The following is a 72,089-nucleotide window of genomic DNA, read 5'->3' as shown; positions in this document are numbered from 1 at the left end:
CTAGGCCAGCTGGCCCCAGGCTGTGAGCAAGCCAGCCCGAAGGCTTAGCTCTCTGCCTCTGCACAGCAGCCGGTCTTTAGCCCTGGTCTCCTGTACCCGCCGCCTCTTTGACAACCAAGTGGCTATGGCTACTGACTCCTGCCTGGACTTCACGATCTGAACTCTTCTAACGCTCAAATTTTTCGAAGCACTATTATTTGAAGTTAGCTGCCATGTCCCACATTTCAACAAATGCCTCGGAAAACACCATTTAGCACAAGACCAACGCACTGCAAAGCTGCAACGCCTGCAGCACAACCCTTGCCCGGAGGTACAGAGCAGGTCACGACACAAGTCAGGACTAGACAGTAGTTACCCAAGCTCACCAGCATGCTCTCTATCTGCCAAACGGACACTTGAAAATATGCCACTGCAAATCTAAGCTTTTATATATTGGTACAACTGGAAGGTTAAAAGCGGTACTGAGGTCGTTCAGTGGACATTTTGGAGATCGGCCAAAATCTCCCTTTGGCACTTAAATTCTGGTAATTTGGGAGGAAATGCAACAGCACGCAAAGAAACCTATTGCTAGTGGCTTGGACTGCCTAGCAGCAAGTGTTTCTTGCAGTACGAATGGCTTGAAAGATGACAGCACAATCAGGAACGGTGCTTCAGTTTAGCAACATTTTGCCAATACTGGTCCAACACTGAGTGAAAACTGCCTTAGTTTTCCACATGAGAAGGACACTCCTTGACTCATTTCTTTCAGTTTTGAGAACACCACAACTGCCTGAAATCATCTCTTTCATGACATCAAATACCAAAGATCAGTCATATTCAGACTGAAAAAAATGTTATCTAGTCTCTGTGGGGGAGTATCTGTGATCCTTCCAGCATGATACATTCACCACACACAGAGAAATCACAGATTTCCCAACAATCACACTGGATGTTCACCGACTATTTCTGAGAGTCAGCTGACACTGCAGTCATATGTACTACTATCAACAAATGAGTGTGGTAAAAGCAAATCAAGTAATGTACAGGAAGTGATTATTTTTTTCATCTTAATGACTATCAGAAAAATCAGCATTTAAGACAACTGAAGTCAGTAGCTTAAAAAGTATCCTATCCACTACTAAGCCTGCAGTTCAAAGCTTACCTCCAATATTTTCCTTATCATTTCCTAAGACATATTTCAAGGGTTGGTTTTCTTCTATCTAATGGAATAAAACCTTATTTCTGGGGTGTGCAGTGCACGAACATTTGTGAGACCTTTCAGATCTGCAGGAGGTATAACAAGTATTTTGCAAAGTATTTTGCTAACTTGCATGGTGATAGGAAAAGGTTTCCCAGTTCTGCTTATACATGATATTACAAAGTCTTTTTTCTTGTATTCCTTCTTTCCTTTCTGCCTTCTTTGCTTCTTGATCACACTCTATTTCTGTCTCACCAATTTGTCTTCAGGGTCTTCCAGGAAAACAGAAACATATTTAAGAATAAAACATTTAGAGCTTACAGAAAATGAGAAGAAAAAACATAACTAGTCTGGTGTGTTGAAGAGGCACAACTACTTGTGAGATACAGTATTAACATTAAAAGAGTTCTCAGAAAAGCCTGGAGCTGTCCCAAATTTATAATAGGTCCAATCAAATTCCAAGGCATAGATAACATAGATCAGAAGGCAAAATCAATGAATATTCTGGAGGGAAATGTATAAACACTGTGTGATGAAGTGCTAAGTCAAAAGTGTATTTATATGAGAATTATTCTCCTGATACTATCAGGCAAAATGAAGACCATGCAAATTCCTTTTATGGAGCCCATGCATCTATCTCCAGAGAAACTGATGTTATAAGTGATAAAATCTGTATTTTTTCCCTAACTTTTTTTTTTGTTGCTCCATTTCTTAAGCAGTAGAAATGAGAATATTGTAAAAGGGAAAAAGTTATGTAGCCAGGAGTATTAAACAGCTATGAATGTCCAAACCTCAGTCTCATTAAAACCTGACCATTAGCCTGAAGAAAACAACTTCTTGTTGTTTTCATTTACAATTTACATACTGTAAAATGTCTAACTTGTGAAAAGAAAGACAAAATACTGTAGTCTGAGAAACTATAAATAATCTGAAAGGGAAAGCTGACTGTTCAGCTGGCAGAAAATAATTTCCTTTCTTTTCAGTCAGTCTGGAAAACAAATGTTTTAATGTATTGCCTTTTGATTATGATTTTATTTTTTATGGACATTACTTGATTTCTCCCTATTTGTATTTCTCTTCAGTGCTTTTTTTTTCCTTAGTAATAAATTTTCATGAATATGTGTGATTTGCTTTAAAATGAGTACATTCTGCAACTTTTTTCCCTGTAAATTTCTGAAGCTTTACACCAGTGAGTCATAGCGTCCATCTTCCTGAATTTTGCAAACACAGGAAGTGCATAACCAGCATTCTTCACCATATTATTAGCTTTTACCTTACGTCTTCTTCCTCAGAGCGATCAAGTGTACTTCATTTTTGCTGTCAAACAGACTCCTTAGCAGCTTTCTCCTTTACCAGCTTAAGAGTGAACACCTCATCGTATGTGAATATATTAGGAAAAGATAATCATTGTTAAGCTAAAATTGCACAGTTACAACAGCTATCTTTGAACTCAATGAGAATTGAGGACAATAGCTAAGGTAAACAGAAAATTTTTTTAATCACATGAAGATCACTTAAATCTTGTCACGTTACTCCACTGACTATTGTAGCACAGCATTAGTTGCCAGAGCCCTGAAGTTTCAGCTATCTGTTTATTATTCTTTAAAGAAAGTGATTCAGAGTTATTAAGAGTGTCTAGCAAGGGAAGATCCCTGTCACATGAACGGGAAGGTGAATGAATGACTGCAAATGAAAATGATGGTGAGTGGCAGCAAAGAGAACTGAGGGAGCATCTGAAGGTAGTAGTGTCTGCGGTGCCTTTGGGACCAGTGTCATTTAGCAGACCCATTAGTGATCAGAAAGATAAGATACGTGTAAGAATGACACTGAAATCTGAAGAAAACTGTAAATAAAGGAGCACTAAGAACACAAAACAGTTGCATGAGAAGAATGAACCATACATTTCTTGTAGGCTGATAATCTTGCAGGCGGATGTGCCTGTCACTATTTGCTAACATCTGATTTTTTGGCAAATACTAAATGGACTACACTGCAATACTGAGGAACTCTAATTTCCATATCAGCTGTGTATGTTTATCGTTGCAACTCCCTTCCCCCACTCCCCCCAAAAAACCAGGCAGGCACCAACTACTGTGATTGTAAAACTTCTAAAAAGAATTTCAGTATGGCAGGACTTTTACATGCTCTAAAAGTGGGTAACTCAATAGCCGATCAACTCAAAATCAAGCAAGCTTCAGAAGTGATAAACCAGTTGAAAACAAACCAAACCAAACCAAACCTAAACCCTGAAACTCTTCCTCTCTTGCTTTTGGTTTATCAGGAAGTCTATGTTTTAGCTGCTGTTTTCCCAGTATGCTTCTCCTCAAATCCCCAAAAGTAGTCAATTTTAAGTGGTGCCAGTGGCAATACCCAGATTTTTTTCAAAAGTTGTCTAACGCAGCACGAATCACAATATTCGTTTTTGCAGATAATATCTGCATCCATATCAAAAAGGAAAATTCAGAATCTTTGGTACAATGGTACTGAACATTTTTTTTGAGTTGTTGCCATGGTCTGAGGTGGTAGGAATAATAATCAGCAGGTCTGTGAAGTTGCCAGTCAGGACAATGCTCCTAGGTAAAAGCAAACATAATATCCGTTCATCTTATCTGGGCTGGGTTTAAGCAAACAGCTTTCATTCTGCACGCTTTCATGGCCACATACTAGGGGAAAAAAAAAACCCTGAACTATGCTTGGAAGAAAGGCGATGCAACATCCTTCATCACTATTACAGATACAACCCTGCAGTCGCTTATGCTTCCCCAAGACGATAAATACGCACGGAGCAGTGATCTCCATGTGGAACTGCTCTTCAGCTGGAGTTAACTGAACATCTAAAACCCTCTATGGTATTTATACAGAAACATCACTATCAAGATATGCAGATTAGGCCTCCAGATGCGACAGAACAATACTAAATAACTTTTTTTTTACCTTTATTGAGTGCTAATCAGGTAAGTACCTTTAAGACACCACACTGTAGCTCACACTGTGCTGTGCAAAGCTTTTTTTTTTAACCTGAGACTCTTGCAATACTGTGACTGTCTTCTTAAGTGAAGCTTATAATTAACATTATGCTTATTTTGAATGTACCCCTTTGCTCAACAAGATGACAACATCTTGCCAGAATACATGGAAACATTCATACCGCCTCAGAACAATGTTCATCCAGCCCAGCATCTTGCTCAACAATGTCTAGCAGTGGGGGCCTGAAGGATGACTGAAAAAAACAGCAAGGAAAAAATGAGCCTTCCACTGACATCCTCTGGGTATCCTGCAATCAGCATTTTAGGGGCTTCCTCAACCACAGATGCTTCTGAGTAAATCCTCTGCACTTGACTTTCAACTATATGTCTAGCTGTGATTATAAAGCCCCTGAATCCAGTATAGCATTGCATATGGATTTCCAAGTTTAAAAAATGGCATAAAGTAAAATAACACAATGGAATTTTATGAGCTAATTGTATTTCCATTTGTATCAAATGTATGTACTAAGCGGATACTTTTTCATCAAAGATTCAGGAGAAAAAAATACTACCTTAATTTTGTACCCACTCAGGGAGTGCTATGGACTCCCTCAACGATGGAGCTGGGAAGAATTTCCACATGCCACCGCTTTCTTTCCACTTTGCCATCCATTAGCAAAAGGAGCAAGTATTTCGCTCATGCTGCTTGTGGGCTTTATACAATATCCCAAGCATTCTTTTCATCTGCTTTTAGACGCACACAGACGAAGCATTTTAGCCCCACTCTGCCCACGGCTGGCAAAAGAACAGCTTACCGCCTCGGCAATTTATAAAAACAAGTTGTCTTGAAAATATTTAACACCATTCTATTCGCAAGCCTTCAAACGCCATAATGTGCCAGATTTTAAGATATACTATGAGGCTTTATGTTAAGGCTCTGCGGCGTTTCATTTTCTAGTTACCTGCACCCGATTTATAATTGGAAAATACAGTGAAAACCCATACAGATTCACTTTCTGGGCCATTTCTGTTGTTTCTTTCGGTCTACTACTATCTCATAAAGCAAAAATAGGGCCCCTAAAAGACTGACATAAACCCCACCGCAGAGGCGTTAGATGGGGATGCCGCTGGTGTTAATTAGCTGGAGTCTATCACCTCCCGGCAGCCAGCTCCGACTAATTGCAGTAGCTTTCCCCAGACATTGCAGCTTCTCAGGCTCTCTTCCAGTCCTATAGCTGGCGTGACCCTTTTCGGCTTTCAAAGTCTTTTGATCATTCCGAAGGAAAAAAAAAAAAAAAAGGCTGTCGTTGTGCATTAGGGGAAAAAAACACAAGCAACCCCAAAAAACCCTAAAAATAATCAAAAAAACCGAAGGGCTAGGGAAGGAAACGTCTTGACAAATAACGGCAGTGGAAAAACGCGGCCAGTGCCCGTTTCGGGTCACTTTCGCAGCGCGGGCCGCAGCGAGGGAGCTGCGGGGCCCACGCCTCGCCTCGCGGCCCGCCAAAGGGCAGCTGCGGCAGGCAGACAGGACCCACGGTCCCCCGGGACCGCGCCTCTCCCCGCCGGCCTGCCCGGGAAGCCACGCCACAGCGGGACGGGGCAGGACGGAACGGAGCGGGAAACAGAGGGGCGGAAGCCGCCCCGCGGCAGGCGGCATCCGGCGCCGCCGTACGCCCCGCCTCATCCCGGCCACCACGCCGCGTATCCCTCCGCGCTACGGCCCCGGGGCGCGGCGCGGTCGGGAAGGCGGCGGCCCGCCCCGGGGCCCCCGCGCCCTGCCGGTCTCCTCCCACCCTTCGCCCCGCCGCCGGCGGAGGCGTGTTTTCGCGCCGTGCCGCCATCAAAGCCCCCTCTGTTATTGAAATATGAGGCCGCTGGCGGGAGGCGGGGATCGGTGGGGCGGGGCGCGGCGGTCCGGTCACCCGCCGCTCTGAAGAAACGTCTCTTTGTTCGGGCGGGAGGGGCCGGGCCGAGACCGCCTCAGGCCCCGGGGTACCCCGTCCACCCCGCCGGCGGTCTCAGATACCCCCTTTCCCCCCCCCGGCGGTGACCTCGGCCCCGAGGGGCAGCCCCAGCCCGACGCCTGGGGTGCCCCAGCGCGGCGGGAGCGCGGCTTGGGCCTGGGCCTGTGTTAGGCGGCGGAGGGGACCCGGGCTTCGGCCTTCTGCTTGCGTCCGTGGCACCGGAATTGCCTTGTTTGTCGCCTGTTCGAGTCACTGTACACCGCAAAAATGCATTGCGCCTTTTTTTTGCCGGTTTTGTTAAGCACGACAAACCAATACCCTGCTATTTCTATGCAGAGACCTGTTCTTTGGTTTGGTTTGGTTTAGTTTTGTTGTTTTTGGTTTTTTCTTTTTTTTTTTTGTGGGGAGGGGTCTTCCAGTGGGGTCTGCTGTGAAGTGGCTGATAATGCACAGCAATGGCTGACCCTTGCTTGGCGGCTCTGGCAAAACCGATGTCTTCAGATGTGCTTTTGCCACCAGGATGTGTGACCAGCCTCTGGCATTTCCTGGTCAAGTAGGATTGATGAGCTGCAGCCCCTTTTGATGGTGCACACTGAGAGTTCGACACCCACAATGATAAAAGCTTAGCAGGGTCCAGGCTGAAAAACGATGTTGGAGAGTTGCAGTGGATGTGACACAGTTACATTCTTCTGTTTAGCATTGGAGAAAGCAGGGACAAAAACGATAAAATGAATCCACAAGACCAAGTTGCCTGGGTTACTTGCATTTTCTAATCTTAGCAGAATTTAGAAGCTGAGGATTCAGGCACATATTTCCTACCAGCACTGGTAGATCAGGCATCTTGAACCTTATTTTTTTCAAGTGGAAGAAGAGCAACTACACCTGCTTTCAATTCAAATAATATTATTTGGGCTGCAATTTTCCAACTTATAGTACATCATCTTGGCCTTTTTTTTTTTTCCTTTTTCCTTTGTTGTGTGGTGGTTTGATTTGGGAGTTTTGTTTTTGGTTGCTTGTTTTTTTTCAATAGCAGACACATTTAGAGGTATAGCAATGGCAGCACCTTTTGTCTGCAGTTTTAAGAGGCAAGGTTTAATGTGTGTGCTTTTCAAGCCATAGGATTTAGGAAGTTAAAGCCACATATTGCACAGATTTTAACAGACTCCTTTGGGGTTGTGTGTCTTCTGATATGAAATGCACCATAATCTGGAGATTCTTGATGCTGGGAGCACTTTGGCTCAAGGTGGTGTTTAGAAAAAACTTGGGGACAATAGTTGCCTGTCTCGTGATGCCAGTGCCGTGAGCAAGGCGTGTTCTGTATTTGGGGTGTAATAAGAGAAGCCAGGCTTGTTTCCTGGATTAATAATTCAATTGAAAGTTAGGGATAAAACAAAAACACAACGGGATCTTGTTAGGTCCAGCTGTTTCCACCCCACTACACACCCCCAGCCTTTCATGCATCACTTTCTCCCCATCTGAAACCACGTTCCCACCCTCAGAATTAATGGTAGGGTGGGGGGTAAATAAGGAGCAGGGGCTGGGAGCGAGCAGAGGCAAGTGGTCAGAAGTATCATGTTTCTCAGGGTGTCACACGCCCTAAGTCCCTAAATTCAATGATCCCTTCATGAGGATCACTACTAACTTTTTTTTTTTTTTTTTTTTTTTAAGCCCTGTGTAGTTTTTAGCTCGGGACTTGTGTGCATTGTGAGAGGCTTTTTTAGGTGTGGATCTGGGAGGGCTGGATCTAAGGGGCGAGGACAGGGACCTGGAGGGACAAGGCAGCGTGCTAGGACGGGGTGGGTGGGTGTGAGAGAGAAACCGCGTGTGTGGGTTTATTTTTTCCTCTCATTCCTGGGGTCTGAATGGAAAGCACGTTGAGCTGTAATTAAGACATCTTGGAGGCGTACTTAACTCATGACGTGTTGCTTTTCTTTTCCTCTCGGTGAGAAAGTGGCTCTCTCTTCCCTGAATCAGGTCCTCTGCCACCCAGAGCCACAAAGAGACATTCGGGACATAGGCACACAGACACGCACACACTGACTTAAGGTGAGCGCCAAAAACTTCCTCCGCACTTCGCTGTCCTCTGTTTCAAACTGCTGGAGAGTTCTGAGAGCATCTCAACTCGGGAGCTCTGCGCAAGGTAAAAAAAAAGAAAATAATCAAACTTTTGGGAAAGGTTTTTACTCCTTTATTTCTCTAACTCGGATGGGGATCCAGTCAACAATGTCTGTAGCATCAGCTCCAGGGCTGCGCTGAAGGGATTTTCAAGCGATCTAATTTGGCAGCTGAGGCGGGGGGTGAGGACGAAAGACGGGTTGAAACTGGCTAACTTCAATGTGTTTGACTTTAAGTGGTCTGTGTTACCAACGGAGAGATCATATTGCAACTGCAGATTCCCGTCTGAAAGACAAAAGTTGTATACTTCTGCTCTGTGGCTTCCTCCTATGGGATTATACATTTCACAGAGATTTGTCTTTCTTGATTTCTCCATCCAGTCAGATGCTTTTAGAAATTTTTAGGACTTAGGAAAAGGAGGACGGTAGACTGAAAGAATTTCAAGGGCTGGAAGTAGATTTGCATAAAGTACTGACCATCCAGTTAGAAGGAAAAAGATTTTAATATGTGGTAAACTAAACACTGATGGCATATTTGGCTATTTATTGTCAGAGAAAGCTTGAATAATATTTGGCATATGTTTCTGTATTGTCTCCACTTACCAAGAAAGTTAGGATGCCACAACCTTTTGAGTGTGTAGCTGCATGTTAGCTGGTCCATGACTATGATAACTATATAATTTTGCTGGCTGTTTATTTGTTTTTTGGGGTCCAATACATATAAAGGTGTCATTCAAAATATTTTTCTGGCAAAACTACTTGTGTGGTAGGTTTAGATATAAAGGGTTGGAAAGCATTTGCACGTTTGAATTAAGGAGGTTTATTGCTCTTTGTGTATCATTAGAAAGGGGATTTGTTACTGCTAGGATCTTTCAGAGCAGAAAATGTTGTGATTATATGTTGCTGTGTGATGTCATGTAACTGATAGAATACCTTCAGGAGACTGGGAACCTGGCAATGTGTGCAAGAGAATGGTGTAGATTGTTAACAGCAGTGACTTTGTATTATTAATGAGCAAGGCTGTTTTAGTGCCTAAATGTTAAAAGAAGCAATCTTGGAAAGATTCCTATTGTTCTGTTAGGAAAACATTGTTAGGAATATGTATCATGTGGTAGTTGAAATTGTGGATGCAGTGAGGCTGTGTAACTATGGATACACACCCTCTCAATAAACACTGCTTCTAGAGACAGAGTATTTTCAGCACGTGGAGAAATGTATCATAAACAGGAGAATTATTATCGGCTCCTATGGAGAGGGAACCAGGAGTCAGCAGTCTCATGCCAAGGCGTGTCACGCAGAATGCTAAATCCTGGTGCTACAAAGAGACAGCTCATGCTTCCTTGGTTTTTCATATCTAATGGAGGCAGATCTTCAACTCCTGTAAAGCGTAGCTAAGTGAAGTTGCTCTAAATGCATTATCTGAGACTCTAACCCATGTGTACTTACCTGTATTACATATAGTGACAAGGGTAAAGGGAAGAAAGAAGAATGCAGGAAGGAACAGAAAGAAGGAGAAAAAGATTAAATTGTGACACTTTTCAACATAACAGTTAAAGCAAAATGGGAACAATAATTTTGTAGAGAGCAGCTTTTTCAAGTTCAGTAAAAAAAGGTCAATGTAATAATAAAGACAGTGCTGGTCTGCACTGAAATTGTATCAAAAGGCCTGTCTTCCTAATAAGATTCCTGGATGTTTAAGCAGATTCCAATAAGAAAGAGAAAAAAAAACCTGTGTCGTTATGAAGAAAAGTATTATCCACAGCAATGTCCTCTTCAGAGACATGACTGACAGTGTCATTCACAGCAAAGCATCCTTTCATTATAAACCTAGCGGGTTCAGTTTCCTCTCATTTTCAGTTAGCATGGTTGAAACAACTAGTAGCTACTAAAAAAACCCTGAAGTAGTACACAGGCGTGGAGCTGGTGGGAGAGGTTTCAGAAAAGCGTGGAGGGTTTCTGTGGCATGCTGCAGTACACATTTGTTTTTACAGATTGTAAAAGGATGAAAAGAGCATTTTCTACTACAGGTCCCCAACCTCTCTGATTTTATGCTGGTGTGTGACTAAAAGAAATATTTTTGTCCACTCTTGGTCACAGTCTGGAGCCAAAAAAGCTGTTATCAATACTTACTTAATCAAGTAACTTAACCTCCTTGCCCCTAGGTGAAAAGCTGGAAATAATATTGACCAACATTTAAAAAGTGTTTTGAGATCTTCAAGTAAAGGGTGACTTAGCAATTGCTTATACTTAAATATAGTCAAAGTTTTCCAACTCACTGCAGGGATTAAAGTGTGAGAACTGAAATGAGTATTTTCTGCTTTTCGTTTGCCTTTTCATTGAAGCAGTAGTTAAACTATCCTTGGAAGTTGAAATAATTTGTATTTCTGTTTTGTTGTAAACCTGACAGTGTATTTAATTACTTAAAACTCTCTGGAAATGAAAAGTTTTGGGAAAAAAATTGTGTTCAGATGACAAGCTGCTTCTGTTGCTTGTGAGGAAGTATTAGACATTCTGTCTCCACTGTTAGTAACTGCAGCATATAGTACTGCACTTGAAAAGGTAGCTTGTAACTTGTAGGTAACAAAATGTTCTTTGGGGTAAAAAAAAAGTCTGAATATACTTAGGATTTCAATCAATGGTGTTTAAGGAGGATTAGAGGAAACAGCTGGCTAAACAAATATTAGGTGTAGAGTGGATGCAGTGGTATAAATTAATAATGCAGTTCTTTATCTGCGGTATGAATGGGAGGTTTTGTGGAGATAAGAGGACCTAAACATGGTCGCTGTATGCCACCTAGTGGATATCGCAAAGAGTCTTTCAAAAGATTTTTATTTTATTCAGAACATCTGTAACTAATCCAGGTGCAGCTTAACTGTAAGTGGTTAGTTTTATTCATTTTTACCATTAAAAACTATCAGCTAGCTTTTTTTGTTAAGTCATTCAGTAACAAATGACCACAAATTAACACTTATTTTGACATACTGGGTTGTTACTGGAAAAGTTAAGAGATTTCTGTACAAATATTGTGTCAGGAGAAGCTATGTTTAGCAGTAAGGATTTCAAAGCTCCTTCAAAAACTCCTTTATCATGTAGGATGTGCTTTTGTTGAACCCCTTTTTGTTTTGTCCCTGAATATTTTGTGAATGATAGGCACAGATAAAGAAAATGTCCAATTATTTCTGTTGGCTAATAAAAGGTCATAAACCCTCTCCATCTTTTTTTTTCTGTGCATGTCATTTATCTCCGCCTTCCTCAGACCTCACACATACTTATCTCTTGGACTTTCTTTTCTCTTTATTAGGGAAAGGAAAATTGCTTTTTGGTCCACTGGATTGTTTATTCAGTAGTAGATGCTCAAGTCCTGTCAATTTTCATAGCTCTAAAGAATCTCATGAAATGACAAGGTTTAAAGCAGTCATACATCCATCTGGATATACTTTTTGTGACTGTTTTTATGCTATGTGACCTTCTTAAATGCTTCCACTTCCTGAGCTTTTTTAAAATTTCACCATCATTACAGCTGCCACTGCAGTCATCTCCTAAGCACCTAAACCAAGTGGTGAATCTATGGTTCTGATCCTACATTTTTCAAGTAAGGGCCACAATGGCTACTGGGGCAAAGAAGTATTAAAATACTTGGCAAAGTCAAGCTCGCCATGCTTGCCTTTGTCCTGATTTTCATCACTGCCCGAACAGTAAATCAAATGGCAACATCACACTTAGCAGAACAAACAATTTTCCAGGTCCTTCTCATTCACTTAGCTTTGAAAACACATTTTTTGTTTCCTTCTAATTAGTACAATGGAATGGAAATCTTGAACATAATCAATGGCTCTGAAAACAAACATTTAAAACATGCTTTAAGAAGTCAAAGAGCAAAAATCTGCACCGACTACTTTGAAAACTTTTCTCAAGAGTTATATGAAATATTACCGTAGGAGGTTGTTAACATGATGCATGAGTTAATGGCTACAGTGAGAAGGAAATCTGCCTTTCCATTAATCAGGCAAAGTTTACAAATTGAAGTCTAGGAAGGTAGAATGCCACACCAGCAAATGGGCTAATTGATTTCATGCTATGCTTCATAGGTGGCTACCTTTCTTTTTAGCTCTGCTTGGCCTGGTACTGTGAATCACAAGAGCCTCTAATAGAATCAGACCCAATCCGTGTTAATAAGAGTCTTTGCAAGGCCGCAGAGTCTCTCCTGGGACAAAGCTTTCCACTACAGTCACTGGCACACAGAGTCACCACCATTTCCTAGAGCAGGGTACATCAGGTATTATGGCAGAATCTACATTGTTAGTTGTCTGGCATAACAGAAATAAAATCAGGAGACAAGAAGAATGTCCCTGGATATATGCCTCTTGCTTCAAAAATTGTCATCTTGGCATTTGTCTAATAGCAGAAGACCATTACCTTGAGACAACTTTCCATTAATAATATCTCCTAATTACTTTAAATGCTTGCAGCCTACAAGGAACATATGGGCAATGGAGACAGGTTAGATTAGAAATGTGTTTGGCAGAAATCTGAGTAGTAGAAAACAAATGTTTCAAAGTACTCTGTGGAAGGAAAAAGAAGGAAGAAAAGTTACTTAGAGGTAGTTCAAATTTGGGTTTGATCACTTTTGGTCTGTGCTCTTGCAAGTGGATGTATTAAGCTTGGGTTTGTTTGGGCTTTTTTTGCATGTGATGTATCAATTTACACTGCTTATGTCATGGTACCTGTGAACTCATCATCTAAAGTATATCAATAAGTATTAGTGCATTATGCCATGAGGTATACCGACATCTATTGTGGATAACATTTCTTTACATTGACAATTCCTTTCCTACAGCAATGCCTATTCACATAGAGAAGAGGCAGTCTGTGTACACCTATGTATATGTTTATATATGTGTGTGTGTAAATATATATATATATATATGCTCACATGCCCTATTAGAATGTGTAATTTATTTTTTGGAGCCTGGTGATTGAAAATCAATTGTGTAGAATGGCGTGCTTCTGCTGATTTGTAGTTTTTAGCATACAGACTATTACCTTCCGTTGTTTTAAAACTGGTGATTCATTGTTCTGCTAGTTAGTGTAGTTAGTGGCTATCACTGCCTGGCACTTGCATTTCAGAAGATCATATACACAAAAGGCATGGTACAACACTACTGCGCTGTGAGATTCTGATCCAGTAAAACAATATATAAGCAACTTTACTTACATTAGTAACTCATTGAAATCAATAGAAACTCAGACAGGGCTCAGTGAATAAAACTATTCATCTATTTGCAGAATGGTATCCATAATATCACACACAGCTGATCAAAAAGCAGTACATGAAGCTAACCTGCAAATTTCTTTAGCTTTATAGACATAAGTACCTCAGTGGTGTCAATAAAGTATTAAGTAAAACTGTGCACATTTACAAACAGTAGGGGAATCAAGACCTGCACCTATGAAATCTCTGTGTAGAAGTAGTATGTAGGAAAAAACCTTTCATTGCTAAAATAAATTACCAGATTCTCCAGCTTGAACTAAGTAACTACTCATCTATTTATTAATACTTGAGAAAATACATGCTACACCCCAAAACATCTATGCAGTGTGGGTTTTTTTCCATAAGCATATTTTCAAGCAAAAATAAAACCTAGCCCTGAGTCACTTACAAAAATACTGCCTAGAAATGGGAAAGGCACATTGCAAATTTTCCTGGTTTGTACTGTGAAAACATTATAGTGTTGGGCCCAATCAAGAGATTTATAAGAACCATGTCAGAGAAAGATAATGTTACAGTAGGTGTGGTAGTTCTTTTACTGAACTTGCCGTGAGCTGTGTGTGTTGCAACTACAGCAGACCATAACGGTGCTGCCACCTCCTGATATGCGCTGCTTATTGCCAAAGGTAATGTGCTCCCATTTTCTAAGGTGCAACATGCTGTACATGCAGCCATGAAGCTCTACGTTTTTCATTTCATGCATAACCTGAAAGCTTAATGAGCACATTGTTATTTTCAGGTAAACTCTGTTTCCAGATTTCCAAATGGCTGAAGCATAATGTCAAGTTTTGCCGAGTCTGTGTAACTTGTTTCTTTAATAGCTTTTATTATATAGATTTAAAATAGGTGTGCAAAGTGTGATTCAGCTTTTATTAACAGTCAAGCAGGCAAGCAGAATTTTTGTTTGTTTTGGGTTTTGTTCAGATGTTGCTGTATTTATTCTTTGATTGACTTGATTAGAACACATTTTCGCTGGTGTATTGAAATAAACTATGGTTGGACTTGATGATCTTAAAGGTCTTTTCCAATGTAAAGGATTCTAAAAACTGGATTAATGTGATGATTGTGTATTTGTCTGGTTTTGCATGTGGTGATGTGTCTGGTCACACATATCATGTCATGCTATTTTGATGTACATGGGGACTTAATGGTCATCTCTGTGAGCCAAGAACCAGTGAGAGGCAGGAAAGATGTTCATCTCTCAAACATATTCCAGATTTTGCCCAGCTGAAACAGTGAATAGAAAGGATGGTAATTCAGCTGTTACTATTGATAAAGATAACTACAGACTACTGTCTTTTTACTCTTAAATCTTGATTAAAATGCTTGGTAAACCAGATTATGTTGTATTGTTGTACTGCAGATCAGTTCTCTCAAATGTCATTGCAAATGAGAAAAACACTGATATCAATAGGTTAGCTTTTAGATTTTGCTAAAGAAGCAAGTTAACAACACATTTTGGTGCCAGGTTAAGTGGCACACTGATGTGACTATGGGTTTCAAGAGACCTGGTCCTTTATGCCCTGTGCCTAAGGGAAAATGTAGTAGGAGACAGATAGAAGCACTTGGCTGCTGCAGGGGTTATATGTCTTTCAACACAGCTCATCTGAGTCTGTAAACCATGTGCCAGAGAAAAACCAGTTGCAGTCCAGATGTGTGACATGTTGGTCTAATTCTGACAACATAAAATATAAAAAGCAGGAAAAAGCAGGTAGAAGTAGAATGTCTGTACAGGAGCCAAAGGTGATGTGCAATTAAATAAACAATGATATGTCCTGGGAAATCCAGCAAGAAAAAATGCAATTCTTAACCAAGAATCTCTCAGAGTAGATCAAAAGAATAATAAAACATTTGTTGATGTGTCTGAATGGTTCTCTTTAATACCAACATCTGGTCTCTTAGCCAATGAATGGGTTGTTGCATCCAGTTTCCAGGCATTTCTTTCTGTTTTCCCCCATGAGCATGGAACTATTATATTTTTCCAAAGCAACCTCCATATCTGATTACATCTGCATTTTAATGTACGATCAAATCAGACAATAAGGAAAACTTTCAAATCCAGTAGGGCATTCCCCAGTAGGACGGGAGAATGATAATGGCATGTATAACATCTTCATAAGCAAGCTAGGAAAATATTGTCTTGGTAAAACTAGTGTGACATGTTTTCAAAACTGGTTAGGAAATCAATAGCTCACTGTGAAAATAGAAGCACACATCAAATGGGGTTTTGCCAGGGCAAGTCAGCTTTGGTACTCTTCAATATATTCATTACTAACTTGGATAATGGAATAGAAAATACGCTTAAGTTTTCAGAAAATGCAAAATAGGGGGAAATTTAATTATTTTGAAAGCTATGCTTTGAAGTTAAAATGTTCTTGCCTAACTGGAGGAAAAATGGAAAAGAATCTTTTCAACAAATAGAATGTGGTAGACTGAGGCAGAAAGAAAACAACCCACAAAGATGAGTTAAGTTTAGGGGCTCATTTGAGCTTGTTCTGGGGTTGGATACTGCAGTTTGAGAGCTGTATAGACCAGCTAAAGAACGTCATAAGGAAAATAATAAAAATGATAGTTTAGTCCCAACTGAAAAACCTAACCAAGCCTAGCCTAGCCTAAAGATGAATACACAGGGATAGACAGGCATAATAATAGTCTTTAAACCATAAAAAGATGATACAAAGATAGAGTAAATCACCTGCTCCCTGTGTCTGTATCAGAGAGAAGGAGAAGTGTTGGGTGCATGTTGCAGGAAGAAAGACTAGAGAAAGAGATTTCCAAAAGATGAGAAAGCTTAGGCATAGATTGCCTGGAAAACCTGTGAAGTCCCATTGTTCATTTTTCAATACCACATTAGACAAAATGGATAGAAGTATGAAAGTGGTGACTCCAGTTGGTGCTCTATTAACTTTTCTACAATTGTGCTGAATTAGATAGTTTTGTTTGGGAGAAATACTTTTGAAAAGTATGGCTTGCTTCAGCATCTAAACAAGCAGAAGAGTATTTAACAAATTCTAAAGAGGTTAATGAGTTTTCACTGTTTGTGGCTCATGAGGATAACTGTTTGTTCTTGGATGTAACAATTCAAATACATGATCTTTGCAGATACAGTTGAGTCCAGTCTGGCTTCAAATATCACCTGGGTAAATGGAGTTTGAGAATTACTTATTTTTAATCATGTACTGTAAATCTGAGATGAAAGAAGCATCCTCACCTATGCATATCACTGCACTGAGTGATTCATTTTAGGTATCAAGTTGATGGACATTTTAGATTTATTGCTTTTCAAGAAGTATCAAGCAGCAAAAAATACACAGAGAATTATGAGATAATGTCACTTGAATAGAACATTGCTAAGGAATTATGGTCATCTATCAGAAAATTAGAGCTACCACATTTATGGAAAACACTGTAAATGTCAATGGAAAGCATGAACATTTATTTCCAGACCAGGAGACATAGATCCTGTCAAGTCAGGTTGTGAGGGTGGCTTATTTTTGGTGCATCTGATGATTGATGCAGATTCTATTATTTTATCTGAGGAATGTTGGTTCAGGACTGCACCACTACTGAATTACTGCAATTTTTTTCTTTGGACTTCAGCTTCTCCTGACATTATATGGGGGAAATGCGACTTTTTATGTTTAGTTGATTATGAGATTGAGTGAATCTATATTTATTTCTGTGACTGCATTTTGCAAAACAGTCATCTCAAAAAACAATCCTCCTTCTGCAGACAATGATATTAATTGATTAATTTTTTTAAAGTTTTTTTTATTATTCCAGAAACTGCCATGGAACTATGATTTACAGGTTTTATGCTTTTTTTAAAATATATATTAGTGCCAACTGTCCAGTTTATATTGTGTTTCTCACATAAAAGTTAAATGAAATCGTACAGATGTAGTGTAATAATGGAGACCACATGTCAGAGAGCAAGAGTTCTCCCTACCAAATACATCTGAAGAGAGGGAGATGGAGGTCTCCAATATGGAAGCACACTGTCTTTGAGTTCCTTTGACACCAAGTAGCCAATTTAGCATATTGCTTATATCAGGCTTGAATATGCCCTAAATTATGTCCCAAAGACATTAGAAATCCAGGATCTTGGATCAATAAATTTTGCCTTTTTTCTAGGCCCACATAGGTCCACAGAAATGCCACCTATGAGCAATGGCTCTTTTGGCAACGGAGTCACAGTCCCATTGTATCCACTTCAGGGAAGTTTGTGGATCGTCTCTGTAGTCTAGAGGAAAACCAGGAGCAAGAACATGTCTCTTCTTTTGCATTTAAAGGTTTGCAAATTCAGTTACTGTGCAATGTGCAAATAAATATGAACAAAAGGACAAATTAAACACTCTGCTGGTCAACAGCTGTAACTTTTTATTCACATATTTTCAAGATGCATATTGTCATTTTAGGATATCTTGCAGACCTGATAAAATGTAAAACGAAATTCTGGTTCTCTATAAGCTCTTCCCAGACCTCAGTAAGGACAATGTTGCACAAAGGAAATATATGTGGGATTACCTCAAGGAGAATTTGGTTCATATTTCGCTGTCATGGAAGCTTAAACATGGCAGGTGGCCTAAAAAGCATAACAGTCAACTCTTGTAATTCTCATAACATTTTGTGGGTTTGTTTTATTATGTCATCAGTTTTAAAGTCATAATATTAGAGAAGAGTCTTGACTCCCACTAAGAAAAGTCTTCTTTGGTCTTTGTGCTTACAATGGAAAGCTTGAATATATGAACTGCAGAAGTAAAGTAGAGAGTCCTAACCACATGATTTGATCGAGGAATTCTCTGTATCACTGGGTTCAGTGAGACTGAAAGGAGCATTCTCATCTCGATGGTGCTCAATGATACAAACAGGAAGCAAGGGGCCCACACAGAAATATAAGAAATTCTGTTCAAAACATAAAAGAAAACTGCGAGGGTGATTGAACACTGGAACAAGTTTCCCTGAGATGGTGGAAGTGTCTCCATTCTTGGAGACAATCCAAACCCAACAGGACACAGCCCTGAGCAACTAGCTCTGTCTGACCCTACTGTGAGCAGGGTGGTTGGACCAGACTCCTAGAGTCAAGTGTATCATCTAGATTCATAGTACTGGAGAGACAGTTGTTAATTTCAGCTAAAAATGGATGCTTTCTTAACTGCTTGGATATACAGAAGCACAAGAAGAAAGAAGGACAAAATACACAAAATGATGCCACACCTCCATTCTAGCAGTATTTTCTGATGCCATTCAAGGAAAGAGGGAAAAGGGCAAAAATAATGGGAAAGAAAGAGTAAAAAATATCAAAATTGCAATATCGCTTTTTCTCAAACAAGAATAGAGAGGTGTGAGGAGGAAGCTCACCCCTTCTCTGCGTGGTACCTACTGCCGTCAGATGTTGAACAATCCCATAAAACTGTGTTTAGCTGAATCTAGAGAAGAAAGTGAAGAAAGCATACAGAAAACATGAGGCTCATTTACACTATGTTTCCCAAATGATTCTTCAGTTTCCTATCATGCAGCCCTTAATTGCTCTTGGCTTTGACCTTTAATGCAATTCTCCAGCAGTAAACTGATGAGCATCTCTAGATTGGTGCAGGAAGCTATGGGTACTTCACGGTTGATTCAGTGCTAGAAGAGCCTTTTGAAGTGTTATCTTTCATCTCAAAATGACTTCAAATGTATTCCATATAGTGTATTGCTTGGACAGTGAGGAATGAATCAACATTTGCCTATAATTCTGACCTTTGCTTTCCTCCTTTTGAAATAAAATCACAGTGGAAGGTAGCCAAAGGTCCATAGGCACAAAGTAGACACTTGCTGTATCCTTCTAATATATTTTATCATTTCACTGCTGCAGGAATTCTAGTATGCTTCCAAGTCAGGCAACTTTACTGAAAATCTGAAGACCAGCACCTTACTGCTTATATCTCCCTGCCACTGAGACAGAATTTCTCAGTGCATAATGGAGTGCCCACAAAGGACTTACAGAGAATCATTATTGCCATCCTAACTCCTCGCTGTTTGAAGGGAAGAACTGTGATTGCTGTACTAGCAGAGAGAATGTAACACAGTATCAGTTTGAGATTCAGCCATCTGAAAACAGACATTAATTGTTATCTTTTAGCTATGTATTACTTGCAATAGGAAAGAAAGTATTTCTGAGTAGTTAAGACATTTTACTGTAAAGGTATTTTGCTGTTGCTTGAGAAGCATAGTTTTAGTTCCCCGGTCAGACTTAAATCCCTGCGTGACCTTGAATAAGTTGGGAGCTCTTAGTCCTTCATTGCTCCATCTATAAAAATGGGATGATAAAAACTCTCCCTCTTCACAGTGATGGTATGAAGATACAAGTATTCATGTAGGCAACCTCATCAATTTATCTGGTAGTGGTATAGAGCCACCTATAAAGTGTGACTGAGCAACCAATTCAGTCAAGCAAGGAATACTATTACCACCAGCTCAGTGCTGTATATATTTCTTCTTGTGACACTATCCCAGGAAGTATGTATCTGCCTTCATGCAAGCCAGTCTAATCCTGACCATCTCCAATGGCTTTGGGAGGGTTTATAATGAAGGAAATCCAGAGGAACTGCATGGAGGGTACATCTATACCATCAATGGTTGCTCAGTTGATACCACATCATTGTTTTTATGCTGAGGTCATGGTTCCAAAGGGATTTATGAGCTTTCATGCAACACTGAATCACAGCAAGCTAGTCACTGACCCCAAAACAATTCCTGTAGAAGCTGGAATAGTTCTCAGCACTCTTATTGTTTGGGGCTGTCATCTTCTACAGTACTTCATATAGTCATTATTACAAATAAAAAAAAGCTACCTGCATATTAAAGACAATAAGAAAGTAAGAAGATGAAAATGGGACTGTAGGTAAAGAAGGGAATTTAGATAGTCAGAGAGTACTGGCAATGGTATCATTTTAAAAAAAGTCATCTTCTGCCCCAGAAACTTTTCAATTTGATTCTAGAAAAAAATACCATAAACTACACAGAGAAGATAAGGAAACAACAACACCAAAACCTACAATAAATTCATACAGCTTGTCACTTATACCTATGCACATTTTAGTGATCAAAGTTAAAAATAAAAAACCACCTATAGTAATAGAAATTATATATGGAAATCTGTGCACCTTTTTCAACGCCAGGGAACCCCATTATTCGCCTTGTTTATATTGTGTGTGAATGCTATGCATTTACCTTACAAAGATATAAATGTCTACATGAGAAGGCAAATAAAAATATGGACAAAATGCTTTGAGCAATGAGGTTATTGCTCCATACGAAGAAGACAAAAAAAGGCAGTTCTGGCGCATGCTTTTTTGAAAATAGTCATGTAACTTTCCATTGTTTACTTTTCCAAAGGTTAACACAGCAGTCTGAAAAATGTTATGTAATTGCAGTAAAGATTGCACATGCTAATGTCTTCTGGCTCATTGACTCAGAGGCCAATAATATTATTCTTGATTTTCTGACTTCATCCTCCCTTTAAAGTATGTATAGCTTCTGAAATTATAAACTTACAGATTTGTGGACATAATGGGAATACTTTTAGGTATTTCTCACTGCATACTCAAAGCAGGTAAAACTACTTCATGTGCTGGCCAACAACATCATCTGTCATGTTAATATATCTTGTATTCCATCCTAGCTCCTTGGCTTAGATTTCTGCTGTTGTAAAGGTTTTATTCCTCCGTGTCCTGAAGGAAGGATTCAGTTATCAGAGTATGTGATCTTCTCTGTGTCAAAGCATTGCAGTTGGAGAAAACCAAACTTGGGAAGCCAAGCTTCCCATTGCACTGGTAAGTCCTTGTCTAGCCATGCCACTTTTTAGGCAATGACGGGCTGCAAACCCCACACTGAGCTGTCACCTTGGGCAGGACTGTGCCATCAGTCTTTTCTAAAGCAGTGTTTCCTTCACAAAACCTCTTTGGCTAACAGTGCCATGGGTTTGACCAACTAACGTGTCTCCAGGCCCTTGGGTTGACTCTCAGCCAGCATATCAATCGTTGCTCTGCTGATTTCCTGATTATATTTCTGGCGATACGTGCTTGATAAAAATGTCACAAAGTAAAGTTCACATTTTGATTCCTGACATCTTAATCGTGATGGTTTACCACCACAAAAGGGACACTGAATTTTGTCATTCCAAGGAAGAGGGTTCAGCCTTTTCTTGGTTAAGCATCTTTTGCCAGAGGGAAAGAACGAGAGGCAGACAGAGCTGGAACAGAGAGCAGAGGGACAGAGGCATGGAGACCTCTCCCCCAGCCGCTCTATGGAAAGAGCAATAGGGAGAGCAGCTGCTGTGCCTGGGTAGGTGCAGCACCCATCTTGCTTCAGTAACATCCATTGTTCTACTCCCACTCTGAAGTGGAGACAGAATCAGCCTTTTCCTTGGGTTTTGGCATAGGCAAAGAACACAGTGAGTCCATGCCTATTCCAATAGTCCCAGCAACTGCCTGTTTGCACAAGCTGCCCTTCGCCACCTTTGATAGCATACACATCAAAGAGACTTGACTCATTAACCACTGCATTAGAAATGCATTTCACGTAGCCCATGCCAAATCTTCCTCTATTTTCCTCTTATTCAGCCTAGTCAGTGCAGCACATCCAAGATGTGCTATAGACGTGTGTATTCATTTCATGAAGAGCAGTGGGCCAGGGCACCATTTTGCACACCATTAAGTGCACTCCCAAGATACTTCAGTATTAAAACCTGGTTTTCTACACCATGCTCCCATTTTAAGCAGAGTATTTCTTGCATAAGACGATATTGGGGATTTTAGAGAATTTAATGGATTCAAGATTTTAGCATGTGGGAGAGGACATTTATTACCTTGGACTTTCTGGAAAGCCAACATGAACTTGGGTAGTAAATCATGCTTTAAGAAGTGTGATGTCTAATCCTATCCCTGTTGTGGTTGGGTATGATACATGCCATAGCAATGTGGCAGAAGTGGCACATGGAAGGACCAAAGGTTTAACCGCGTATCTCTCAGCAGTTTGTATGTGCCCATCCACCTGTTTGTAGTGGTTGACAGAGATGAACTAGCTGAGTGTTTCTGCTAAAGCTAATACCCATGAAAGCATTAACTGTGTTGTGTTTAAATTGTAATCGCTACACTTCTGACGTTCTACTTTTACTTCTTTGAAACAGATAGGAGGTGTGGGTCCCTCTGAGAGATACTGCTCTAGGCAGAATACTGCGGGTTCAGCTGTGAGCCACGGAGCTGCTTGCCATGAGCTCGTATTTGGGAGGTTTTCCTCAGCACCATGAAAATAATACTGAGTTCTTACAAATCACTTTTCACCCTTACATCTTAAATTGTATTACAAAGATGGCAACTAGCATTAAGTTATTTGGTAAAAGAGGAGGTGAGGTTCAAATTATTTTTTAATTTATTTTAAATAAAAATTTACGTTCTGGAACACATTTAGCAGTTTCAAAGCAAAGAGAAATCTTATGGCTTTTGCCTGTTTGTATACATACATTATGCAGAGAATCCTAAATATGCATATATATACAGGTGGTGGCAAACGCCATGTACAATGTCTATGCAATGACTGCATCCTGTGCACTGCTCAGAGATACTGCACAGAGTCATCATGAGACTCAAGTAACGGAGCAGCAGGGAACACTTTGCCAGAAAACATTTTCAGGTCAGGATATTGCCTCAGCTAGCTTGCACTGCTGAAAATGTTTACTGAATTTATAACATATCAGTCCAGTAAGCTGTGGATGTCTCTTGTGAAATTAATAACCTTTGCTTCAGTGACCGAGAAGTATAGACAGTGTTGTTTAGGCACCCCCCTTTGCATGCTGAAAAACAAACAATATTTGTCTTAGACAGTACGACTACTTGGTTTTACCAACCCCAGAAAGTTAGATCACTTTTACTTTTTTCTGATGGCCGGCAAAATGGAAGCTGTGCCTACATGGATATTATTGCCTTTTTCTTTATCCTTGTAAGACATTAAAAACCAGCAGTCTCAAATACCTTCATACACTTTAGAAAGTTTTACTTTATGGGGTTTTTTTTTGGTTAACTTGTTTTTCATAAATATTTCTTTTTTTTCCAACTAGTAACATTGTTCTAGATGGTTTAGGACATCTAGAGAATCTATTCCTAGGGAACACTAGGTAGTTAGATTTTATTTTCTTATTTTCTTGCCGTGGAAACATAAGGAAGGAGAATTTTTAAGCTGGAGGTGAACATGCAGGTGGAAGCACAGTGGAAAATGTTTAAAACTTTTCATGAAGGGAAAGAAGGCTTCGAGGAAAGGTAAAAAAAATTACTTTGTATAAAATCACAATTCATTGACAAAGTGGAGGTGCTTAATAGCCAAAAAAGTTTGAAGTGATTGAAAGATACTGGACTATAGTCCTGGATGTTCTTTCATCCTGGTATTTACTGCTTGTTATGCCATGGCACAGCAAGAAGCTGCACTGTATTGCTCACTGAGCAGCAAATGTGAGGCCTTTCACTGCAAACACATCTTTTATTTCCTGTCTGAATAATATTATGGAAAAAGTTTCTTACAAGATTTTATTAAAAGGTAAATAAATGGTAAATAAATGGTAGAAGTGATGAAGAATTATAAAGAAAGAAATCAGCTAAAGTCCAAATATTGTTTCTGAATTCAGAGCACACAATGAAAGTCTATGTTGTAGTCAAGGTCCTATTTATAGCTTGTACATTCAGAGTTTACACTAGAAATGAGTTTATAACGGAAAGTATGTCAGGTTGTGAGTGTGCCAGTATCTTTTTTCCAACAAAATCTAATTTGAGACATTTAAACAGAGGTGTTTGCTGTAGAGGACTAGTGTTGAAGGCTTTTTTTTTCTTTTCTTATGACCAATTTGAAATCCTTCGTAAAATATGTGTGCCAGTCCTTTTATGGTAAAAATGAAGGGAATTTCTCAGCTCTTAAATAGCATCTGGCTTTACAGCCTTTGATGTCCCAGTTGTAAAATAGAGGTCACCCACTAACTCACACAGTCACTATGAGGAATGGTGCACAGCCACAGCACATTCTCAGTTCATTCTCTGACTTTTGGTTTTCTCCTGTTACTCTCACTCTGCTCCCAAGGGATGTGATCTGTTGCAACCACCCTCTGCTTTATGCAGAGTGGTCTGTTCATTGGTGGTTTGTGGATATGAATGTTAGACTTGACTCAGTGTCCAGTCCTCTTCCTCTACTTGTTTCAGCAGGAAAACTTCAGTCCTTCCTGCAGTCATACTTTTGCCCTTATTGCCAAAGTCTAGACTACAATCTGCTTTGCTTAGTATAGCTTTTATGTTTTTAGAGCTGCATTACAGCTGAGGAAGAGCTGTCTTCCCTTGGGTGACCCATGTAAAGCACACCTAGAACTGAAATCCCAACCAGATGCTCAGCCAAAAACTGTTCCTCTCCTCTCCCCCAGCTCCTTGCCCACATTCTTGGAGAAAAAACTTGTTTTGTTGCTGCAATTGCTCTCCCCTTCCCATAGAAGAGAAAGTATCACATGTCTTTAATTGCTTTTCCCTGCAGCACATCTGAGACACTGTGAGTCCCTGAGAGTAAAATGCCTCTGGTATCTAACAGCAGGAATTGTTCCATCTTGACACCAACAAAGATCAAAGCTAAATGCCGCAAGTTCGTCTAGAATTGCAAGGAAGACAGTCCTTACTCTACATTTATATAAAACAGATCCATGACTATATCTCCAAAGATGTGTCATGTAAATTTGAGATAAAAATAGCAGGGTGCAAAGACATTAATTCTATGTAGTGTAATCTTTTAGTGGCACGTTGGAGGTGTGAAATTGTTCTTCATTAAATGCAGGCTTTCTATGCATGCTTTTATGTCTATGTCAGATTTAATTAGAGCAATGACCTGATTTTTTAGAAATAGATTTCTACTATCTACAGTGTTTCCAGTGAGACTAGACTATTAAAATGCTCATTTATTATATTTATGCTTTTCAGATTATTTCATTTTGAGGCTCATGAAAGTATTATCTATTAAATAGTATCTATTCCTCAAATTGACCAAAAGACAAGGGTATTTTATAAGATTATTATAATGTGTCAGCCAATTAAACCATGTTTTTTAATCATCTGCTAATTTCAGTGATATTTTCTTTACTACTTTTTGCTATCGTATTAGTTATGGCCCCAAAAATGACAAACTCTTCTTCCCTTGGATATGCAGCCCCTATGAGAATGTTAAAATAGCTGTTGTACATGAATAACCTCTTTTAGAAACAGGAGGGGTGGGTCTGGAGGTTGCTTCTGGGACTTGCTCAAGTCCATCCTGTGAGTTTCCAATCCCAGAGGGCAACGAGTTAATAATTTTTTAATAAATACTCACTTTCTGCCCAGGATCCATTATAACTGCGTAAGTAGTCATTCTTTTTTTTTCAGAGTAGATAATAATGTGTCTTGATGCTTCAAGAGTAAAAAAAAAAAAAAAAGACAAATTATTTTATTGCAGATTTTGTGTTTGCTAGTTTTTGTCTTACATAGATATCTCTAGAAAGAGGATGACAAAACTTTTGCATGCTGGTTTATCTTCCCGGCTTTTATTGGTGCAATCATGCCAGCCAAAAGCATATCTTGTTTTATCAGGGTGTGTTCAACAGCCAACGTTGGAATGGTCATCTGTACATAGGTACATACGCATGTATAAAAATAAATAAATACGCGACCTGTCAGCATTGCTCTACCTATCTAGCTAAATCCACAAACCTTCTCCAGTGTAGATTAAACTTAATTAGGGATTAGCACAGCTCCCAGTCGCTTGTTTGGCAGCCCTGAGGCTGGGAGGTGGAGCTCCCAGGGTTAGTCTAGCTTTAGTTTACCCTAGCTCTAGGGTTAGTTTATGGAGGTCTTCACAGGGATAGATTTGGGTGTTTGGGGCTTTTTTTTAACCCTTGCTATTTGACTTTTTAAAAACCCTGCCCTGAGAAAACAGCCTGGAGAATGACATTTGGATATAAGTGAATCTGTGCATTTGGCCTCTGAGAAAGAAATGAAACTGAGCTGACCCTACAAGAGCAAAACTACCGGTAAGTGAGGGATCCTAGAACAGTGTCCCATGCCCTGTGTGCCCTGCAGTTTATGTAGCTTGGGAAATTTCTACAAGTCACTGATATGAGAGCTGGCTTAAGTAGAAGCCAGTATCTCAGTTTATTTGATAATTTATGGTCCTAGTTGAAAATCACAACTCTAATTTCTGAAAGCAGCAAGGAAATGGTAAACCTTGCTGACGCTTGGCACAGATCTCTCATGGCCTGACAAATACCTAAGGTAGGTGATGTTACATGTAGTGTGGAGAAAAATCGCAATTATTCCATAGTACAGACTGTGGAGCATCCGAGAAGCAATGAGCAGAAGTACCAACTTTCCAGGGCAATCGTCAGTAGATCCTCCTGTTTCCTTCTCTTCCCTGTGGAGCAATGGAGGCTAGTGGCCACAACCCCTGCCGTGAGCACACCACAGTGAAAACGAATCCTTTTCCACTAGCAGCACTTTGGGGCAGGGAGTCTCCACTCGGACAATTTTGGAGAGGAGTAATGCATTGTTTCCATTGCTTTTCAATTCTTCACCCCAGGCCACAGTTTTAACAGCCATATTTGCAGTGAGTGGAGCTTACTATGGAAATTTTCCTCTTGTCCCCACAAGTAGTTTAGTGAGTCTCTAGTACTCACTGTCAGTCTAGTCTCTGGGAGAGGTACGAGGTGTGAAAGTATCGGTGAAGATTTGGTAGCTGAAAAAAAAGAGCATGAGAAGGACTATGCTGTGTGAAGGCAAAAGATAGCCTTGCCCAGTGTCCTGTGATCACCTGCAGTAATTGCTTAGGGACAGAATATATATTCCAAAAAAGGGGCAGGAATAGTGCGGACTTTCTCTGGCTTGTGTTTCCAACATCTTTTACAAAAAAAGATTGCATTTATTCTGGACAACTGTAGAAATGCTGATCCCTCTAATTAACTTGGTTGAGTGGTGCTTGCAAAAAGTATGTGAATCCTATCTGTTTGCCATTTATTTAAACTGGATATCCTACTTACGTATCTTTGAAAACCCATCCGTTTTCAGCCTACCAGTGCTGTGGGTATTCTTATTATTGATGAAGCAAGGATATGACCTTGTGTGACATAATCCAAATCAACACAATTTCATTGTTAACTTTTTCCAATTCAGAGATTGTGAGGAAAACATGCTGTTGGGTCTATGAGTTTTTTCTGAAATTTGCACAGGTTTAGTTTGCCTGAAGGACTGACCAAAAGCCAGCGGTTATTGCTGGCAGCCAAAATAAATATCAGAACAGTTCAATTAACAATGAGTTGATTTTTTTTAAAATGTCTGCTGTTTCATGTCATATCTCAACAAATTAAAACCCATCCTTAGACTTCTGTTCTCACAATCTCTTTTTGTGTACTAAACTCTGCTGTCTGTTGCTTTTCATACATTCTTTTTCTTAGTACGTGCTTATATGTTACTTAATTTTGTAATGCAGAATGTAGATTTTTCCTGGATATAGATTCTTAGTCATGTCTTCCTACATCTGAATATATCTGAATCTAAAATGTGATGTACTTTTGTTCTTGTACTAGGTGCACTAAACTGCATAGTCTGCAGGCAGTTTTGCTTACATAGCTTAGGGGTGTTTTATTTACAATGATATGTTCTGCATTATGATTTTATCAAACAGTTGCAAATTATTCAGTTAATTATGTATTCTACATGTTCTGAAATTTACTCAAACAATTATACTATTTCCTTATGAGGATGTTAAACCAGGATAGTGTGTTTGGAGGAGCTCCTGTATTCTCTTTTCACATTATGTCTTTGATTTACAAGTATGTGTTGAAATTCTGTTTATTGTCTTAACTTAATATCCTGAGTCATTCTTCTTAGTAGTCCAGAGAGGAAATGGAACAGCCATTTTCCTTTATTTTTACATCATCCTAAATCTCAAAAGCATCACAACGAAAATGCATTGTGGATAGGTTGCATTGCCCTACCATACTTCTGGAACATAAGAGCTGTCGTCTTCATGTTTTGCACATAACCACTGTAGCAGACAAAGCCAAACCTTCCATATGACTGAGCACTGCAAAAGTCAGGCCATTAAGCGAGCCACATGTGTCTCCATTCTATTTGCAGATCTTTAATGGTCTGTATCAGGGACGGCAGTGTTGTTGCATAAGGCATAGAGTCTACTTAGGAAATTACAGGAGTCAGACACCAAGTCAGAATATTAAAAGCTGCTTTGAGGTATCTCTCACAAGAAGTCCCAGTGGTGAGAAGGGTGCTTTGCTGCTCTGCTGAGTATTACTGAGACCATGTTTGTAGCTGTACGTGGAGCAATGGGAAGCCCTAAGTATATTGGATCATATCATTAATAGCAGTATCCAGAGGAGTTTGGACCTGTCATAAAAGGAAAGAAAAAAATTCTATTTGAAATAAGAATTGATTAACCTAGCTCAATTGAGGCCTTTGTCAAAAGGTAGGTATACAAGAACAAAGAAAGGGATCCCCTGGGTCATAACCCAGCCTTGCTGTATCCACATCCCCCTTCATCTCAGGCCATTTTTCATAGAGCAAGCAAGTTCTGATTTAAAACTAGCTGTGTTTCTTTCCTCCCTGCTAAAATGTCTTTAGGACGACTGAGGTGTTTTTCTACAGCTTAAACATCATTTCATTTCCAGTTTAAACTTATTTATGGCCCCACTTCTTCTGTTCCTAAATTTTAGCTGAAACGTTCTTTTTCTTCTCTGGCATTTACTCTGTGACATATTTATAGAGAGCAATTATATCCTTGCTCAGCTGTGTTTTGCCAGACTAACCAAGACAAGCTCTTTTGGTCTCCTTTTATAAAACAGGTTTGCCTTTCCTCTGATTGCTCCAATAAACCCTTGCCTGCATGTGTCCCATTTTAAGTTACTACCTCCTAATCCCGTGGGACCAGGGATGCAGACAGTATGTCTGAAGGTGTTGCCAGTGGTATGGAGTTGGAAAAGAGATTGCCAAGGCAATAGTGTTACAAAGTGGTCAGTAGAGCTCTGCGATGCTCACCAACAGCTCCATTGCCAAAACTTCCAAACTCTGTCACAGCACCCATGGAGGCCATCCACTTAATCGGGTATCATGTGCTGATTCTTCTCCATACAAACAATGCCTTCCACATTTTTTCATTCACAGATTAAATTAGTAGGTATCTACTTTTTGTGCCAGCTCATTAATTAAAATACTCAATGTAACAAATCTGGTGCTGAGATTGCTCCCTGAACTCATCTGGTGATGCCCTGTAGCAAAATTTTGGGGTTTAGCACAACAATAATATCATCTGCCTTTTTGGAAAGATCTTGCCTCCTTATACTAGTCTCTTCCTCCTCTATCCTCAATAATAATTTCCCATTTTGAGTCATAGCCAATATTTTGATGCTTTCCCAGGAATCAAGTAGCATAATTGGATCAAATTCTTATCTGGTGCGATCCACCTTTGGCAAAGCTTTTCCCCTTCACTGGCACTACATTTACTGCTCACTCACCACAAAGAAACAATGCAGCCTCTGAGGTATATTTCTTCAAGACCATCAGTTTACAAGTTTAGTTTTCAAATTATTTTTCTCTTGAATCCAATACATTATTTTCCTATTTCTTGTTGCTGTTAACTTACTTAGTTCAAAGTGCAGAACTGCAGTCACCGTTTGCCAATATCTGCAATATCTAACTGGTAGATATACGGAGTCTGGACCTTTGAATATAAACTATTTTTTGACATCTTGCTCACAGTTAGCTGACAAAGGATGTCTGTGCAAGTCTCTGTTATCATTGCTGTAAACCAGTGAAGATTTTTTTTTTATATAAATAATTGAATGGGTTGTGCACTTTTTTGACTCAAAATAAAAAGTAGCTTTCAGACCATAGTTTGAATTTCTTGTGTTCCCCCTATCGTTGATTGTTTTGTACACCAAAACAAATAAAAACGTATGCATAATACTGAGGTGACACTGCTTAGCAGGAAAGTTTGAAAGTGTTGCCTTTATTTAGATAAATTGCCTTACGAACACCCATGACCTTAAAATATTTGTTTTCAGTAGAATTTAACTAACAAGAAGTTAACTAAACAATCATATGACTCTTGTTTTTCCAGTGCTCTCATGCTTAAGATATGCAATGAAAATATACTTGAGAAAAGCAGGGGGAAGCTTGGTACAAGTAGGCATCTGCATGTTTGTCTGCATGACACATATGGTCAGCTATCACATGGTGCTTCAGCACATGAAAGTGTGTACTGTTTGTAAGTTGTCCCGATGTAAAGATGTCCCCTCTTAGCTACCGATATGTCTCATTGCAGCAACTTGAGAGCTCCTTCTAATTGTATGTGTATTGACTTCCACAATACCCTCTGACCAACAGAAAATACTGCTAAGCTGTGTCACAGACAGTGAGCTACGATAACAAAAACTAAACCTCCCCACCACTTGGGCACTGCCCAAGGTCCCACACGAAGGCTAGAGAGGGCAGAGTTAAACTTGTGTCCCCCGAAGGCTGAAGTCATGCCCTAACCTCTGGACCTTCCTTCTCTTTAGAATAACTGATCTCAGTAGAAAGTATGTTTTGCCATTGATTTCTGATTAATTCAATTAAAATTTGTTGAAAGAATTGTGCTTTTATAAGACATCCCCATATGGCTTTGATCTGGCTACACCCGCAGCTAATTCTCTATGACCGAATATCCAAAGAAAACTTATGTATCATTGCAGTGAGAAGCAGATGTTTGATGAAAACAGTGTTGTTGTAAAATTAAAGTGTTTACCTTCTTGGAAGCAGTGATTCAATGGGCACTTGCACTAACAGTGTGTAAGAGTGATTTAAAAAATATGCAGGGCATTATAACACTGTAATTACTTCTTTAGGAAACTGAGTGGCTTGTTAAATTGGGAGTGCAGACAGTGCAATTCTTGACCAAAAAAAGGGGCAGGATAGGTGTAAGCACTCATGGTTTGCTGGACAAGGAGTCCTGTTTTATGCTTTGCTGCAGGATGCCAAAACCGGTATATTGCTAGTAATTCCATGCGGCAGGCTGGCACCAGGCTCCTGCTCAATATGTCTGGCAGCGCATCTGTTCTCTCACAGAGTGGTATCCTTCAGGAACGTGAAGGCACTGTTAATGTTTTTAATTTTTATTTTTATGTTGCTGATACAGTCAGCTTAGCTGGGGAAAAGGAATAAGAACTTCATTGAATTAAATGTGGGACAATCAGAACAGATGTTGCGCCTCCCTTAGATGAAACAGACAGGATCTGGCCTATTTGTATATCTCAAGGTATTATTATTATTACATGGACTGTTTCCTAACTTTCCTAACATATCCTTTATCCTAACTTTCACAATATTTCCTAAGCAAAAAGTGTAAGACTAAGTTTTAAGTTGTGATTAGATCATTTGGCTTGAGTGACTTATCAAAAAGTTTGAATGAATCTACGAAGCTGCTATCTACAATGACACAGAATTTCTACATAAAGTATCAGCATGTGATTTTTCTAGCTCCTCTTGAATTCATTCCTTTTTGCCATATTTCCAGAAAGGAAACAGCCTTCTTTTCTTTGTCCTAATAGGGGGTGTGTGTTTGGGGCTTGTTTTGTTTTTGAAGTGTAAAAACAGTTTTTTCACCAAGTTTACACTTGTGCCTGATGGAGACTGGGGAAGACTTAGGTCACGTAAATACATCTTCTAGTTAGCTTCAAAACATTGGCAGCTTTTCAGTGGCTGAGAGTACAGGAGGACCCTTGGGGCAAGCATGGCATGGGTTGTAGGATGGATGAGCAACCATCCTCCACAGAAAACTGAAATGAGACTAGCACTTTGGACAACTTGTTTCTTGTCATCCTAGCTCCTGCATGTGGCAGAGCTTAGTGGCCAGGTAACAGTTAGTAGTGCTGCTTTGATGCCCAGTAATCTGAACGTTACCAGTGGGCACTAACAGTCCCAGAGCCTCCCTGCTCAAATGTCCCAATCTACTGCTAATTAATTAAATGCCAGAATGTCCACTCACTTGAACAGGCTTTGAGTAAAATTCTTTGCCTTTTCACTGTATGCAAAAAATCTCCAAAATTTTGCCTGACTGCTTAGAAATGGTCTGTGGATGGTACTAAACAGTCACTTTAAAGCATGAAATCTAGCACTGCAAGTTTAGGTACAGAAAGATAGTTCAAATTCCCAAAGGCAGCAATTATAGTAATTATTAATAATACAATATTTAGTATTATAAACAGATCAAAAGAACAGTTTGTAAGAACCTGCTTAATGGTATAGCATATATGGGATTTTTTTAATGATCAAAAAAAAGTAGGCAACTAGCTTTCATTCACCTTTGATGGTGGAAGAGAGCACTAGAAACTTAAGTCATTTATGCCCCTGTAAAAATCCAAGCATCCAAAAAAGCCCTGGCAGAACTGGAAGCATCAGTAGAGTGATGGTTAGAGATGCTGAAAAAACTCTGGCAGAACTTGCCAAAGTAAATGGCCTTGCAAAAGTTATGCATGCAGCTGAGAAGTCTAGCTGCAACCAAGAAAGCATGTTGAAGAAGTGTAGGTAATAGGAAGGAACCTGGGTAAAAAGTGAGGGCCCGATGAAAAGCTAGTTTCATAAATAGGACCAAGAGTCAAGAAAAATGGGGGAGAGAGATCAAGTTTTCTTAGGGACCTCCAGAGACCTCCAGACTTGCTTGTTCAAGGTGGAAAAAGGCTTTTCGATGAAGAAAATGTCAGAATACAAGCACAATCTGGGTGGAGACCCAGCTCTTGAGCTGGATGGCAAGAATTCTGTGAAAACCACTGATATGTGGAGATTACATAAGTACTTTCTCTAAGGTACAAACAAGTGGATCTGCTTTACAAAGCAAAAAGTGGAGTTATCTTTCTATGGCATCACACTATGTGCAATCAAAGAACATTGCCATGCTTCAAGGAAAAACATCTAGATTCCTTAACTAAAGCCATATATATAGTTCATTATAACGAACAAGAATGAAAACTACTCAAAGCACTGAGTGACCAGTGTTCCATCAATGATAGACCTTAAATGCAGCACAGTTACCTTATTCATGTTTGCATTAAACCTAGACTAGCAAATTTTCTAACCTCTAGTCATAAAGATAGTCCACATGACCTTGGCTATACTCCATGAATAATGTCAAAACTATTGTTACTATTGTTACTCTGTGTATCTGGAATAAATTTCATATCTAACCCAAGGCAGACACTTCAAAGACTGTAAAGATATTTTCTTTCTCCCTGCAAGCAATTTATCAGCATTCTTCCCAGGGAATTAATAGGCTCCAGGGGATACCAGATGTCTTTGAATGGTCATGCTGCTTTTCCACTGAACTGTTCTGCCTATGGTTGGGGAACTACGATGACAACCTGTTCTCCAGACATTGACCGTCTGGTGCTTTAGATGGCCCCAAGACTTACACAGTCTCACAAATTTCCAAATTACCTTAACTAATGAAGTAGCATGGGAGGAGGTCTTGGAAAGCTTGCTCTAAGTCATTCTGATAGAGCATGTAAACATTATTATTCTTATGCCATCAATTGTTTTTGTTTGTTTTTTGTTGTTTGGGGTTTTTTTGCCATGGCATTGGCAAAATTTCCTTTGCGGGAACAGTTAACTTGATGAGCAGTCTGCTGAATTTGTCTTGCATTAATTCCACCAGCCTGGGGGGCTTTTTCACCGAGAAGAACCTGTCTTCTTAGCAAAATAAGTGAAAAGTAGACTCAAGACTAGATGGTGTAAGGGCATATGATGGCAAGAAGTGTATTTTTGTTTGATTTTACTAACTGAGGTCTTAAGTCTGTAGCCGGAACTGAGTATCTTCTGTTGCCTTTGGAGAATGTAAGGTCTTTGAAGGAGATGACAAATACATATAGGAAGCTAGGTGCCCTTCAAGAGTAAGGCTGACTTTGCTGTTGCCTACTTTAGATGACCACTTTTGGCATCAAGACATGTAAAACGAGTATGTCAGTACTACCAGGATGAATCAGAACACTTACCCTCTTTCTGCAGTCAACACAGAGATTAGTATTTGTTTCTTAAAATGTTACTTACCATGCTGAGTGGGAATCTGTCTAGGTCTAGCCAAAAGAATTGCTAATTATGAATCCCTGCTTGTAAGGAGCCCCTGAGTCAGATCTGCACTTCAGGTGCCTCTGTCCATTGCTGTGCCTGAGCAATGAGTCCTTGACTAAAAGAATTTGCATTTGTACCTTGTTTGCAAAACAGCCTCATGTTAGACCACTCAGCCAAAGAGGCTCTGCACGGTATTCCCTCCGTGTCAGTATGCAAGATTCAAGCCCACAATTCCCACTTCTCCAGAGCCTGCAGAAAGAGGAAGTTATTCAAAGACAAAAGTGAAGAGACAAAAGACATCCTAGGTCAACTAAACACAGATCTGCCTTCCACCAACCGCATTGGCTAGGTATAACCTAACTGTCACAGTAGCTTGGCCTCCTAAGTGAAATGCAGGTATTTTACATACAGACACACTAGCGCAGGTGTCCACAATCTGGAGCTGAAACCCATCCTTATGGCTTGACTCAATTGCCTAAACCTAGGTGTCTATACACATATATAAGATATGATTTTTAGGAGACTTAGGCCAGTCATTTGACACCGGAAATCTGTCTAATTGGCTAGATTGAAGTATTCTACTCCAACTTCCCAGTTTTAGGGAAGGCTATTGAAGAGAGTATGTGAGTACCGCCTAGACTGGTCTTCATCCAATTCTATTATCTACCAGCAGTTTCTAAGGATGAGACACTCTGAATTACTGCAGCTGATACCTTCTCCCTGAAAATACATATACTTGTTTCATTAATAAGTACTTCTCTAGTGCTTAGCACCAATTCCCAGATGGAACAGAGCTTCACAGAGAGGGGACCTGTAAATACTTATATTATACAGTAGGTTTGTACACAGATGTAAATAGTCCACAGTTTCAGGGGCTATTTCAGTCCTAAATTGTTGAGATTGATTTTACTGATTCTGTTTCCTGTTTTAGATGCCACTGATTACTGCCTTTACTTGCTGGGTCTCACTGTATTAAATATAGGAAAATCCACAGAAAGACAGAGCCTTTAATGAAGAAGTCCCCTTTGCCCTAGGAGTTTGGTTTTCTTTCTGTCCCTGTGCAGTGGTAGTTCATCTCCTCCTTCTGCCAGTATCTGCTTTTGGCCTTCTCTCCTCCTAAACCCTTTTTTCACTAAGGAGTTACACACATGAGAAGATGGCATAGCAAGTTGTCGCAGCACCCTGTTCCCTGAGTGGTACTCTGGATACCTGGGTAGCTGTGAGGGAAACACAGTTCTGCCAGATCCACAGCAGCAAGGATGCTTCCACAAAAGCAGCCAGATTTTTGCACGGGTTAGGTAAAATCTAGTTCAAGCATCTGTCTTACTAGGATGACACTGTCAACAGCTGGATCATAGGAGATGGTGGCTGTGTTATCATATGCTCTTGAGCCATTGTGACTTCAGGCTTCCATGAGTATTTTTTTCTTGGGGAAACAAACATTTGATATAGGGCATGTATGTCCTATATCATGTCTTAATTTAAGACCAAAATTAACTCCTGTGAACAAAGGTATTCTCCAGGCTTTTAATTACTGTCAGAGAGAGAATATTGAGCTAGGTGGACCTTTGTTCTCATGGAGTGGATGCTGTCATGTTCTGTAACTAGAAAGTAGTTGTGGTAGTAAACAAGAAATATGTTATTTTATTAAAAACAGAGATTGGTATGTAAAATTATTTTCAGTACTCTGTTCTTCAGAGAAATGCCTGTGACCTACACAGTTGAATTACTTGAAGGCATTCTGTTAATTGTCAGAATATTATATTAAAATGCAAACTTTGGTGCTTTATAACAAAACTGCAAAAATCTAAAAAGATTTGCCAGTAGTAGATGAATTATGGCTATGTATGACAAAATGGTGATTAGTATCAGAATTTCAAATTGTATCTAAGAATGAACAGTTCTTGAGAATTGAAAAACAGAATGTACAGTCACCTTAACCACTTCTCTGAGCCTTGAGGTCTCCCTTTAAAAACTACTTTTCTGCTTCTTTGTGTTCCTGTCCAGGGAGATAGCAGATTCATAAACTGCAGTAATTGAAACCAGTGCAAATTTCTTCAGTATGACTAATCATTACCATTTCTTACTGAAAATTCACTGAATCCCAGCCAAGATTTTATTAATTTTAATATGAAAACATCCACACCTATCATTTCTCCCCTGAGGTCTTCCTAGGCTGCTGCAGAAATGGAGTCTGACTTCTATTGCTTTGGCTAGAGTTGAGGATGTGAATTCCTCTGGCTAATTGCTTTTTGGATAACCTACAAAACACCAAGCGTCAGATGCTTGGCCTGGTAACGTTGCTTTGCACTCCTTTGGCTCAATGCTGCAGCTCCCATCAGGGGGAATCCCAGGAGGAGAGTGGTAGGAGGTCGGGATATTCCCGAATTCAGATACCCACGTTTTCTCAGCAGCTGCTGTACATGTCAGCAAAAGCGGGCAGCCTTGAAAGTGCTCAGATTTAAGTGGAGGGTTGAAATGGCACCCAACGGGGTGCTTCTGCCCAGCTAAAACTTTACTCTCAGTTGATTGACCTCACGTATGAAGCATCTGGTGACTTAAGCAAAGATGTGCGATGGATACATTTTCTAAAACATCGACCAGGCATTTGCTCCCTTGGGAAATAGGTTTTAAGTTCTTGCTAGTTTTGTGCAGGCTGACAAACACACCTTGGCAGAGCAGATGAACGTTACCAGAGACAAAGAGAGCACAGGCGTGCACACACATGCTATTTGTGTGTGTGCTCCTGCACTGTGGACGCTTTAGGCTGCCCTTTCTATCAGTTGACAATTCTAATCGCAATTAGGGAAAACCAAAAACCCAGTCACTGTAAACTTTGCCTATTAACAAAAAACATGTCAATCTCTAACTGCAAGGTTGCTTTTGTACCAAGTCTGTGGCATGTGACATGAAATTGTTCAGCTGCATTCAGGAAACTGAGGAAAAAGAAGAGCAGATTTCCAAGTCGTCATTGACCTGCCTCTCATCCTGCTGTGTGATGCTACCACATAGACTCTGTAGAGTAACATGATATTTTGCCCAAAGGTACAGGCAAATATCTCTAAAAGGTGTATCCTGCCCCCTCAGTGCACTAAGAAATCCTGAAATCCTGAAACTAGTTGTTCTGACAGTCATCACCCGATGATGCTACATGGAGGACTTTCCCCCATTGTATTAAGGAGACCTTGACAAAGAAAGGGCGCATCTGTGGAGTTCTCCATCCATGTAACCACAAGGTAAATCTTTCTTATTCTACAATAGAATCGCAGTCCATATGCACACAGTGTTTGATTAAGGACAGATGCTGCCCCCCAAAAAAGGTAGTATTACCTCTCATCTGCTTATATGGCTGTTTCTTTTCACTATTGCCATGGAAAAGAGCAGGTTTGTGGCAAGAGATAGAAGTAAAGTCTTAATGAGCAGGTCTGTAGAACCCCCGTGGGCTTTACCCCCACTCACTGGGTCCAGGAGGTTTTGCATCCAGTGTAGGCTCCAAGACGCAGATTGACATGGGAATATGCCCATAAACTTTGCCTTCAAAATCAAAGTTTCTGTGTTAACAAGACTATTTCTAAATCAGTAACATTCTCCCCCACCAATGAAAAAAAAGAATTGTCAGCTGTTAGTCAACAGCCCAAAAAACCAAATCCCAAGCCTGAAGCTTTTTTCAGTCTGAGGGGAAATACATCGGGTGCTTGGTCTGGGATTTGTGAGGGAGAGAGCAGTGTGGTTTTTGACACGTGTGCCCTGCTGTCTCAAGCAGCCAGGCCGGCAGCCCCGTCGTGCAGGAGGAACACCGGCTGTACTTGTCTGACCCCCCCGGCCAGCCCGGGCTGGGGCTGGTGTGCTCTAGGAGGAGCCACATCTGCCCTTGCTCTCCGGAATGGGGTCATCAGCCTGCCAAGCTTTCCAGGAAAGAGGGAGTGGCTGGAGAGGCTTGAGTTACTGAGCGTGGACCACCTGGAAAATAGTGCTCAGCGAGCACTTGTCCTACCTCTAGGCACTCCACAGTAAGGAGTAAGGGATGCTGAATTTTCTTTGAACTCCCACCCAAACGTGCTTTGAAGAAATGGAAGGGCAGGCAAGTAACATGCATGTTTTGTTATGAATAAATGGAAATAGCATTTATGCGTTTTAGTCTGTTATGGAGGTTGGTTCAGATTACAGTATTTCGATCAAGACTTGAATCACATAGGTGTTTGAGTCTACCTGGGGACAGGGACTGTTTGCAAAGCTCAGACCTTGACCCAGGTTCTGACTGAGAGTACCTTGAAACTTTGATGTGTTTCTAGGTCTGACAGAGAAAAAGGGAAAGTAAAGGAAAAATAAACTTCTCTCTACATTAGAGAGAAAGCATATTAGTAATGCTGCCACTATTTGAGGATTGGGGAAAAAATCCTAGTCTCTTGAAAGGCAAAGTTGGGAAATAGCTATCTTTTAGTTCAAGAAATCAGAGTCATAAAAATTATAGCTATAAAACACATAGCAGCCTGAACCCTCTACATAAAACCCCTTGTATTTTACGGCTCCTTTTCTGTTTCAGGTCTTCATTTGCCTAATTACTACTCAGAGGCTGGCAGAGATTCTCGCTGCAGCGCTCAGCTCTGCTGACTGCAGAGACCCTACCTGGCACACTAAGTTAGTGCGTCAGCATTCTAGGTAGAAATGAATGAAAAATCAATCAGGGCAACTGCAGTGGTAGCATATACAACTCTAACCTACTTTGTGCATGGTTTCGAACATTTCATTGTGTATTTAGGCATCTTTTAAAATGGTAAGTGGATGTGAAATAAAATAGATATTTCTAGTCAGCTAGAAGAAATGTTTTGTCATCTTTACTGATTAGCTGAAGCAAACTTTACCACCCTGACTGCTAAGTTAATCTGCAGTCTTGATTGAAATGCCAAAACCTACAAGGCGATTGTTTTAATCTTGAAAAACTATCACCAGCAGATTGCATCATGCAGTGGATATAGATATAGTAACAGCTTTGATTGATTGTTTTAACTGTGTTTACAGACCAGATCTAGAGTAGGTCTGGAAAAACAAAAGTACACTAGAACCTTTTTTGAAACACAGTTATTGCTTACATATGGTCTTGCAAGGAGTTTGGTTTATGGATATTTATGTGGGTGCTTTTATTTTTTCATGTTGTATTTTTGCATAGGCAGAGTTAAATATGGATTGCCAGTTTCATTTAATGAAAGTCCATGATAAAAAGGTCCAGTCTTCATGCCTAGAAAATCAGTAGCTGTTATAACTTCTTCGGCTGCAAGGGTTAAATATGTTATAGATCCTTTAAAAGATCATTTCTGTAACAAGCTGTGCAGTGCAACACCATAAAGTTTCAAAAAATTCACAAGCCTCTTTGTATGTGATGCCCTTACAGTGAAGAAGATTCTTTTGACTATAAAGATGAAGAGTCTACTTTTTCTGGTGCTGATTTCTGTCTGCTGGGCTGAAGCTCACCCTGACAACTCAAGTCTGGAACATGAAAGAATTATTCACATTCAAGGTAAGGAAATACATGAGAAAATACCAGTATGTTCAGGTTGCTGAGGGAAAGAGAGTAATGTGCTTAATGATCCTTAATTTTTTTATTCTGCTGCACTGTTTTTTAAATACTGTTATTACGAGTGACCAAACCTTTTCTTTTCTGCTTCTGTTGCATTATTATTACTCCTAAAGAAAGTAAAAAAACAAAAGTTGCACTGTTTAATATCACTTAGTCACAACCTTGCAAGGATTAGTGAGTAAAGTACAGCATGATTTAAGATAAAGAAAAAAAGCATGCATCCTAAAGTAATAACCAACTGCAATGCATTGAAATACCTTTCGTTTACTGTGGAATATATTTGATTTTAAGACGACTGTCATACATCATTCTTCACATTACAGAAATCTATTTCTGCTTATTATTTAAAAAGGCTCAGCACATCTGAGATCATAATTGGACAATTTAAGCCAGGGAAAAAAAATAAAAGTAGCTTACCCCGAAAGAAATATGTCTTTCCTCATACCTTTAATTCACACTAAGTATTATACTGGCCTTCTGCATAATCCTGTTTGGTTCATGTGTGAATCCTAGAGCTTATAGCTGTAGCAGGATTTGAGTCTGCAGTACAATGCAGCTGTTTTTCAGTCCCAGCTTCAGTCATTGAGGGTCATCTTGTATAAGAAAAAACAGGGGATGTATGCAGTAAGGACAGGCAGAACTAACAGGGATTTTCCTGCTTTCATTTATGTGTTTCCTGAGGCTGGCTAAAATTAATCTTGCAAAATTAAGACACAGCATTACTGTTTTCTCTCTCGCTTTTTTAAATTTTGATTCCTTTCTCTCAACAGCTGGCAAATTGTGTTATTTGAATGTGTGTGTAAATATGAATTACCAAGTTAGGGGAGGTTACTAAGAAAGCCTGAACATTCACAAGTTCACAGGAAAGTCACAGAAGTTAAAGCTACCCTGCACCTATTAAAACAGGCACTCGGATTGTCAAGGTCGAGTAAGGAATAACAGAGAGCCAGTCTCTCTCTAAGGAAACTCACAGGATGAAGGTCAAATGAATGTGTTATATCAAAACGAAGACATATCACTGTTGTGAGATGATTACCGTTAGTTCCCCGGGGCGAATTTCAAATTTGATACTGTTGTCTAATCAATACATAGTTTGCCTTTCCTTGTGTAATGCAGTTTATCTCTGAACTTTATTTATGTTCTTGGAAGATTAAATTAGTGGAAGCAATTAATCCAAATCAAAACCATTTTTCCTTAATCTATGTATGTTAAGCTTGCTCAGTCAGCAGTTTAGTGTAGTTTGCAAGTCATACATGTCGCTTATTCCTAGTCCTTCAGAATGTGTCCAGTGCAGTCTGCAAGTGTAGTTCAGAGCTGATGAAAGGTTCAAGATGGAACATTCCCCCTACCCATGAAAACTCATCTGAACCTCAAGAGTTTATTCCTTCAAGGAAAAGCTGGATAAAGCTTAAAATTGGGCTCTACCATGAGCTTTGTACATCCACTGATTCAGGTTCTGGAATACGCAGACAAAAATCAAATAAAAAAGAATAAAACTGCTTGGAACTTGATATATTCGCTATTAATTTTTTGCACTCCTCTCTGCGTTGTGGAATCCCATTAGGGTTGAGATTCTGCTCTGCCTAATGTTGCATAAACACACATGATGATCTACACCTGGAAATGAGCTGGAAATCGGGGAAGCCTGTGGAACACATGTGTTATAGCTTCATACAAAAGGTATTTTATAGTACATTAAGGAGTGTAGCATACCCCTCCACAGCTGAAGTCCAATATGTAGCTAAACTCCTCCTGGATTGCGTGCTTTGGAATGCCTTGGAATTACAAAAGGTGCGGATAGATGTGCAGTCAAGTACACAGAACTGAAAGGGATCTCCTGAGGCAAAGAACTAAACTGTCTTCTATTCCCCTTTCTTTACATCATTTAATGTCCTGTACATTTAGTTTCATTTCTTGAAAAGCTGGGTTTCAAATCTCATTACTGCAAGGTAGTTTTGGACCCTATTTTTCTGGTATGAAAAACACTTTCCTAATACTCCATGTTTGTTCACAGCCATTATATGGCCTTATGCTTCTCCTCGAGTTGTTCCATAGTTTCAAATAACAATTTTTCTTCTTTGATGTTCACTTTAAAACATGAATAAGAGAACACCGTATCCTCACAGCTGTCTTTTGAGTAAACTTTTTCAAATTCTTCTCTAAGTGTGTGATCTCCAGTTACCTGATAATATGAATAGTTCATCTCTACACTGGATCGTTCTTGTTTCAGTTCATGCTTCTTGAGTGCGCCCAGCCAGGCTGACTTTAGTATTTTCATTTTTCCAGCTAACAATGCTTTGTTTTTCAGATCTTGGATCAAATTTGTACTCTTCCCAGCCATGTTGCAGTGCTGATCGATAGTCTATTGTCATAGACAATATTTAGCAGTCATTCTCCCTCACTATCACTTAAAATTAACAAGCACAAGGTTTATATCAATAGTTCTTCATGCTGGGCCTTAAAAATCTAGATTATGTGTTCAATATTAAATGTTGTCATACTTTTTCCACCCTTCTTTCTTCAAACATTCTAAATATCCATTCTCCTCCCTTCAGTGATGCTTAATATGCCATGTAAAATTTTATTAATTTAATAGTCACATTTACTTTATAAGGTAAAATTAGTGGAAATATTATAGAGTCTCAAAGATTACACTGGAGACAATTCACTGGCCTTTTTCTAGGACATTTATTTTTCAGCCAAAGCAGCTGCAGTCTTCTCTGTATCTAGCTCTTAGACATTTAGCAAAGTTTCTACCAAAACACCTATATTCTCCATCCTGTCTAATTTCATGTTTCCCATATCACTGACTTCCCTGGGCTCCAAGCAATTGATACATCACATTTCCCTGGCCTTGGTAAATATCTACTGCATTTTATCCCTTGCTAGTGACTTACTCTATTTCTGTTCTACAACAATTTTTCTTCAAAAATTGTTCTAAGGTCCTGTTTGCTGTTCAGGTCAGGAGAGGAGTGGCTGGAGAGCTGCCTGGCGGAAAGGGACCTGGGGGTGCTGGTTGACAGCCGGCTGAACATGAGCCGGCAGTGTGCCCAGGTGGCCAAGAAGGCCAACAGCGTCCTGGCCTGTATCAGCAATAGTGTGGCCAGCAGGAGCAGGGAAGTGATTGTGCCCCTGTACTCGGCTCTGGTGAGGTTGCACCTCGAATCCTGTGTTCAGTTTTGGGCCCCTCACTACAAGAAGGACGTGGAGGTGCTGGAGCGTGTCCAGAGAAGGGCAACGAAGCTGGTGAGGGGTCTGGAGCACAAGTCTGATGAGCAGCTGAGGGAACTGGGGTTTTTCAGTCTGGAGAAGGGGAGGCTGAGGGGAGACCTTATCGCTCTCTACAACTACCTGAAAGGGGGTTGTGGCGACAAGGGTGCTGGTCTCTTCTCCCAAGTAACTAGCGATAGGATGAGAGAAAATGGCCTCAAGTTGTGCCAGGGGAGGTTTAGATTGGATATTAGGAAAAATTTCTTTACTGAGAGGGTGGTCAAGCATTGGAACAGGCTGCTCAGGGAGGTGGTGGAGTCACCATCTCTGGAAGTATTCAAAAAACGTGTGGATGTGGCGCTTCAGGACATGGTTTAGGGGACATGGTGGTGCTGGATTAATGGTCGGACTTGATGATCTTGAAGGTCCTTTCCAACCTAGTGATTCTGTGATTCTGTGATTCTGTAATCAGCCTGTTAATGGTTTAATTACTTTCCTTACATATATTTGTTATTTTGCTGTTGTCCAGAAATACATGGTACCATTCTTAAAGTTGAGCTAATATCTCTCCCATCAGGTTTGCCATACCAAGTGTCAGTAGTAACATCAGTACTTCAGTCTGTGAGGTTTTCTACCCTTTCTTTGAACTGGCTATATTTTCTGAGTTCAGCTTTTATCTTTATGTTTTCATTTCATATCAATGCACGCCAGTACTTTGAAGAACATCATACTATCAGACCATCAAACCCAACATTATTAAAAAAAGAGGTTTTGCCAATATAGCACTTGGGTCATTTCTCATTTCATTCCGCCTTTATCTGTGTAATGACTCCATATTACAAAATCAACTTGTGCCTGTTTAAAAGACTTTTTTTCACTGCTGCAGTAAGAACTTCTACAGTCCTTCCTGACATGTTTTTGATCCATGTTCTATTTTGTCCTCACTATCATTTCTTATTTCTTCACAACCTGCTGAAACACGAATGTACAGTGCCACCTCGTCACCTTTATCTTTCATTTGGCCTTCCTAAAGAGCAGCCACCTATTAACACCGTATTATGGTCTGGCAGCTATTTCAGCGTGCTTCCGACTCCCTGGAGAGCTCTGTGTCAGGAACCAGAAGATCTAATTACCCCACTTTGCTGCCCTCCATTAGTATAAAAACTCCTGCCATCTCTCTCAGACTCAGCATTTGCTAACCAGTACAAACAGTATTTCAGAAATCGTGTTGCTCTCTGATTACACTGACAGGTCATTGCTTTTATGAACACAGAGCTCTGTCTTTCAAATGTCCACTGTCTTGAAACTGTGGATTTCTTTAGCTTTACTAAACACTTTCCAACCTCTTTAACATTGCAATTGGCATCAATATGTTCTCCCTTAAATCATTAAATTTTTCTCAGAAATGAGTAGCTAACATCATGAATACCTCTGTTCCTTCTGTCAGTGTCAGCTCTAGTTCCTGGTTCTCCTCTTACTGGTTAACACAGTGAGACTGGACCTCAGCCAAATTTCTCATCTTCTAGGCAGTTTTACCTCCCTACCTTTACCAGTATTCCTTTCTGCTTCTTTCCTCTCACCCACTTCTTTTGTTTATATCTTTTATTCTTTGGTTTTATTCCAATTATTTTATTTATGAACACAATTTATGAAATATCTAAAGTTGCATTTTATCTCTTCTGTGACTTTATTTCCTTTCCTGAAGCTTGTGGTGGACTTCATGGTTTTGGTCAGACTGCTCTATTACCCCAGACTGCTTGACCATGTCACCTTTTCAAGGTGAGATTTACACCTTTGTAAAGGTAGTTTGTCTGCATACAAAAGACATCCCAGTTTAACTTTTGTGGATGAAGGCGAATGAAAGAACTATATTTAAATGAGATGTGTTGTACCCCTGACCCCCCCACCCCACAACACTGTGTTCCTTAGGGGATACCAGTTTCACTCTTTAGAAAAAATCATAATCCTAAATGAAATCATCTGGTCAACGTGAAACTGGGACAAAAGCATACCCTAGCCACATAAGCGTCCACAAGAAGAAGACAATACTAATCTAAGATATCAGTGTAATTAAAGATTCAGATTTTTCTCTGAAGTCAAGATCTGCAAAGGACTCTCTGACCCATGAGAGCGGAAGATAATTCTTTTCAGTGCGTAGTTTTGTATCTCACTCTAATCTATTCATAGTGCTAGTTGCTGACCATTTATTCAAAGAGCCAGAGTACCCTTCAGAGATAAGAGCATTCTTCTGTCTGTAGCTGTTCTACAAAATAAATGAAGCGGAGTAAGCCATTAGAGTAATTGCTAAGTTAATTACTTAAGGGTGGCAGGAGCCTTTAACATATGCCTCCAGTTTGCTCAGGTTTTAGAAATACAAGAAGAAAGGCCAGCAAAGAGAATACAAAGTTTGGTTTATGAAGGATCAGCCTTTAACTTTTTAGCTTTTCCTTGAATATAAGTGAATTTATATTATGCAGCACTTCTTTACATTGCAGATACAAGAACACACCCATTTGCCTATCAAGATCTCTGTGCAGGTTTATTTATACATACCAAGAAATACGTCAACATGGAATGAGCAGAAAACTTTCTAATATTGCCCTATTAAAAAAAAAAAAGAATGTTAAATCAATTAATAAATAACAAAAGCAGAATAAATCTTTGCCCAACTTGTTTGGCGTGATAATGAGTTTTATTCACAGTTTACTTCCTTCTCTTCAAAACAAGCCAGAACCAACAGAGAGAAAGCTGCATAGGCTTGCTGGACTAGCCAAAAACACGATAAGAGATTAGAGGCACTACTGATTTGACCTCTTACACTAATTCTTATCTTCCCAAGTTTCATGCTTTTCCACTTTCCTTTTGACTTTCTTCCTTCGGTCCACCTTTCTGCATCTTCCCATTTTCAGTGATGTTACCTGTTACGTCTTTCAATTTCTCTTGCATTTATTTTTTCTGTTTAAAATTTCTTACTAGTTTTATTGCCATTCAGGACACTTTAGATTATGTTATGATACATTTTACAGTCGCTTCTTATAATTGAGCTGCTTCTTTTACATCAGCATAACTTGCTTTCCTCTTCAAAGCACGGCATGTTGCAACAGCATGTAATACCCCACCTCCCGTTCACTGTTGGTTTCATTAGAGGCGTTCAGTACTGCATCTTCTGGAATAGACCTTAAATGATAGGTACCCATATATTTGGGTTGTGACAAATTGTTACAGAAGCAAAAAGATTCACATTAAACATACATATAAATTACTAGTTTGCCCTTGCTTGCATCATCAATCTAATTCCACATATATAGCATGTAAAGTTAACTAAAGAAGTGGAAGAGCGTCTCACCAGTTCTGTGTGATATTTTGGTTTTCTCAAACAGTCTCAATGCCACCCATGAAGAGTTCCTTCTGTGCAGAAGTGGTGCAGAGACAGTGTCATGATTTCTATTCTGTTCTGCTCTGCTCTATGAGGCCTGATCTTCACTCAATTTCTTTATATATAATGAAGTAAACACATACTTTATTTAGATTAAAAGGTGGCAATATTTTAGAAGAGCTGAAGTTTGTTTTTTCCCTAATTCGTTCAGGTGCTATTAGGTCTCCTAGAAACCTAAACTTGAGTTAATGTGGCCCTTTTAAGAATTCCCCCCAATGCGTTACTCAGGTTGAGTAGGTGGGATCAGCTGAAAAATGTTTTACCTCAGTCTTGTCATCTTGATGTTGGAAAGACAGATTTCTTCTCTGCCATTTATAATATGAGTGTTTTTAACTGTACTATTATTTGGAACCATGTACCTGAACTTTTTAATTAAGATTTATCTCCTACCAGTTGTACGCCAAAACTTAAAAGTAATGTGTAAAGATTTTTTTATCCTGTCAGTTTAGAGGTAGGAAAGTGGGAGTTTGATGTTTTTGTTTTCTTTCTCATGACATAAACAAAATTACATTAATGCTTGGGCCAAATAAGAAGAGCTTTTCCTAGTCTTACAGCTGATATAGAAAAGTTTTTAAATTTTTTTCCCCAAAACAAAAGTAAAAAGGTAGTTAGTTAAAACATAGTTAGAAAAAAAAGTAGTAGGAAAACTATGTGGAAAAAAGTGTGTGTGTGTAATTCTTCGTCATGTTTTTCCCTTTCGATTCTCTGAGTAATACATATTTGTATTTATATATTAATAATGCACTTCCACACATATTATAGCAAGTGTCAATTACAGTTATGACAGAAATTATTTCTTAATTTTAAAGAAGATGGTAGGATAACAAAACATGCCACTGCTATGGGAAGAGTGAGGATATTTTAGCATAACATTTATGCTTAAGTCCCTGGTAATACTTCAGGAAAGAAGAAACAACTCTGTGTTTATTTAAAGCAGGATGGCACACAGTGTTATTAACCTAATGTCTTGCTAACAGTGTGGAACATTTAGGCAGTACATGAGTCTGACAAAACACATCTATGATGTGATCCCTGAATTATTATTTTTTTCCCTTTAAAAAGGCACATTCTTTTCTCCACTGTTGCTTTGTGAGTTAGTCTGTTAAAATGTGGGAATAATTCAGTTTTGTAGCCAGGTCAGCATAAGCTTCTGGACAGTTCTGATGGATGAATTGGATAAAGCTCTTTGCCAAGGGTTGGCGTGACTCATCCTCTCTGCCCCACACTATGTTCCTGGCTTTCCAGACCTGGCTTGCCGTTACTCTTGAGTGCAGAAGCCAGTTAGAAAAAAAAAAAAAACCGCCCAAACAAAAAGAACCCCCCACAAAACCAGAGAAAACCCCAAAACCAAAACAATACAAAACGCTAAAAAGACAAACAAATCTGAATACATGTCCAGCAATAAAATTGGGAACTGAACAGGTAAGCTAGCCCGTGAGACTGAGCTGCGAGCTCTAGCAGCAGGACAGCAGGTCCACTTACGGCACTCGAAGCGGGCATCACACTGGAGTTAAGGTTAGATGTGCACAAAGCAATGACAACCAGGACAGCACAGCATTCGGACGAGGGAGAAGGAGCGGTGGAGAATGCAGCCGAGGCGGATAGCACGCTGCTGCCTGTGCCTTATTACCTAAGATCGCAAGATACCCTTTTGCCTGCAGTATATACCTGCTCGGTTTGGCACCCTTGAGATACAGCAAAGCCGACCCACGCAGCAGGTTTCCAAGCGAGCTTTCATTTGTGGCAGGCAGTCTTTCCCTACAGCTTGGAAAAACAGCTCCCAGAGTTGTGTGTCACCCCGTGCAGCTGGGAGAGCTTCTGCAGCTTGGGCAAACTCATCCTTAGCTAGCTGGTTTTGCTTTGCGTTGCCTTTGTCATCCACCTAATTGCACCAACAGGATTAACACAAGGCCACAGCCTGTCAGAATCAATAGCAGAGAAGCAGGAGTGGAAAAAATACGGCAGATTAGTCACCTGTGATGCCTGATTCCGTACTACCAGCTGAGCTGCTGCCTGTCTTACAAGGCAATATATGCCTGGAAGGCTGAAAACCCCACCTAGCAAACCTTTCTCATCCCATTTCTGACCCTGGAGCCTTGCTGTTGCCCTCTCTGTTTCCCATCCAGAAGTGCATTCCTCACCGTTAGTCCACCAACGGGGGCTCCTGAGTGGCCGTGCACGTGGTCTGTCTTGTCTCCTGCAAGGATCCACGCTGTCCTGTTGAAGACGACTGCTTAGCGAAGGGTTATCTGCGATCCGCAGAGCTTATTGTTGTTTGGCCATTCACCTTGCAAATTCTCTGATGCTATTTCTGAACAAAGTAGTTCTGGGGAAAAAGAAGTATTGTCTTCTTCAAATAACATGCTGGGCCCAGTGGTAGCACTCACGTGTTCAGTCTTTCGTTCTTGCACTCATCTTTTAGATATTCCTGCCATTTGGACACAAAGATAATTTCATTCAGAAGGAGCTGCCTTGTCAGAAAACCCATGTGGAAAGCAGCCAGGGAGCCACCCCGACAAGCCTTTAAAACCGTGTTTACCCCATCTTCCATGATCAGCTCACCATTTCATCACAGATCAGGAACCAGGATTCATTCCTCATTTAAGCTGACTTTCACAGCAGTAAGCTAGAATGCAGCATCCAGAGTGCTAAACGTATCGTAAATGAAGAGATTCTGGTTCGCTCTGTGTTTGAGCATTTTTGTTTGTTTGTTGTGTGGGGCTTTTTAACTCCTTCTCTGTGACTCCAGAAAGACCAAGACCATTCATTTTGCCATGGTCACAAAAATTTGCAGTTAGGTGAATTTGGCCCTGGTTCTCACTCGCTGCTGGATAATAAAGATTTCTTGGCCTCTTGCCAAACCCCAGTTATCTCATTTTTAATCCCGAATCCCTGCTGCCTGCTTGTCTTCTGCATGACTTCTAGCCCAAAAAGAAACTATGCAGCATCCCCCAGTCTGACATCTGCTTTTCCTCGAAAGCCACAGATTCTTTCTTCCTCCTTTCCTAGGTCTGGGAGCAGCAGCAATGTTATTTTCTGCCCCACTGTCTTGCTAGAGAGAAGGGCACATCATCTCTTTTTCTGTAAAAAAGAATTGACTTTTAGAAAACTTGAGGGTGGAAGCTCATTTCAAGTGTTGCATCTCCCTTTCAACCTCCAGGGACATAGGAGATGTTCCAGGCAGAGAAAAGCCATGCTTTGCTTTTCCTTTCCCAGGTTGCCCTCCCCTCTGTCCTTTACTGAGGTGTAATCTCAGGTAATGGCTGCTGCAAGGGGCCAGAGGAGGTGGGAAGCAGCCAGGAGGGAGGTACACCGTGGCATTCGGACACTGACGCTGGAGGCAGAGGCGACAGTGCTCTGGGCAAGGCTCCAGGCCTTGCTGGCACACACTAGCTGTTGTTAGAAAGAGCGAGCATTAGCAGCCCGAGTCAGACTCTCCCTCCTGCCCCAGTCCTTTCAGCTAATATTTATTAACTTGACTGTTTCGGTATTGAAGACCCAACATAGTTAGGCTCTGATTCAGATTTCTTCGTAATAACCACCCCAAAGCATAACATTTCTCCTCCCAAGGTAGACAGAAGTTTGTGGAACGTTTTTGTCCCTGAAGGAAACTGGGAAGTTTGCAGACAAACTCTCCTGGCTGCCTTCACTTTCTTCCTTCTCCCCGTCCTGTGGAAACTGTGTTAGGAACACTTTCCGTGGTGCCTTGCCTCAGATCACCTCTCTCCTTCGATGCTCTCTGAATGGGGCAAGATGGGTTACCAGAGCAGCCCCAAGCCCTGCTCACCTCTGGGAAGAAGGGCAGTGAAAAAGAAAACCAGTTACGTGGTGCTGCGGGTGTCCTGCTCTGCAGTAATGGTTTTTCACTAGGTGGGAAGGTCTCTCACCCTGGTAAAAAAGCTTGCAGCGCTCAAGCTTCTTCATTCTCAAGGAAGCTGGCAGTCTGGTTAATCGGTCCTGCGCAGGTAGTAGGGATGCTTCTGACACAGCATCTCCAGACGGATAACTACCCGTATGGGATACCTTTTTTTCTTAAGCGGATGATGCATATTTGCCCTCAGGAAGCTTGTCTTTGCAGCTATGACCCTTGAGACCCCCCTGCAGGGCTGCGTCCAGCTCCGGAGCCCTCGGCACAGGAGAGACACGGAGCTGCTGGAGCGGGGCCAGAGGAGGCCCCAGCAACGCTCCGAGGGCTGGAACAGCTCTGCCGGGAGGACAGGCCGGGAGAGCTGGGGGGGCTCAGCCTGGAGCAGAGAAGGCTCCGGGGAGACCTTCCTGCAGCTGCCAGGGCTGAGAGGGGCCTGTAGGAAAGGTGGGGACGGGCCTGTTAGCAAGGCCTGTTGCAATAGAAGAAGGGGTAATGGATTTAAACTAAAAGAGGGCAGATTCAAACTAGATCTAAGGAAGAAATTTTTCCCCATGAGGGTGGTGAAGCCCTGTCCCAGGTTGCCCAGAGAGGTGGTGGATGCCCCGTCCCTGGGAACCCCCCAGGTCAGGCTGGACGGGGCTCTGAGCAACCTGCTCTGGTTGGGGATGTCCCTGCTCACTGCAGGGGGGGTTGGACTAGATGGCCTTTAAACATCCCTTCCAACCCAAACTGTTCTATGAGTCTTTGCTTCTGTGAATGTGTTTGCATAATCATAACATGCTGCATACTCTGGGGTTTCTTCTGCTGCTTTGTGTAGCCAGCGGGGACAGACAGTGAAGTCAAACCGCAGCTGCAGTTTAGGTGAATATGTAATTTAGCCAGTAGTCTTGTCAACAAGGCTCAGAAGCCCAGGACTATCTGGAGACACTTATGAGCTACAGATCCATGGCTGCGGACACACCGCAGGTTTTTGCAGTGCTGTGAACAGACAGCTGGCCGGCTGGGATACTCCCCGGTGGGCTCGTCACTGACACCTCGTCTGTCAGCCCATCTCCATCCCAGTCCTTCCTTCCTCCAGTCATCCACACCTCCCTCTGGCTGCAGGCGTTTCTGCGGTTTTGTCCTATCGATCCAGGTTCATCCCTACGGACGCCCCTTGGGCAGCCCCTGCGTCCCTGCAGTTAGCCTTGGCTAGAGAGAGCCAGACCAAGTCTTAGAGCCAGGAATCACCTTCCTCAGCTGTTGCACTGACCTGCTGAACACACGCAGGGGTTTACAACGTCTGTCCTTCTGGCCTGGTATGTCAAGTGCGGTTGGTGGTTCCTTCCCGGCGAGCCGAGTGCTGGTGGTTCCTTGCTCCTTTCAGTCGGTGTCTCTGTGATGGAGGACAGCAATATCTACGGCAGCGCTGATCTTCCTAGATCGGTTTTGCAAACTGTGCATGAGAGGAAAAGCAGGAGGTACTGAAAGGAGGGAATATTCTTGCTTTTGCTTGCATCTGCTGACTGCCACCATGAAACCTGTGCTTCCCAGGGTTTTCCAAAGGCAGCACAGCCTACCAAAGAAGCCCCAGAGGCTCAGGGTTAGAAATGAGCACCTGCTCAAGCTGACTGTCCTAAAAATGATTTCACAAGAGCAACATCAGTCGTAGTGACCTGCTAGAGAGAAAAGAGAGCAGAGAGTCTGGCATGGCGGTGAGGAAGAAAGGAGCCAGCCAGTTAAATATGGGTTTGTGTCAAAAGTCAGATCAAAATACCAAAGATAAAGTAGTTGATGAGTTTGAAGGAGATGAGAAAAACTGATGAAGGAAAACCAGACTGAGATGATGAGGGAAGTGGGCAGGAGAGGACCGGATTTTGCACTTGAAGATATATTGGACTTCCTTACTTTGGTGGAAGTATGTGAGAAGAGGAACTCAAACTCAAAAATTAGAATAAAATACAAATGCAAAATGAGACATTTTAGAATTATGCTGACACTTTTTGTGTCAATATAAATAGGCTATTTGATGCAGTAATGGCTTTTCTGGTTTGTGAGCATGATTCACTGTATGCCAGATTGTGAGGGACTTTGTGTGCTGAATAAGCTGAGTCCGTACATAAAAATTGTGTTATGAAAAAAATGCAGCATTGATACAACCCACAGTGAAATACAGGATGTTTGTGTGGAGACTTTTATGCATGATGGCATTCGTCCACCAGCTATACAACTCTGTAAATAAGTTTATACAGCTCTATCTCCAGGACTATGGAGTATATAGGATGGCTTCTGCCTATCTGGGGGGTAGTGCTGCAAACCAGTTTGCCTCTCTGCCTGTCTGGGAGTGCACACACAGAGACATACTTACATCTAAGTAAATAATTATATACAACTGGTTTATGCACCCTAGTACTACATGGGTACAAGACGATTGCAGGGAAATGATCCTGCAGACCTGATGTATAATATAGCTAATGGTTCTTACGGCATTGGTCATATCCATTCTGTAAAAGGTAGATTGCAGACTAATTCTTGTTTTTGTTTTTCTCCTTGAATCCAGCAGAAAATGGACCCCGTCTACTTGTGGTAGCAGAGCAAGCTAAAATCTTCTCACATCGGGGTGGCAATGTCACACTGCCATGTAAATTTTACCATGAACACACATCAACAGCTGGCTCAGGAACCCACAAAATCCGGGTCAAGTGGACCAAACTCACCTCAGATTACCTCAAGGAAGTGGACGTCTTTGTTGCAATGGGACACCATAGAAAGACCTACGGAAACTACCAGGGCAGAGTATTTCTGAGGGAAAGCAGTGAAAATGATGCCTCTCTTATAATCACGAATATAATACTGGAGGATTACGGGAGATATAAGTGCGAGGTGATTGAAGGATTAGAGGATGATACAGCAGTGGTAGCTCTGAATCTGGAAGGTAGGTAACACCTGAATTATACCCAAATTCAGATTTGTGTGGTGGTAAGGAATACCTGCTTTTTTCTCCTAGTACTGCTGGTATTGTATTATTAGTGATAACAGCAAGCTGGGAATTTGGATTCATTGTGCTCTGGGGATCTTGGCCTGACAGCCCATGACAACGATCATAAATTAGAAGAACATTAGGACTCCTATGACTTATGCTAGCCTACGGCATATTCAGCTCCCAGTGACACCCCATGGGAGAGAAGCCAAAAAAGAGTGACCAAACATAGTATGAAGAACTCCATATGTTTTTAATTCTCTCCTATCACTTTACAGAAGTCATTGCATGTTTTTACAGTACACTTAGGCAAAATTATATTAAATATTCCCCTAATAGCCATTTTACAGAACTTGGGAACATTTTAGATTATCGAGCAAATACAGATCTTCCTACAAAGAGGAAAAATGTTAAACTAGTTTTCCAGAGACAGTGGTTTTGTTTTTTCCAGCCTTATAATTACATAAAGTAGATCTCTATATTGCCTGCCAAGATAACTCCTGCATGTAGTCTGTAGTCATGTCCCTCAGCAATATTCTTGAAAACAGTAGACTACAAAGCATTAGAAAAGTTAGTGAAACAGGTTTAAAGAGGACCAGAAATTTAGCTTTCATTTACTCTTATGGAGATCAGATAAATTTTATGAGATTCAATCCACGTAAACCAGTATTTGGCCTTTTTCCCCAAAGCACTGCACTGAACTCAGCAGTGAACTAAAAGCTGCATGAAGCTGTCTCCCTTACCCTTACTTACACCAGCAAGTGTGTGCCAGAGAAAACTTTATAGAAGCCATGTTATCTGTGGAAAATAGTTAGGAAGAAAAAAGGAAAGAAAATAAGAAAATCAAACCCTTGGCTCTCACACCTGTAAATAGGTGAAATGTACAACTCCTTCATTGGGCGTTATTGTACATTATGATGGTTATATAGTTACCCTGCACGATAAGACTCGCTGAGTGGTTCTTGGAACAAAATAGATGTTGTGGGCTTAGCTTACTTCTTTATAAATATTTTTCCATGCCTGATTGGAAGCTACTGAAACCTTCCATTTCTGACTGCAGAAAGGCCCTTCACAATTTCCATGCCAGCAGAATAGCCGATTTATGTTGTTTCACCTCACATAATCCATCTTGAATAAGAATGCACACTCTTCTTATCAAACTCAGGAGATAAATAAAACTGGACATGTGTGCATGTTGTCCAAAACAGTTTTGAGTGAAGACAGAAATGAGTAGGAGGCAAAAGCATTTTACTTTATTTCTCTGCTAGCCGAAGGCTCTTGTGTTCAACCTCCTCTTTGCTCGGGCAGGCACGGCAGTGGCTGCTCATTGCAGCTGCTGTCATTGAGACGAGCCACTGAAGGCAGAGCATCTTCTGCTGGGCATGCTCAGCTTTGCCAAAGTGAAAGACGGCTCTGGTCAGCAGCCCAGGCTGCAGGTATGAGTCCTGCGCTCGGGAGATGCATTACGAGGTGGGCAGCCCCAGGGGACAAGAGTGACCCACCTTGCAGGGTGGTTTCCAGACAATAAGGATGTAAACAAAAATATGTTAAGTGCAGCTATTTGCTGCACGCGAGGAATAGCAAGTGCCACGTAATCCATGTCAGAAACATGCAACATCTCTTTAGGTGTGTTTGACCCCAGCATGTCCTTTCTCCTTTCACATGGCTGTGCAGGTGGTCCTGGAGCCCACCCCTGGGTTGCGAGGTTGCTCAATAATTCAGTAATATTCTTCTGACAGTCTCCTTGCATGCTAAGTGCATATCTCTGTCAGGCTTCAATACGTTCCAGACAAATAACTATATATCTTGTTCCCCATCAGATACTGGGATTTCCCTGCGTCTTACAGCATTATGGTATTTTTGCCAATGTAAAAGGGTCAGAGCCAGTGTAAAATCTTTAACGTGTTTATCACACCACACATATGGACCAGATACTCATCTAGTGCCACTTAGCATTGTGCACGTGCAGAGTTCCATATTTGAAAAGCAATATTTGGTTGATACTAGAGTAAGAAAGCAATGAGAAATCTTTTCTTTACTGCATACAGTAACACAACTGAAAAAAGGAGATCTTTTACCTGTTTTACTGTGACAGTTTCATGATATAGCCCGTTGGATACCAGGTCTGGGGTACCACCTCCTGATATACACCGTCCACTCTAGCTTGCTGCTGTAACTCTAAACAGTGTCTCCCTCTGAAGTATGCCAACCCCAGCCCATCCTGCACAACAGCACCTCTCCCTCCTGTTTTCCCTCACCTCCAAAACATATGGAGATTCATATGGATAGGAGGAGTTATATTTCTTCAAATCAAGTACGTTCCAATCTCTGCTCAAAGGAAAGCTTATACATTTTAACTAGGGTTTGGCTAACTTAAGGGACAATGTCTTTTTAATGATTTTTGTTAGACATGGGACAGGTGTAAGACTGTTCATTTCTGATGTTATGGAGCGATGTTTCCTAACCTGACAGGAAAATTTCAGTTGCAAAACCTCACGAGAAAACATAACCTTTCAAGTGAGATAAGTCTAGTGAGTGTGTCAGTGTCAGTCCTGGTTATGACGACTTAATCCAATGATTTTGTGTCTAAGTTTCATTGAAGTTTCCTTTTAAAATGCTAACAATTAAAATGCACTTATATTTACAGTGGGCGTATATGGTTGACAGAATGTATTCCTCTGTTTGTATGCCTCTGTGCTTATTTTTTCATCCTATCTGCAGGTTTATGCACTGCCGGCTTTAATTGCTGCTTCATATATTTGGTCAATGCAGAACAGATCAAGGAAAAAAAATTAATTTTTGCACAAAAATAAAAATATATCAGCCCATCCTAACTTTCTATATCTGTTGTAAATAATACGGTTAACCTCACAGTGGGAAGGATTTGCATCAGTAGCCTGATGTCCCGAGATGGTGGCCCTGAGGATGTTAATTGGCAGCGCGACAAAACCATTCATATCCAGGAATGCCCGCTAGCACTGCAAAACAGCTGATCGCTCCAACGTGAGCTCACTGTACAAACCGTGTAGCTTTGGCTAGGCGAAAGCACGTTAATATATCAATATGAAAATCATTGACCTCTACCTCAGTGGACCTTTTTTCTTTGAATGTGGTAGTGCTTTATTCTCATTAGACTTAAAGGCCTCCTGGGATTGTCATTAAATAAACTGTCCATAAAAATTGGGTGCTTTTAACTTTGAAAAAACAGTGGAGTTAGATCCAGTCTGTATTTATTTCATACCTTACATGTTTTGGGTGTGTTTTCCTCATTATTATTTAATGCAGAACCACGCCATTTCCCCCGTACACTAGCGAGACAGTGCTGCCTAGCAGCTAAAGCTCAGGACTAGGATTCACGGCAGCATTTCACAACCACCAGCTTTAAGAACTATTCAGTCATGTCATGATTATCATCCTGTTTGAAGCCTTAAGTACAAGGACTGATCTAAGGTCAGGAGACGGGCTGAGCATAGTGGCTGCGAGAAATGTCAAGTACTGCAGCAGGTGGGACACTTTTTATGGTGGCCTTGTCACGAAAGACATTTTCTCACTGAATTGGCCTTACTCTCCTCCTGCACATAAAATATGGATCATGAGTTTTGTACTTTGCCAAATGTCCTGAGAATCAAAAGCTTAACAAATTAAAAGGTCTCCTATGGCAGGTGGATATTGGTGCCCAAGTTGTAAGCAAAGAAAGAATTCTCAGCTCACATTAAATTTTCTTTATGTTGGTGTTTTACTGGTCTACACTAAGTTTTCTTTATGTTAGTGCTTTACTATTTTCCTTTCTTACGACTAGTAGGCACCATAATGAATCTTACTACCTCAGGTTTGTGTCTTTCGGCTTCCCAGCACTGGCCCTCAGTTTTAATGCTCAGGCACAGATTTTGTGTGCTATTCCTTTGTGAGATTCATGGGTCAGGCAACAAGGAATGTGGAACAAAGCCAAACTGTCAAAGGCAGATTTTTACTCTACTGTGAATTTTTTTAATGGTTTCTGTCTTCAGGGAGACATGATAACTGAATGCATTAGTTTTGCAATACAGGCTATAAAATAATTACTTTGTATGTTGAACAGTACCAGAAATATGCAGATCTAGATATAGCCGTTGAAAATTTCTGTAGAAAGCTCTTTGGGTGGCTCTACATGAAGCAAAAACCATCAGGTTTTGTGATCTTTCTTGGAGGTATGTTAGCCTTTACGGCTGAAATAGAGTTAGAAAAAGAACAGACATCTGTTTAAAAAACAGACTTTATAATTCAAAATAGATCAAACAAATCCATAAGCTCCATGTAAATAAATTCTTTCAAATTGTCACAGCAATCGTTTTCTAGTCTAGTCATTTGCTCTTAACTTGGATGTAAGCAAAGGGAATTAATAGCTGACACCAATACAGAGTCTAGAATGTACCAACTCCATGCTCTCAACAGCAGGAGAAATCAGATTTATCCTAATAATGTATGTTACATTTGTTTCTTCAGCATATTGCTGTTACATTCATACACAAAAAGATATTTTAAATATTCTTTGGTTGGCAATCTGTTGTTCTCTCTGCTATAAAACTTATTTTATAGGACAAACTATTAGTGGGTGCCTAGAAGACAACAAAAAATCTTGTAAAAGACTACAGGAACTTGTCAAGAGTAAGTCATGACAAACCAATGTAATTCTTTCTGTGACAGGGTGACAGGTATTTGACACAGCTGTGTTTGCAAGTGCTATGAGAAATGGTTCTTGAAAGATGCAGGTGAAGTAAAAAGTTAAAAATAAAGCAGTAAAAACTTATCTGGAAATGATGACCTGAAAGGAAAATGCTAAAAGAATTAGGACTAATTAGCCTAAGGAAAGCAAAGAAAGACAACAGACTCCAAATTCTTATAAAGGCTGTAGAAAACTAGGGGAATAATCTACCCCCAAACCAGACGAGTCTAGTTCATGTGCCTGTGTTTGTCAGAAACAAGCAACCCCACCGACAGCTTGGTTATGGGATGCGGTGGGCTGGAGGGACACCATCCTAAGCTTCAGTTTCAATTTTCAGGAGGTTGATACCTGCTGACAGCTAGTGGCCCACCCATGGGGTCTGTGCTGAATGATTGGATATCTGACTGTCCTGATGGGCACAGAAATGGAGATGGAGTCTCAAGGAAAATGAGGGACTTACCACTTTTCACTGAATTTTAGAAATCCAGCATGGAAAATTTTGCCATCAAGTGTATGAATCTGCCAGCATAAAACTGTACCCTACAGTATAGTATATAGCAAACTCCACTGTTACCCGGTGTTTACACTGGCTACAAGAAAACTTACTTTTCTGTTTGGGCTAGAACTCAAGGAAGCCCATTTCTTTACTCTGGCTGTAAAAAGACCTTTTTTTTCCACATGGGTCAACATAAATTTATGTTATTTTGTTCTATGTGTAAATACTCTTAAAACTGCTAATTGTGTATGGTGCTGGCTTAATAGGCACCCATAAATTGTTACTGGAGTTGAGCTTTCTAAGGTTATTTCCTCACTTTGTTGTCTTGGGTAACTGTTAACAGCACCTTGCACTGACAATGTGTCTGTAGAGACTGAGTAATTGCAAAGTACTTGCGCTGAATTTTAGGGATACACACACATCATCACATATCTTTTGCATTCCTTAAAAGCCGCAGTAGTAGAAGCAGAGTTGTACATTTCTATAATTGAATGTAAGGCATTCACGGAAATCAAGTGTTCATATGGGGAGGATATGTTACACATCCAGTTCTTATGTTCCAATTTGGTAGAAATCTTATTTTCCATTACAACAGTCATTTTCTGGACTGCAGTTGGGTTGTCACAGGTGCTTACAGCAAGCCTTACTCGGCACTCCTCTTTCACCAACAGATTTATTTTCTACCTAATTGATGTGTCTCAGGTTCTTCCTCTCTTGCTTGGAGAAAAGGAGGTCCTTCCCTGGGGGTAGGACCTGTTCCAGACAACCATGTGTTTGGGAGAGGAGCCACACTGTGAAGACTATATTGTAAATTAATATTCACCATGAAGGCTCCACAAGTGCCTCAGCTGCCTCCTTAGCGTAAGGAGCCAGATCGCTAAGGTCAAGTTAAGTCTTCAACTCGGTCTTCCCACAAAATAGCCAGATTTTAACCATCTGAGGCTGGAAGTTTTTCTATTCCTCCATTTCCTAAGCTGAATTTGTTAACGTTTGGGAGCGAGTGTTTTGTCTAGTGGTAGAATACAGGGCTGGAGTCAGGAGTTGAGATTCAGTTTGTAGTTTGGGAACAGTAACAAGCCTCAGGACAGCTTTTGGCCGTTCAAGAACAGATGGGATGGGTTATCTTTCGACAGGTTATAAGATCCAAGGCCAAAGAAGATGCTTTGCAATTAACTGAAGTTCAGCACTGCTAAATTGTAACAAAAAGAAGATGAATAGTAAGATCTAGCCATGAATTTCACTGCTAGGTTTGATAGGGAAATGAAGAAGAAAAAATTTATATTAACCAAGATGTGAGATAATGCAAAGCTACACAAAACACATATCCAGTAAATTTTGCTGTACAAAATCACCAATGGCCACCCCCATCTACAGGGTGAAATGAATGCTAATCACTTGCAGGCCTGTACTGCAGATGAACTCAAACAAAAAAACAGCTTCTATGCAGTCTACCTGAATATAGCCCAAAGCTAATATTACAGTTTTGTGCCTATTTATGTTATTAAAACATTATGTCTCAAACTGTCAAACTCAAGTGGATTTGTAACAAATTTTCATACATATTTAAGCCTTTTTTAAAAATTATTTTGGAAACCTTAAGGAATCAAATCTGTTTGAATAGTTTCCAGTGAACTGTTGCTCAATTTTTAGAAGTACATAAGTTTAGTTCTTGATCAAAAAATACTCACCTCTGGTGATTTTAGGTGTTTTTTTAACATGTATATGCAAATCGGAGTTGCATATACATGTATATGTGGACAAGGAGTTGGTTCTCTGGGGAAGTGTAGCTCTGGAAAAATAATAAGTATTGGCTTTCTAATAAAGTAATAAAGCTTGGACTCCTCTGATGTTTGCTACATTTTTATTATAGCCAGCAATATTTCTATCCATTAGCACTGAGGGGAACCAAATAATTTTTTAAAAAAGAAGTGAGGAGGAGGAAGTAAAAACAGAGATCCAGAAAAATATGAAACATCTATACCTTCTTGTTTATGCAGTTACAGTTAGCAGCACATGTTGTGTTACATTTCATTCATGCTTTATAGTTCAGAACAGCTAATAACTGAAAAGCACTTTAACAAAGGATTTACAAAAGGAAAGAACCTCAGCAGACTGTAGTTAATTGCTGAAGGAGAGCAAAATATTGTTTATTATTACCCTGCCAAGTTTACATTAGCATGCTTTATTTTTTTGGAACAAGTCACTGAGGTTTAGTAATAACAAAGATTTTGTTTAACAAAAATAACACTTCTTGGACGATAGATGGGCAAGGCGGAGAAGGGAAAGAAAGGAGACATTAAGATACCAGTGGAATAGGCACCAAAGTGAGTTTGAATGTTCAGAAAGAAGGATGGCTTCATTGCATGGTGACAGTCTTGCATGACCATAATGTAATTTCTCTATCCTATGCTACATTGCCCCGGAGACAAGGAACTTGTTATACGCAGGAGAATTCATCAGCAGGGAGAAAGTAAAAAGAAAGATGGATGTTTATACCAGCGTAAAGTTTTTGGCTCATCTCATGTGTTATCTCGTCTTCAGTCTCCCTGCATCCTACAGCACTTATATGTTTGAGAATAAACATTCTGAGCTGGATCTTCTCTGATGCCGTTTTATTTCAGCTTATTATGAGACTGGGCTAAAGCCAACTGTAAAATTTAGATCTGGGTTAAGTTTCTAAACTCTGCCAAAGATTAGGGTGGTCTGATCCAAACTTTTGTTTCAAGTCTCTCTCTTCTTTTTTATCAGAGCCACATGGGGAGGTGGTTCTTCAGCATTTTCCAAAACATCTTTCGTGCTTCAAGGACTAGTTTTTAACTACAGATCTTTTTCATAAAACAAGCAGAAACAATACTGTGGCAAAATCTGTCAGATAAAGGCAATGACTTTGATTAAATGCTGCTGCTGCAACAATTCTGGAGATGTCCCCATGTTTCCCATCTGTACTTGAATGTCCTCTGTTATGAGAAGGTCTCTGCCATCCCTGTCTATGGCTCACCACTGATGAGCAACAGGCAGGGCCTTGGGATGGCCTGCAGCTCATCCTCAAGGGTAAAAGGAAGCATTTGGCAGGTCCGAGATTCCTGCACAGTGGCTCACTGGTCACTGACGGCTCTCCAGCAAGTGTCCTTTGGTTAAGCCAGCAGTGCTTTTTGATAGCGAGGAAAGGTGATGTCTTGCATGGCTTCCTACTGGGGCTCTCTGGCGTTGTGGCATGCTGCATGCTACATGGCTTACCATCTGTAATTGGGGAAACCTGTCTTCTACTCGAGGAACTGTGCTCCCTGATGCCCTCTGTGAGGAGCTCTTCCTCCTTGAGTGGTGACAAACTGCCAAAAAACAGATGGAAAGTAGCAGAAAAATCTCCCTAAAACCACATGCAACTTCACTGATTTTATTTCCTTATAGATTTCCTACTTTAAGACCTCAGAACACTAAAATTATGCCTCCTACCAATCTAGCCTTGAAATGTTGTTATTAAGCTGGGCATGAAATACCTTCCCATTCCTAGGACAATGTGAAATAAAATAAAAACAAACAAACAAAGAAACAACTGTCTTGAACCTCTCAGGAAATCTTGATGAGGGTCCATGCAAAGAACATAGCAGTCTTTTATGTCAATCAAAATGTTTCATTTCAGTCTATGTGTGAAAAGAAATAGTTCATGTGCCTCTGTACTACAGTTTCTTCTTTCTAAATGACTGCCAGAAAATCCCGAAATCCCATCCTGCAAAAAATGGGACTAGGCTGGTTTCTAATTTACTTTTTTAAAATAAGAAATAGCTCCTACAGATGATAAACTGGAAATTTCTGATGGAAAACATGTAGTTGCAAAATTTCAGCCAGCTCTGCTCATCTTTAAGCACTCTCAGAGCGCACAAGGGTGAGATCGCAGTGGGGACAGCAAAGCTGCAGATGGGAGCAACGTGCAGACCTGGCACGGTTCCCGTCGGGAAAGGGGAGAGGAGCTGGCTAGGTAAGGCGGCAGCCCTATCCCCTTCTCAAACTTAATGGCTGATGCGCTGACAGTGTTTTGTTCCCCAGAAATAAAAAACCTTAACCGTCTGACACACATGGTGGAGTTAACCTTTATTTCTCCTTCTGGTGACTATGAATGCTGTTTCCCTTTCTTTTGCTCCTTCAGTATCCAGTAACTCACCCTTTTTCTACCACTTCAGGTGTCGTATTCCCTTACTCTCCACGGCTGGGTCGTTACAACTTAAACTTCCATGAGGCTCAGCAAGCGTGTCTGGACCAAGACTCTGTTATCGCCTCCTTTGACCAGCTCTACGATGCCTGGAGGTCAGGGCTAGACTGGTGTAACGCCGGCTGGCTCAGCGATGGCTCTGTGCAGTACCCCATCACCAAGCCCAGGGAGCCCTGCGGAGGGAAGAACACAGTGGCTGGTGTCAGGAATTACGGGTTCTGGGATAAAGATAAAAGCCGATATGATGTTTTCTGTTTTACTTCAAACTTCAATGGTAAGAGTCTTCTTCACCCCAACCTTGTAAATGAATGTTTCTGTGCTAAGGAAAGAAACTTCAATGGCAGCAAGTGATATTTGATTTCTCAAAGCTTATATTAGGCTTGGAAAATGTTATCGTTGAATTTACGAGGACACATGCGCCAAGCAAAGTTGTCTTTGCCACAAGCTCATGTAGATCATTTTTACAACTTAGAACTTGTATTGGCAGTAGTTTCTAATAACTCTGCTTTCACCCCGTTAAAATTTATATGTGCTTTTTTTAATGCTGTTATATGCCTGGTTTATTTTAGTTAAAGTGATGAAGAAACCTGCAATTCATTAATTGAACTTTCCTGTTGAATTAAATTATAATTATGCTTTACCATTTAAATATACCACCAAAACAAAATTCTGATCACCACTTCATCTATGCTATTGTGTCAAGCAGTTCCTGCTCACATACCAGGTCTAATATGACTAATACTTCCTTATCAGCAAAGCTATTTCTAGCTTTTATGCTTAATAATTTAGATTCCTAATCTTAGTACACTGCCAAAACCATGTTAACTTTTGCTCTGAGCTTGGTCTGCTCTAAACCTTATTTTAGCAACTGGAAGCTTTTATGCTGTTAGTAGATATTACTTTAGGTATGAAATGACTTCATCTCAGCTTGCTATCATTTCAGGTTTAATCTAGTGGCTGAAAAGCATTTAGAAAGCATGGCTGTGAATGAGAGGAATGCTGCAAGTGAACATGTGCAAAAGGAGTCTAAAATCCTTTACAACGTTGTACTTGTGGATAATTCCTATGCAACTTTGCACATGTTTGGCTTGCAGCCCACCCAGACCAAGAAGCGTGGCCTTTTTTGTTTATGCACAGATTGCTTATCCACAATGAAGCATTTTTGTCCTACAGCACACCAGAAAATAAACATAAGCCTTGCTCTCAGAAGATATGCTTTACTGCTAAGTCTGCTCCACCCTCTTAAAAAAAAACAAATCCTCAAACCAGCAATATCAGAAATTAGGCTGGATGCAGTCTGAAAGAAAAGTTTAGTTGATTTTTATCACACTGCATCATTCCAGGAAATGCTGGCTCGTTTTTTGCTTGCTTCATTTATCCAAAGTGAAAACCTTTATAAACTCACCTCTTATATGCAGATTTAAGCCTGTACTATAGAAATAGCACCGAGGAATAAATTAAACAAGGAAAAAAAAATTAAAATGCGGTAGCTGCACTATTTAAAGTGCTTGCGGAGTAAACGCTTCTGACTACTGGTCACTAATCACCACCCCTTTCCACACTAGCAGCTGGACAGTATCTCTTAAGGAAAGAGAAAAGTCATTTCTGCAAAAAAAAGTACTGGCAGATAAATATTGTCTGTGCACTGATACAGCAAGAGACAGATGGAGGGAGAAAGAGGAATGAGGTCAGGTGAGGATAAGTTTTACAGGTAGTAGAGAATTCAAGGAGAAGACACTAAAATGAGTCTCATCCTTGGTGCATCTGTTAAACCAACCTGCAAGACAGAATACTACACAGCAATAGGATGGTAAGTAGAGCCCAGCACCATCTTTTCTAGTTCCCATAGCTCAGTGCCATGTCAATCTCCCAAGGTGTCAGCAGAAAGTCTCTGGACTCTGCTGCTCTCAGCATCCATTGCCTTAACCAGCAGCTCACCGGTTATGTTACCCTCCCACGTCCCTGCTCTGCTCTCTGCTGTTCATGTCCCAGGCTTACCTTAACATCCACAATAAACCCAGTCACTCTCCCAACATGCCAACTTCCTATTTTCAGCTCAACACTTCAGATACCTTACGTATGGCTAACAGCATACATAGCTTTCTCACTGCAAAGGGAAAAGCTTATAATAACCCATTTTGCCACCAGGCTGCAATTGCCAAAGATAGTAGCTACGGGTGAAGAGCTATTTCTGCTACACCCAATATTGATTCTCTCAGCTCAGGAACAGCCAAGGAAAATGAGAAGTGGTTAGGACACCATGCTTTTCCAGCGGTGGCAGTGGCTGCTGGAGTCTCCTGATGGCATGAAACAGAGAAGCCTTCATCTCTATGTAAGAGAGCTGGAAAAACGCCAAGGGCCCCAGGATCAGGGGAGTATAAGGCGAACTTAAAAAAAAATAAATCTCAAAGAGTGTCACACCTGGGAGCTGTGACAAAGAAACAGAGCAAGGTTTATATTTCTGCTAACTGGGTTCTTTTTAGGGAAAGAAATACCCCAAATACATTATGATCTCAGGAATTACAAAAATAAAGCTCAATTTTAAACAGTTCAGCAGTCAAAGCTAAAAAGTCTTTGTCTAAAATACATTCAAAGCTTGGGTTTTAGCTGAAGAAGAGAGGTACATACCAGCAAGACTACATTCATCCATTAAGGTGAAAAATGAAAACACAGTCATCAATGCAGTGAGTTCAAATTCAGAGTTCAGTGATTTCACTCTGGAACTGTTGGATCCCATCTGTGATGAGCTGAAATACAGGAAAAATACTGGTAAAAAAAGGGTTTTTTATACTATTAGTGAAGAATTCCACATGCATTCCGGTTACCTGCACAGGGAAATTGTTTTAGCAAAGTTTGTCTCAATGCAGCATAAATAATCTTAGTACTTTATGAAATTTCCCTCTACAGTGTCTTTTCTTAGACTAGTGTAAGTGCAATATTTGAATATTTTATTCTGCCTATATAACTGCTTCATACTCAAATCATTCTTTTGGTTCATAGAAGAACTGTTCATGTTTTGTGTCTGTACAGGCAAAGCCAAAGACCTGAAAATATTTCATACACTTTGTATATAGTAGTACCAGCAATTTACCAGTTTACAATACACAGCAATGTGTTTCATAAAACAATGCGAAGAGTAACATTAGCATAATGCTATTCATTAAATCCATCAAAATATTGTGAAATAACATTGCTTTCTGCCTGCATAGAGCTAACTATTGGACGGCAACATGTTTCTCAACCTGCTTTTGCATTTTTCATTTTGATAAAGACTGTTGAAAATGAATATGCACAAGTGGGATGCATCTAACCTGAATTTTGAATTCCATGTCGGAATTTCCTGATGTCTCAGGCTCCCTCACAGCCAATTTCTCCTCCACTTTTTCTTCAGAGTAGCAGACACTTTGGCCCATGTTCTCTTTAGAAAAGCTAAAGATTCTTGCCTTGTGTGGTGGGACAACCTGCCATGATCCAGAGGTTTGCAAGAGCTGCAGGCCTTCCCATTTTCTCTCTCAGCCCTGCCTCAAGGAATGGGGATGCTCCTCTTCCGTTACACTCCCTCTAGAAGGTCAATTTGGGCTTCTACAGACTGATTCAGGGGAATAAAAGCAGCTGAATCCTTTTGTTGCCTTCTTCCCCACAGAGCCCAAAAGGCCTGGGAGAAAGAACATATGATGGTACAACTGAGTGGTTATTCTTTGCTTAATTTCAAAGTGTTTCTGAAGGAGAACAGTAAGTTTCTCCAAAAAACCCCACATGGGAATCTTTTGTACTGGAAAGTGTTAAGTAAGCTAAATATAAACATATCTACCACCTACTCTATAATTAAGCATTTTCAAATAAAATAGGTATATGTAGAGCTTGTATCACACTTTCTGCTCGTTAACATGCATTTCGTTATATGCTTTGCACTCAGAACAACAGTGCATAATTGATTTTTTTTCAGCTTTAGTAGAATCAAGTAAAAATCTCATGTTAACAAAGTGAAAAATACAAAGAATAAATTTTAGGGATCATGTTAAAAGTACAGCTGTGAACCCCCTGTTTATTACAGTAATGCATATGTTAAGCTAACTGCCACCACCATTTATGGGAGAAAGGTATAGAAAGTTGTCTCTGAATAATGCATGCTGACTGCTCATTTGACCACGTCTGAATATTTTGTCACTGGGAAAATGTAGCCATTGTCCCCAAAAGAGAAACAAACCCACCCAAAATAAAATTGCAAACTCTTTCGTAGAAGTGGTTGCTTCTGAGTCACTGGAGTCACTGCTGATTGGGGGGGTGGGTTGGGGCTGGAAGAGGACTTTTAAAAATTACTCCCACATATTTAATGTAGCAATTCATAATTGGTTACCTGAGATGATCACTGGATATCAAAATATCTATCAGGACCTTATGATTAAAGGAAGGGAGAGCATTTGCACAAGTTGTTAATGTGTCCTTCAATTTTGAGGAGCGATGACCTCGCTCAACTGTTCAGTATTGTGCTGTTAAGATATACTGAAGTGAGTCTGCTGAGCAGATGATAGGGTCTACATGTTGTGCAAGCTACAGATATACCCTGCTGGCTGCTGAGAATGCCTTTTATGGCCATATGAAACCACAGATTAGAGCAGTTTTACGCAGGAAAACAACTTAGCTGATTTCTGTGGCCATAAGCTTTTCGGCATACGGGTCAGTTGCTGGCTGCAAAGGAGGTTCTGCACTCAGCATTTCTCCTACGCGTGCTGCCCGTCACCACTGTGTCAGGAGTAGCCTTAGGGCTGAGCCCAAGTGCTTAGACACTCGATGTCTGGCTGCATCCTCTCCGAGCACTCCACAAAGAGCCCTCTTTCAAAGGCATTACATTAACACTTTCATGCAGAAAATACCAAATGGGGTGGTCGTGCCCTTCCTGCCTCTGAAAACGATGGCCCACTGTCCAGTACAACCAGCTGTGATATAAAAACTGGCTCTTAAATCTCTCAATTTAGAGCTGAGCTTGGAAAAATCTCCAAGGGTGCTGCATCCCTCAAACTCCCACAGTCACAAGTGTGTAGGATGTTTAGGTCAAGTGCTCAAGTTTTCCTCTTTAAGCTATTCTGTTATATGCAAAACCTTAAAATAGCAATTACAAATGGGGTTTGATTAGGTTTGCATAAAACTTCTGCTGCATGATTTGGATGCAAGAAGTCAAATAAAATTGTGCATCCTCTGTAGGAGTGACCCAACTACCACATATTAATGAGAGTGAGACAGTTAATGGCTCCCACTTCTTCCATGTCAATTAATAGGCACTAAGATTGAACAGTTAGGAACCCTTCTAACCGGTTAGCAAGGGAAAACCAGCAAATCTGGACTGAGTTTATTAACAGAATTTTATTTAATCAGACATTCTGGATACACATTTGCACCCCTGTGGGGTTTATTGTTGAAGTTCTCCTACTTAAGAAAGGGGCAGAGTATAGTAGTTTTTATTATTGATGTCATATGTCAAAAGCCTGACCTTACTGCAAATCCCTAGGAAATTACATTCCATTGACATATGGTTTGAAGAGCAGCTAATAAGCTAGGTGAACTTACATACTATCAGTCCAAATCCCTCTTCCCCTAAGTATGAAATCCTGTTTGCTTTGGGGAAGCCTCTTAATAACATGGTAAGAACAGCTTTCCACTTAATAAATGTTCTCTTTAGCAACACCCTGTAAATGCTCTCAACTTGCTGAAATGGACTGAAGCAAGCAAGAATTTTACAAAGGGGTAGGTTATCTACTCTCAACAGTTTTCTGTGGAAATACTGTAGATGTTGTCTCTGACAGCAATGAAATTTTTTAAAGTTTCTTCTCCACCACAGCTGCAATATAAATGCCTTTTTTTTTTTTTTGTGTTCTTCTCATGGTATTACCATCTTGTCATGGTACAATTTCCAACCTTAACACAAAGTTAATTCAGTGTTTTTTATATTGTTGTCTGACCTGACATTTCTTCACTTAGAAAAAAGCTACATGTTTTTTGCAGGGTCCTAGAGCTGATGTAGCTCTTCATCTTGCTCACTGCCTTTTCTTCACCAAGAAAGGAATCTGAAACTGAGCAGAATTCTGTTTGTGTGTTTGCCTGCTTTTTATAAGGAAGAAAAAGTTATCATTCTGGAGCACATTCTTAATTAAGAAGTAGAGAGCGTGGTCTGGAATTAGAAGTCCCCCACATTAATAAATTTCTTTGATTTTAGCTAACTTGCCTCTTACAGAACAATCAGATTGAAATTGCTGTGAATTTATTTGGAAATTGTTATTCCTTCAAATAAACACTATTCCTCTGCAATCCATTTCTACCTCACAGTCAGTTAATTGTCAAATCAGTGATGATGAATAACCCTAAGTACAATGAATGAAAGGCTTACAATGAATTTATATTGCCCTGATAAATGAAATTAACGTTAGTATTATTGCTGTTTATGGATTAATAGGGGAGACTTCCTTTCTGAGCTTTACTTGCTGGCATATGTTTTCATTACCTTGAGGTGGAGGCACGTTTTTCTTAGCGGCCCTATCAGTTCAATGCTGTCTTACGGTGAGGATATGCCCTTTGATGCCTAAAGAGAAACAGAGCTGCAGAACTGCTGTGTGTGGTTTTGACGCTGCTAATGAAGACTTATGACAGGCATGGTTTTGATCTACTGCAGGCTCAAACTCTGCTTCTGAGAAGCTGTGCAAGATCTTGGCTTTCTTAACAGAAAAAAAAAAAAATAAATTGTGCTGGTACTTAATCAGAAACAAGGTCACCGCCTTGTCAGAGAGTAGAACTGCCTGTGTTACCTCCAGCCACCCTCACCCAAACCCTGTCAAAGCCCTGATCTTGCTGTGCCATGCTTCTGAGAGGACAGTGCGTAAGGTTTTTAAGCTAATGGTGGGAGCATAACGGGGAAGTGTGCTGCTTTGGGCGTTTAACTGGTTTCCCTTCTCTGACAGTAAACTGCAGCTGCATGAGATCTGCTTTGCCTGAAACCTTCAGACGTTTGACCAGATCGTCATCGGCACCTTGTTGGTAAATGCATCTGGCACCGTAAAGTCAGGTGCAGAACAGGTGCCCTCCTCCGAATCCCAGGGTGTCTTCCATCATCCCTCTCCCCCGGCCGTTTTCCTGCTGTTTTTCTACCTCTCAGGGTGAATGTGCCCTGCAGCAGTTCAGTTACCACTGAAAGCAAGTGAGGGTGGGGATGCCATGCTGTGCTAAATTAGCAGAAATTAATATAGTGCTACCTTTTTTGTTCAAATAGTCTGTTTTCTCTACTTGCCTTTTGGTTTTACCCTTTATATTTGTCAACTAACTGTACTAATATTTAAGACCTTTTTAACAGCGCAACATACAAATTGCACAGTCCCAAATCAACCACTGTTTGATATGCGCTGTATGATTCTGCAGTGGAACATCCCCATTTCTCCTCAAACCACCTTTATAATATCATATCATCTTAATCGTGTCGCTAATGGCCCTTTTTTCCTTCTTTCTCTCACTAGGCCGTTTTTACTACCTAATTCACCCGACCAAGCTGACCTATGACGAAGCTGTTCAGGCGTGCTTGAAGGATGGAGCTCAGATCGCTAAAGTTGGCCAGATATTTGCTGCCTGGAAGCTCCTGGGGTACGACCGCTGCGATGCCGGCTGGCTGGCTGATGGCAGTGTCCGCTACCCCATCTCCAGGCCAAGGAAACGCTGCAGTCCTAACGAGGCAGCGGTTCGCTTTGTAGGCTTCCCTGATAAAAAGCACAAGCTGTATGGTGTCTACTGCTTCAGAGCATACAACTGAAAATACCTAGAGCACAAAAGTTTTAAATTCATTAAGAACATGTGAAAGATTTCTTTTCGATATGAACTCATGCAAGTTACCAAAACTGTGATAAACTTTTTTTACTTACTGTAAAGTCATTTTCATAAACCCAACCCATTAATTTTTTTTTGTTTTAATATTTTTGTAAAAGTATCATTCCATAGATATTTTAAATTAATATAATTTAATGGAAGCTCTAGGTAAGGAAGTTTTAAAGCCAAATTCTTTAAGCTGCATCATCCCAACTAAATATACTTTTCATGAACGGGGCATGCAATAGAGCTTGACAATTGCTAGGGCACAATTATCAAACGTAAGGCTACTCAAAGCAGAAGCTTTTAAAAGCACAAATTTTACATGTTTGCAGCAGTTTGAGAAACACTGCAAATTGATTTTATCAGGAATTTTGAAATAAGATAATCTTTTTGTTAAAGGGGATCAGTGAGGTTTTGCAAAAAAAACCTCACACCAATATAGGTTAGAAAATAACTGTTTTCACTGGCTTCACATAGGAACAACACAGAGTTTAACGAAAGCAGCTTAAACAGTCCACAAAAATAGGACTTGTTTTACAATTTAAAATCTTGCCTTTCTGAAGAATAAGCTCATGGTCCCATGCATAGGAACAAGCACAATTAGTTCTCCTGAGCATTTCAATTGTGGTTTTGTTGTGTATAAATATTTGATGAGGGAGTGAATAATTAACTAATGAAAAAAATACCCCTATTTTCTTCTTAACTCCAATTAAAGATACCTGAGAAGTGTTTTATTACCTTTGAGTAGCTTTACTGAGTTATTTTTAAACTCTTAAAGGCCATTTGCTAAGCAGCATATAGCATCTACTCAGGGCAGTTGTATAAACGAACTGCTGGACAGAGAAATTGTAAGCTTTAGCAGCTTGATTTTACATTAACCTTTGAAATGTTATTGTCTTAATTAAAGAGCATTACAATATTTAATATTTCTTACCTATTTACACACCACAAGAAAAAAAATAGAAAAAAAAAGATTAAACTGATTAAGTCAGAATAAGATTATTAACTAAAATCTGAAACCATCTATTAAGGTTTAAAAGAGAAAAACACACTTTATTTCCTGACATCTCATTTGTATCTAAAAAGTACATCTGTTTTTTAAACTATCAACGAAAGAATAGTATCATAAACCCTGTTGGTTAATCCTCCTTAGAGTTA

The 72,089-nt window shown here is 40.3% G+C and overlaps 1 protein-coding gene across 1 annotated transcript; it reads left to right on the top strand.

The window, feature by feature from the left end:
* Positions 1–40,048: 40,048 nt before the first annotated feature.
* HAPLN1 (hyaluronan and proteoglycan link protein 1) lies at positions 40,049–70,875 on the top strand (the record flags this gene model as incomplete). Its single annotated transcript, XM_082013813.1, has 4 exons — positions 40,049–40,148; positions 53,262–53,636; positions 63,058–63,360; positions 70,586–70,875. 4 exons carry the CDS (start codon positions 40,049–40,051, stop codon positions 70,873–70,875), a joined length of 1,068 nt encoding a protein of 355 aa, XP_081869939.1.
* Positions 70,876–72,089: the final 1,214 nt, after the last annotated feature.

The sequence above is a fragment of the Phaethon aethereus genome, assembly GCF_964289735.1.
Source record: "Phaethon aethereus genome assembly, chromosome: Z".
Lineage (NCBI taxonomy): Eukaryota > Metazoa > Chordata > Aves > Phaethontiformes > Phaethontidae > Phaethon > Phaethon aethereus.
Note: the sequence above shows the minus strand (reverse complement) of the source record. Positions and strands in the feature narration are given on the sequence as shown.